The sequence below is a fragment of the Lactuca virosa genome, chromosome 1 (genome assembly GCF_052849685.1).
Source record: "Lactuca virosa cultivar CGN04683 chromosome 1, Lactuca_virosa_CGN04683_v6, whole genome shotgun sequence".
In the NCBI taxonomy this organism is placed as follows: Eukaryota; Viridiplantae; Streptophyta; class Magnoliopsida; order Asterales; family Asteraceae; genus Lactuca; species Lactuca virosa.
This window is the reverse complement of record NC_136426.1, coordinates 249,262,229-249,334,317: the sequence shown is the minus strand read 5'-3', so window position 1 is coordinate 249,334,317 and position 72,089 is coordinate 249,262,229. Positions and strand designations below refer to the sequence as shown.

The 72,089-nt window shown below is 36.4% G+C and overlaps 3 protein-coding genes across 5 annotated transcripts; 2 read left to right on the top strand and 1 right to left on the bottom strand.

The window, feature by feature from the left end:
- The first annotated feature begins 33,172 nt into the window (after nt 1-33,172).
- On the top strand, nt 33,173-36,591 carry LOC145165913 (Tetratricopeptide repeat (TPR)-like superfamily protein). 3 transcript variants are annotated; one of them, XM_079084851.1, is made up of 4 exons: nt 33,173-33,376; nt 33,775-33,807; nt 34,245-34,363; nt 35,088-36,591. In XM_079084851.1, the coding sequence occupies exon 4, from the start codon at nt 35,115-35,117 to the stop codon at nt 36,501-36,503; it is 1,389 nt and encodes a 462-aa protein (XP_078940977.1). In that variant the 5' UTR covers nt 33,173-33,376; nt 33,775-33,807; nt 34,245-34,363; nt 35,088-35,114; the 3' UTR covers nt 36,504-36,591. The 3 variants fall into 3 exon arrangements, with proteins under 3 accessions (XP_078940977.1, XP_078940968.1, XP_078940958.1); XM_079084842.1 differs by having other exon boundaries at nt 33,749-33,807; XM_079084832.1 differs by lacking the exon at nt 33,775-33,807.
- Nucleotides 36,592-37,949: 1,358 nt separating this feature from the next.
- Nucleotides 37,950-40,339, top strand: LOC145165893 (protein SRG1-like). Its single transcript, XM_079084815.1, has 4 exons — nt 37,950-38,337; nt 38,509-38,756; nt 39,042-39,366; nt 39,909-40,339. Exons 1-4 carry the CDS (start codon nt 38,059-38,061, stop codon nt 40,173-40,175), a joined length of 1,119 nt encoding a protein of 372 aa, XP_078940941.1. The 5' UTR covers nt 37,950-38,058; the 3' UTR covers nt 40,176-40,339.
- On the bottom strand, nt 40,326-43,627 carry LOC145165904 (protein SRG1-like). Its single transcript, XM_079084824.1, has 4 exons — nt 43,291-43,627; nt 42,883-43,130; nt 41,220-41,544; nt 40,326-40,724 (listed from the first exon to the last, which is right to left on the bottom strand). Exons 1-4 carry the CDS (start codon nt 43,564-43,566, stop codon nt 40,482-40,484), a joined length of 1,092 nt encoding a protein of 363 aa, XP_078940950.1. The 5' UTR covers nt 43,567-43,627; the 3' UTR covers nt 40,326-40,481.
- Nucleotides 43,628-72,089: the final 28,462 nt, after the last annotated feature.

Here is a 72,089-nt window from a genome sequence, read left to right as displayed (position 1 = left end):
TAATAATCTTCTGTGCACTCCATGTCAGGTATTGTGGTTGACCGAACTTCAATTAAAAATCGATAAGTTCGCGATCAACTTTAGGATGAGGGAAGGGAACTTGAACAGTCAAATCAAAGCAATGAAATGTAAATGCCTTTCGTGTTATAGGCATGTCGAACTGCGAGTCCCTTGAATTTTCACAATCAAAAGAAGCGACGGGTTCCAGCCAGTATACGCTTGGAAACTCTATTGCCTCTTTGATGAGCGTTTCTCTTGTCCAAAGAGGAAACAATGCCTTTTTGCAGTTTAAGGCATATTGTTCTTCCTTTTTCTTTCTTTCCCTTTCTTCAGCTTCCTTCGCAACCCGAAGGGTTTATCCAATTCTTTATCCCTTTTCTTTCTTTTCAGGGCTTCAACAATTGTCTCTTCTTCTTCATCACTATCATCATCCAATCCCTTCTTCTTATCTTGGTTACCAGAACCCGAAGCTTCATTACCCTTCGGTTCGGTTTTGACTGTGACCTTCGGTTGAGTAAATTGAGCACCTTCTCCCCTTGTTTTGGAGGCACGAATCTCTCCGAAACTTCCTTCATTTCATGTAAGAGAGCAAGGGCCGGAAGAAGCTTGGAAGTCAAATGATTCCTGATGGTCAGAGTAAGTATAGGATCATGAGCACTAAGACGATTGGTAAGCATATTCTTGACATCCCCAGCACAACTCTGGAATACAGCTCGCTCAGTCTTCAACAGAGAAATTTCCTTTTCAGCTTGAGCCAATTGAATTTTCTGAACTTCTATAGTAGAGGCTTGGCGTGCAAGATCTTCCTTTAACGCACTCTCCTTTGCTAAATCAGCTTGGAGTGTTTGAAGATGAGAAGTCAATTAGCTTAGTAGAGAAGTGTTCTCATCTTGAATGGAAGAACGAATAAGCTCAAATTTAGCTTGCTCCTCTTTTAGTGACTTTGATAACGAATCAACTGAAGCGTTCACTTTGGCTGCATTTGAATCAGCATGTCCTTTGAGTGATTCGAGAAAAATCTGAGAGCCGTGAACAAGTTCTGCAACTTCAGTAGTGGCCTTCTTGCAAGAAGAAGTGGAATCCTCAACAGCCTTCGTCGATTTGTCAATGGCCCCAGTATATTGCTCAAAAGCGGTGTCCATAAAAGCTTTGAGCACAACATCGTTATAGGACTTGTTAGCGGCAAGTAGTTGATCAAGCTTCTCATCAATATTCTGTAATTGTTGTCGTGAGACAGGAGCCTCTTCATCGTCATCTGTTGGAAGCCAATAGGGACTGTAATAAGTCGAGTCAAACTCAACATTATCACCACCGAGAGTGGCACCAGAATCGGTTGAAGGTGAGGGTGAAAGAGGTTTGGATGTAATAGGAGGTTCGGTTTCAGTATTCGCCCCCGTATCAGATACGTTCACGTTAACTGTCGGTTCGGTTGTAGTGGTGGTAGTTGCTTGGGAAATGATAGGAGGTGTTAAAGGAGTTGTAGAAACGGGTATGTTACTAACTGGTGGTGGTGGTGGTACAAAAGTTGTTGTTTGAGATGTGGGAGGTGGTGGAATAGAAGCAACCGAAATTGGAACAGTGGTTATTGGTGGAGATGGAGGAGGTGTTGGAATGTGGTCATTAAGAGGTTCGGTTGGAGTTGGAGAACGAGGAGGTGTGTTACCTCTCGGTGATTCATGATGCTGAATTTCCTCTTCCTCATCCTCCTCATCATTGTCTGAGCTGGGAGGAGAATGACTCTTTGATTTCTTCACCATCTTCTTAATCTTCTTTGGAGCCGAAGAATCACCTTTATCAGCCTTTCGCTTCCTAGACTTGGCAGGTTTAGACGAAGCACCTTCGGTCGTCCCTTTGTTGGTATTTTCCCTTTTGCCTCGGTTGGCTGGCTTCTCCACAGCATCCAAAGCAGCTTTCTGTTCAGGAGGCAATACTCTCGGTTCCTTGGGAGGAAGCTTTCGGTACTCAGCCATCACCTTACTTTCGGCTGATACATACCTGTACATCGTGTCAGGTATGGAACCGTTGTGAGAGAACTTTGTGGCATCGGAGAAAATGATTTTCTTCGTGTGAAAAGCAACCACAGATGAGACCAGGGCATCCTTCATAACTGGAATTTGCAACGAATCAATAGCCCTTCGCGTGATGATGGTCCAGAAGCGACCACAAGAAATTTCAGAGTGACTCGTTGAAGTGTTAAGACTTTGCACCACTTATGACCAAATAATCGACCCATAGTCGAGATTTATCCCATTGTAAAGACCATATAGAATGGTCAGAAAACCCTTACTGGTACCATCGAACCCAGCAACCTTCTCCGCCAAACTCTTGTTGAGAAGAGTAAGCAATCCATTCCATTGGGGCGGCAAACATGATTTCTTAACCTTCGTGACGGTGGTAAGAACATCAGTGTATCCCATCTCGTAGAAATATAATAAACAGTTGGGTTGTGGTTACGAAATTCAGAGAGATAACAGATGCATCGACAGCAAGCTTCAACAGGGAACATAATCGCCCCTTCGAAATAGATGCCTTGTGAGAGAAGATTTGGAAGTAGATCCTCTCTTTGTTCTTGTCATAGGTTGCGGTTGAGTAGACTTGCGATAATAGAGACATCGGTACAGATTCCACCTGTGTGAGTGCGATGACCAGAGGAGAGTATTTGAGGCATTCAACAACTTGGAGCATGTACGAATCATACAGAAACAGGTTCAGTTGAATGATCATGTTCTGGTTGGGTTTGATCACGAGCAATGAGGACGATGCAGTTTGATCTTGAACAGATGAGGAATCCGCCATTGTTGAGATAAGGAAGAAGATGAACAGTTGTAGATCGCCTTGTGTATTGAGTGAATTTGAAGAAGGTAAGAAGGTACAATGTGTGCGAGAAACCCTTTATATACCGTTGCTAGGAGAGAGAAAGAATCTTCGTGATGATGATACGATCACTGAAACGTCGCCTGAAAAAGCGCGATGTGACAACTTGGTTTCCCCAGATAGACGTCAGCAAGCGTGGATTTAGGAACCGTTCAAATTCATGCGCCCAAAATCTTATCCACATATCGTCTTTTCAAATTCACCTTCGCTTCAGATATGATAATCACCATTTTCGCGCCTAAAGAAAAACTTCAAACGGGCCATAAGAAACAACAACCAGGATTTTGGAAAATCACAAAGTATTTTCGTGCAAGAGTGTGCCAAAAATTAAGAAATAAAGCAAAATGTGTATAGGATGTGAGTGATGTCTTTTAGAAGACATAAAGCAGATGACTCCGGGCAAAAATCTCTTCCTTCAAAGTCAAGAGAGGCTTGAAGTGCTTGCGTGGTTTCCCGAAACAATACGATCGAGTGTTTGTAAAGAAACATTGAAAGGCTTCTTTTAGATAATAGGCTATGGGTGGCTTATCTTCAACCGAACGTCGATTCTTAACATAAGACCGAACGTTCGATGAAGTACTTGTGAGACCGATGTGGTCTGTTGAACAAGTAGGTGGGATATAATTTGCTGTGACGAAAGATGTTAAATAAATCTCAAAAACAAAAACAAGTTGGATCTTTTTGGGAAGATAAAGATTCACCGTCAAATCATTGTTGGTGTTGGATTGTGGGTTTCACTCAGCACGTGGTGTACGTATCTAAGATCATAAACACAGATTTTATGCAACCATAAACCTCAGTGGTAAAAGCTGAGAGTATCAAGGGTTACAGTGGTGAACCGAAAGTTCATGGAGAATTTAAGGAAGGTGGTTAAGGAACCGAAAGTACTTCTGCTATAGAAACGTGACAAAGCAGAAAACTCTTAACTCATTTGAGAAGAGTAAGGTAGCTCTTGACTTGAGTGGATTTGAACAGCCTGATTTGGAAGAAACGATAGGTATAGATCGAATCATTAAGACCTTGCTCTTAGTCTTAGAGGCTTCGGTCGACATGCAGCAGCATGCTTCTAGGGACACTTAACTAGTTCATATGAAAAGAATCATACCTGCCTTAGCTCCAAATTATGTTGCACTGAAATACTTGGGACCTAATTAAAAAGAACAAGCAAACAAACAAACCACACAAACGAAACAAATCAAACAAAACAAAAAAAAACTTTTAGAAAAATATTTTTGGAGTTTTTGAAAATTTCTGAAAAATAATAAAAACAGAAAAATAAAAGAAAAAGAAATTAGCACAAAACACTCTTAAAAAAATAGAGTAAGAAAACAGACTTAAAAGAATGAACAAAATTTACAACCGAAACCAAACCTTAAAAGAACGAAGCGAAATAAGCCGAGCGTTCGGTTCATTTCGGTTCCTTAAAATTCCGGAGCCGAAATAGACCGAGCGTTCGGTTCATTTTGGTTCCCGAAAATTGTGGAGCCGAAATAGACCGAGCGTTCGGTTCATTTTGGTTCCCGAAAATTCCGGAACCGAAATAGACCGAGCGTTCGCTCTATTTCGCTTGTCTAATTTTTAGAGAGAGGTTTGAGGATTCGGTACCGACTCTGCTTCCATCATTCCCAAACCTTGTAAAATTTTATTGAAGCTTGCTTCAGGTAAGGCTTTAGTGAATATGTCAGCCAGTTGATCAGAGGACCGAACGAAATGTACTTCCACGTTCCCATCTTCTACATGGTCCTTGATGAAATGGTATCTAAGTGCAATATGCTTAGTCTTTGAGTGTTGCACTGGATTGTGACATATTCTTATCGCATTTTCTGAGTCACAATAGAGAGGAATTTTCTTCATACTTAGTCCGTAGTCCCTTAGTTGGCTTTGTATCCATACCACTTGAGAGGTACAGGATGCAGCAGCTATATACTCAGCTTTGGTTGTTGAAAGAGACACACATGTTTGCTTTTTGGACTGCCAGCTAACAAGTTTACCGTCAAGAAATTGACATCTACCAGTTGTGCTCTTTCGGTCCAGACCACATCCTCCAAGATCGGCGTCAGAAAAGGCTTGAACAAAAAATCCAGATCTAGCCGGGTACCAAAGACCGAGAGAGGAGGTTCGCATCAGATAACGGAAAATGTTTTTCACTGCCACCATGTGAGGTTCTCTTGGATTTGCTTGAAACCTAGCACAATAACAAACAGAAAACATAATGTCTGGTCTACTAGCCGTTAGATACATAAGAGACCCTATCATTTGACGATAGAGTGTTACGTCAACAGCCGGTTTTTCCAAGGACGATGTTAACTTTGTACCAAACGCCATAGGAACCTTCACTTTTGAATCTCCCGTCATACCAAATTTGCCAGCAAGTTCTTCGTGTAGGCCTCCTGGTTGATAAAAATACCTTCTGGTCCCTGTCTTATATTCAAACCAAGGAAAAAATTAATCGGACCCATTGCGCTCATTTCAAATTTAGTCTCCATCAACTTCCTGAATTCTGTCGTTAAGCTAGGATTCGTGGAGCCGAAGATGATGTCATCGACATAAATCTGAACTATCATTAGATGTTCGCCTTCTTTCTTTCGGAAGAAGGTTCGGTCAACCGAACCTTGCTTGAATTTTGACATTTTAAGAAAGCGAGTTAAAGTTTCATACCAGGCCCTCGGTGCTTGCTTCAGACCATATACAGCTTTATCTAACACATAGCAATGATCAGGGTATTTCTCATTCACAAACCCAGGTGGTTGCTCAACATACACCGTTTCTTCTAGTTCTCCATTCAAGAAAGCACATTTCACATCCATTTGGAAAACTTCGAAGTTTTTATGAGCAGCATATGCCAGAAAGATTCTAACTGATTCCAACCTTGCTACTGGAGCGAAGGTTTCCTCATAATCTATCCCTTCTTCTTGACAATATCCTTTCACCACCAACCGAGCATTATTGCATATAACGTTCCCCTCTTTGTCCAACTTATTCCTGAAGACCCATTTTAAGCCGACCACCGAAGCATCCTTTGGAGTGGGAATCAACCTCCAAACTTGATTACGTTCAAACTCATGGAGTTCATCTTACATGGCTTGTACCCAATCAGCGTGATCAAGTGCAGCATTAACCGTCTTCGGTTCGACTTTGGAGACAAACAAATTAAACATACAGAATTCAACATTAGAGAATAATGCAGTTTGTTTCGCTTTCAATTGAGAACGTGTCAGAACTCACTCAGATGATTCACCAATTATTTGTGCTTTAGGATGATCCTTAGTCCATTTCGTTAGAGGAGGGTAATTAGGGTCATAGGCTGGATCCAACTCTGCATTTACCTCTTCTTCAAGTTCTGATTGATCACCTTCGTCATTTGTTTTCTCATTCTCCCCCTCAAATGGCGAAACGTATCCCTTGGCAGGTTCGGAGTTTTCCTCCTCTATTGGAGTTGGATTCTCCCCCCTCGATTGGACTATCATTGGGTGGGATTGGAGTCGGATGCTCCCCCTCGCCTGGACTTTTATGGATTGGTGATGGAGTTGGATGCTCCCCCTCGACTGGACTGTTAATGGTTGGGGATGGAATTGGATTCTCCCCCTCGAAAGACATATCGGTTGTCTTTGGTGCAGATGAACCCTCCCCCTTGAACGTTGAGCTGTTGTTTGGAGGGTTAGTAGAGGGTTGACCACCAGTCGGTTTAGGAGGTTCATTTTTCCATTTCTTCTGCTGCTTTCGCCTCTGAGTGTGCAGCCTTTTCTGGTTCATCAAATAGACTTATGTACTCTTCAAACAGGTTGGAAATTGGAACCGAGACTTGTCCGGACTCAGGAAATATTTCCCCCAAGGCACTTTCGCTTCTTTGAACTTTCTTCATGTAGTTGTCATCAAAGGTTACATAGTATGTCTCTTCAATTCGTTTAGAGCGTTTGTTCAAAACTCTGTATACCTTTGAAGTGAGTGAATAACCAAGAAAAATTCCCTCATCAGCTTTGACGTCAAACTTGTTTCGGTTCTCTTTGGAATTGAAAATGAAGCATCTTGAACCGAACACGTGGAAAAATTTAACGTTAGGCTTTCGATTGTTCAGAATCTCATATGGAGTGATTGAGAATCGTTTGTTGAGTAAGGATCGGTTCTGAGTATAGCACGTGGTTGCAACTGCATCAGCCCAGAAGTATAGCGGAAGAGAAGCAAAGCTTAGCATGGTTCGGGCTGCTTCACATAAAGAACGGTTTCGTCTTTCAACAATCCCATTCTGTTGTGGTGTATAGGGGGCCGAGAAGTTGTGAGATATCCCCTTTTCATCCAGAAAGTCCTCAAAATCTTTATTCTTGAATTCAAGCCCATTGTCGCTTCTGATATTCCTCACCAGCTTTCGCAGCTGCACTTCCACTTGCTTGATGAACGTCTTCAACTTGGGAGTTGCGTCTAATTTCTGTTTAAGAAAGAAAACCCAGGTGAAGCGTGAAAAATCATCTACTATGACAAGAATGAACTTACTACCACCAAAGCTTTCGATAGCCGAAGGTCCACATAAGTCAATGTGCAGAAGTTCAAGAGCTTCAACAATCCGTGTATTGATACATGTAGGATGGCTCTTTCTGCTTTGTTTTCCCATTTCACACGCTGCACATAGGTGTTCCTTATCAAACTTGAGAAGAGGAAGGCCTCGAACATGATCACCAAGCACTAACTTATTAATGTCTTTGAAGTTTAGGTGCGATAGGCGTCGATGCCACAACCAGCTTTCATCAGTTTTCGCCTTTGACAGCAGGCATATTGCCGGTTTTCCTCGAATTGGGTTGAGATTTAAAGGATACATCTCTCCCTTGCGTTCAGACTTTAACAGAACTCTTTTAGATTGCTTCTCAATTATTTCCGATCCCTCATCATCGAATGAAACCTTCAAACCAGTTCCCACTACTAATTGTGATACACTGATGAGGTTATGCTGCAATCCTTCCACATAAGCTACTTTTCGAATCGAGAAGTCTCCGTTGGTTATCATTCCATATCCTTTGATTGTGCCATACGAGTTATTTCCATACTTCACATATCCACCATCCTTTAGGGACCGAAACTCCCTTAGCTCTTCCCTCCTTCCTGTCATGTGATGCGAGCATCCACTGTCTATGTACCATTCGTCATCGAACTGCTCGTCACTTATAACCTGTAAATTGAAGCAGATTTAGGAACCCAAAGTTTCTTGGGCCCTGGTGAGTCTTTTACAGAAAATGGAATAGCAGTAGAAATATCAACCAAATAAGTTCTTTTAATTAGAGTTGTTTGGTATTTTCTTTTGATGGTATACACCTTGATTTTGTTTTTATCTTGTTTAAATTTTGGTGTATTAGATGGTGTGTTGTTAGATGGTTTTGGAATATTCTTTTTAATCCTAGGGTCAGCTGACTTTTTCTTATTATTGATATTAGAATCTGAATCAAGCTTTCCCTTTCCTTTGATGTCCTTCACTGAATTCGATTTTCTTTGGGAGTAGGAAGGACCGAAACTCGACTTTCGGTTGTTAGCCTTGACGTTGGGACCGAAACTAGACGTTCGGTTCTGAGCGCTGGTGTTGGAACCGAAACTAGACTTTCGGTTCTGAGCTTTGGAATAGTAGGAGCTTGGACTAAAATTTTCTTTTCCTTTTAGCTTTTCCTTTTCTTTGGCAATTGACTCTTTCTTGGAAGGAACGTAGTTGGGGTTTTGATATTGCTAATGGCGTTTTCGCTCATTCAGATTTTTCATGTATCTTCGATTCCTTTGGCGTTTCTGTTCAGCTAACTCCTTCTGAGATTTGTGAATATTGAAGCTTGATTTTGGCTTCTCCTTTTGAGTTTCGGCAGTCTTGGAAGAAATAATCGGTGTTTTCTTTGGTTCTTCAGGTATCTCTTTTGTTCCACTTGTGCTTGGTTTGTCCAAACTTGAGGGTTTATTGATGGGTTCTACAACGTATCTACCTTTTACCCTCCATGAGGTTTGCTCCGATAAGCCGATGGTTTCGTCTGCGTTGTCAATAGGGGCTGACCAGAAATAATCGTCGCACCCTTCAGCATTGTCTTTGTCGACCAAGATCTTCAATTCTGCTGTTTGTTTTGAAGTGACCCCTGTAACGGCATATACCTGATTTGGCACAGTTTGAACCTTTTGAAAAACCATTGCTTTCTCTTTGAGTTTCTGCGGCTTGTCTTTTGACAGGCGAGCGTATTCAACCGAGTTTTCATATATGAGGGGTTTCTCATTCTCGGTTTCGCTTTTCATAAACTCAGAACAATCAACTACATCTTCTACCGAGATTTCGCTCATCTCACTTTCCTCATCAAATTCAGACGTATTTTCTATATTCATTTTATGTTTTGAAATTAATTTGGCGTTAGACGAGCCAAATGATTGAATGGTCTCGGACTTAATTTTTAACCTATCATTTTCATCTAAAAGATTTTTGAGCATACACTTATGTTCCTTAGAGTCAATGAAGGTCTCTATCTTGTCCAGTCCGATTTTATAAGCGATGGATGTCTCTTCTAAGGACATTATGGATTCACATTCAGCGATGACCTCATCCTCCTTAAATTCAAGGAAGGGTAAGATCATCTTATGAATCTTTTTCCCTATTTCACAACTTAAGTGCAATTGAGCAATATTTGTATATAAGCGTTTAGCAATTAAACAAAAAACATTCCTTTGTTTCAAAAACTTTAAATTGTCTCGTTGCAAATAAATAATTTCATCTTTAGCCCTATTTAACTCCGTCTCCTTCAGCTCAATCCACATCCTTCTCTCCTCACTCTTTGAAGACACCTTGCTGAGTTGGTCAGTTAGGTTAGAGTTCGCTAAGCGAGTTTGCATAAGACTACCACTTAAGTTAGAAAATTTAAATTTTAATTCATTTAATTCTTCTTCATAATTTGTTACTGGAACTTTAAGTGATTCAAGGATGGATTGTACCTTTTTGATCAATCGATCACAGTCGTTGATCTTCTCACTCACGAGCTTGGCTGCAAAGCACTTGTCCTCAGTTAGGTTCGGCTCCTTACTCGCACTTTCGGTTGGCCTACCTGCTGTAACCATCAAACATTTTCCAGCCGAACTTGTATCCTTCGCCACATAAGCTCTTCCATGTGTGGGCTTTCTCACTTCTTCATCCTCAGAATCGGTTGACCAGACTTCAACGCCACCGAACTCATATTAGTCCGCATTTTCCTGCACAATCAAGGCATTCATTGAACTGTTAGTTGCCTTTTTTTTCTTGATCTCTTCCAACTTTCGCATGTAATACGCCTCATCATCTTCACCATCTCTTTTCTCAGCCATCTTCCTCAGCATGCAATCTTTGGCAAAGTGGTTCTTGCCATGACAGTAATTGCAGTCGAATCCAGAGTCTTCTGCAAGCTTGCTCTCCTTCCTGTCGTCATCCTTTTGAGAAGTATTCTTCGCTTCATCTTTCACCTTCTCATAACTATAACTTCCCTGCCAGTTTCGGTTCTTATTGACAGGGAACTTCTTTCGTGCAAACCGTTTTGGCTTGGTGACCATCATAGCATATTCTTCGCTTGTAAGGTCACACTCAGACATATCTGACTCCTCCTCTTCTTCTGCAACACTTTTTCCTTTTGAAACAAGGGCCAACGATCCCACACCCGAAACTACCTTCGCCTCCTTGGTTACCACACTCTCATGGGATTTAAGTATGCCCACAAGTTTCGCTAGTGAGTAAGATTTAAATTGCTCGTGAGCTTTCACTGTTGAAACCACTGCCATCCATTCTGGTCTCAAACCATTCATGAAGGTTACCTTTTGCTCGATCAACTTTCTTTCTATACCATGCTTGATCATCTTGCTTAGGAGATGATTGAAGCGATCGAAGGTTTGTATCAGTTTCTCTTTAGTTTTCTGTTCGAAAACTCCAAATTCTGAGAGCAGCAAGGTTTGAATAGAGTGTTCTAGATCTTCATCGGTTGAGTAGAGTTCCTTCAACCTATCCCAGATTTCTTTAGCCGTCGTGCATGAACCAACTAACCGAAAAGTGTCAGATTGCAGTGTGAATCTGATCATTCTCATGACTTTCACATTACATAGCAACTTGTCCTTTTCATCCTGTGGCATCTTATCTACGTCCGTCACAAGCTTATTATACTCTTTTTGAGTCTTCACAGTCATGTTCGTTCCAGAGTGAACAAACGGCCCAAGTGTTATTGCTTCCCAGATGAGATAACCATTATCTTCAGATCCAACCACGTAATCTTCAAAGTGATGCGCCCATACTTCATAGTCTTGAGTGTAAAGAATGGGTACCCTTGTAGTGGATCCAATGCTGTTAGAGATGTTGATGGGATTAGTTTGAGAATCTTCGTGAGACATGGTGAGCCTTTCCTTAGAACCGCTAGAATCTGACCTGTAAACTTGAGATTAGGGTTTTATCAAACACAAGAGTTACCGTCGACAGGAAGAAGACGGCTTCTTTATATTCGATAAAAGCGGAAACCCTAAAGAATTCTTAATACAGAAGGAATGTGTATTTATCACACAGTCTCCTGCTCTGATACCAATTGTTAGAACAATGTTCTAGTAGGATCGATAGATTCTAAGCAGAAAAACAATTAAAGACGTAATGATGAACACATGAATGGTTTAACTGATGTCAAATGATTAAACTTTAACACCTCAGAAGAGCTCGATTAATAAATTCGACTATAGAGGTGTTTAGGGTTACAAAGAAATAATAACTATAATCACGTTAGTCTCTAAGGCATACATGCATGCACTATTTATAGCTAAACCCTATAATAATCACGGATGGACAGGCCCAATCCGGATATACAATACTAAGCCCATGACGCAACATAACATACCCAACACTTTCGCAAGAATTTCTGGGCTTGAATGCTCGAGATGATACAAAGGTTCGTGCCGGGTTTGTCGCCGTAGATTACTAGAGTTTTGCTAGACGGCAGATTAAGGCGAACAACCTTTTCGTAACACATAATATCGACACGATGAGAATGTTGGGTTTTTGCGCATTCTAACACTCCTAAGTGAACATGCAACCCTAAATACCTTGGATCTATGTTTTCTCTATTATACATGCAAATATGAATATTCCAAGGTATTACCCTATCTAGCATACAATCCTTGATACTTGGGTAATATAACAAGTTAGAATACATACCTTTTAATGAAGCTTGAAGTCTTGAACTTTAAGAGCTTAGCCCCAATAGTGTGGAAGCCTCAAGTGGAATCACAAATCACCAAAACACCTTGGAAAACCTATAGAGAATATGGATACTTGGCTCACACTTATGAAATCGGTTATTGCCCTCTTTAGTGTATCCACACTAGCCACCAGCCTAATTTCATGAACCATAAGACCCTTTATATAGTGTGGAGGATTAGGGTTAAACCCTAATACCCATGACCTTTCATTTCCTAGGATCCATGGGTTAAAGCTCCATGGACTATCCATGAAGACTTAGCCCAACCTAAATGAACTTGGCCCACTACACATATATATCTAAGAGTCCATATTTAATTAGTTCCTTTTGATCACTTAATTAATTATAAATTAATTCTTGATCAATACTAATTAAATAATATGATTATATATTAATATATTAGAACTTATAATATATTAATATAAATCATAAATATACTATTCTCAAAAGACTATCCATATAAATTGTGCCGGTGAAGTGCAACCCAAATGGACCATGCCGGATCGGGTCAAGTACATACCAAATATAGTTATGGACTTAGACATTCCTCCATTCTAGATATCATATGGACTGAGACATGGATTATAATCATTCTCTCTGTCCATTTGTTGTTTCCCGATTTTCGATTTATGATGACTGACTGATTGAACAAATCAAATCAGTCCTGGCTTGGCCAAGCACTCACATGTGTCATCGCTAAATCATCGAGGGGCCCACAGATATCGCTTTTATCCCGAAGGTAAAAGGAATGGATAAACTTCGACTCATCTGGCTTGTTCTACTACTTGTTGAATCATACACAAAGACACGTTTTATAACATCGAGTTACCAAATGCGTTTTTCGTGCAATCAATGTATAACCAACTCATAGTAACAACTCATATCTCTAGGTTTGAAGAATATAAGATATTATCGTCTCATGATCACTCGTGATAAAATCCATGAAGTGATTCAAATGAGCGTGGGTTGAATCCAATACTCAGAACTTATGAGCACTCATGAGTGTTGTAGCACCACTTTGTCCACCAACTTGGACCTCTACAAACCAACCCATGACAGTCTTGATTCATATCTACTTCCAACATATGACCGACTGTGGATGGTTTGAATAACTTAATCATTCAGGAAGAGCGACTTAGTTATTCTGGAAGTCAAAACATGCAAAGTGAAACACAAGAATAAATGAATCAAATATGGTATCAAACCCTATGAATATAAATAAACACTTTTATTTATCACCATACTGATTACTCATTATTCATTGTTTCGGTTTTATCAACTTTATACTTGAATTAAAAACACAAGTTGTCCCATGCTCCAAGCATGTACACTATGTTTTTCTTAAACAATAGCTTTGCCATACACCAAGTATGCACTCTATGTTTGTCTATGATCCTTACTTTTTGAAATAAACCAATTGAACATAATTTCAATGATTCTAATTTCACACTCCCAAATCCTTATCGAAAAATGTGAGAATTTCAAATTCCTATCATTTATCGAAATCTGTTTAGATTTTAAACTTATATGCACTGACCCTCCTGTAATGAATATGTACAAAGTCACAAAGACTTGTCAACAGTCATTATAAGGAATTCCAATGGAGATCAACTCCATGGAAACTAAGTCTCATATTCAAAGGAACTCACTATGTGACTTAGAAAGTGATTGAACATCCAACTTTCTCAAGACTTTGACACCCAACTCTCCCGGCTTGTCAATATGTGACTTCATCTCTAAGATGTGATCACACATAGACCTTGCTTGCCATTAGGGCTTGAGTGACCTTGAACTTGTGGGTTAGGGAGAATAATTGGAGGAGGTGGTGGAAGAGAAGTATGACTTCCATGAGCCAAACTCGGGAAGTCATATTCATTAGGAAAGCTTGGTTTGGGAAGATCATTGTTGTCTAAACCAGACATCAACAATGCGAGAAATTCACGTAAAGTTGATTTAAGTACTTAATATAACACCCAATATGATATATTAAGGCTAGGACGCAACAAAGTATTTTATAACTTGGAAGAGGGATGCCATAATCCAAGCTATAAAATATTTGAAGGTAGGTGAATGACGATTCACCAATTTCCACCAAGATAAACGAAATGTATTATTAGGTTTTAATTGGTTTTGAAACTCCTAGATTCTTTTGAGATTCATTGAACTTTTTAATGGCATGTTTCAATCTCGAGTGTGCCCTTCAGGTTTTGTGACTGGGATGCCGAGGATCACAAAACAAGGTGTGAAGTAACCATGAAAATATACTTGGTACCCTTAATATTTACCCCTCAATCGATGTGCCGGTTAACCACACACGCTCCAACGATACTATGATACACATTAAGTTACCCTTTGCCTACCTTTTTAAGTCCAGTTTAGTGTGTCGGTTAACCACACACGCTCCACTAACAGCTTAAACAAAGTGCAAAGTGTAATTTCATGGATTAGCACCTTATTCACATTTTCCTAAGTAACTAAGATTGAGAATTTATAAAAAGTTTAGTTACTTAGTATTTATCATTAATACTTTGAATGAAGGGAGAATTATAGTCCTTGTCCTACCTGTTCGGCTAACGACCCTCCACCAGTCAAGGAAGCGGTGGGTGAGAGTGGACACCCATTAAACTGCCATTTTATAGGCAGTAACCTTATACCCCCCTTATAGACCGGCTTCGTGAATGAGGCCTACTAATGGTAAGACGACTTGCTCTTATACATATAATATATTAAACTTTTAATATTATAATAGTATAAGAGTGTATTTTAGACATTTAAAATACTTGGTGGTTTAATCTATTAATTAAACTATACTCTTAATTTAATTAAATTTAAACCATGTCATTATGGAATTATTAATTCTCTTTTAATTAAACACTTTAATTATCTATTAATAAAGTCCATAAGAGTTAATTGAATTATTCAATAAAAACATCATAATTCCAATTATTAAATTCAAAATTAAAACCATTTAATTAATTGTTTAAGTTATGAACCCAAGAGTTTTAGAATTCAATTCTTTTTTTTATCATAAAAAAACTTTTTCCAAATTCCAAAACTTGAGGGCAAGTTTTGTAACTCTTGAAAACTTTTGGATTCCATAACTTATGGAGTTAAATACTTGTTTTATGATGAAACTTTTCATGTTCCATAACTTAAGAACAAGTTATGGAATTCTTTAAAACATTAAGACCAAGTTTTGTAACTCCATAAAAAACTTTGAATCAATTTTTTTAAAAACCTTTTCATATCCATAACTTATGGAGGTTTCAAAAAACTCTTTAGATCAAACTTTTAAAACTAATAAAATAATCATATCATTTTATCTTTTACTAAATTTAACCTAATTCAACTCATATAGCAAATGATTCAAATTTTACAAATAATTAGTTTTTCACAAAAACAAGTAATTATCTTAAAATTTGACAAACGTCATGTTTTTTTTCTTTTTTTTCAACTTTGAAAATAAAACATTTGCATCAATATAACAGAAAACAACCTGTCTCTGATACCACTGTTGGGTTTTTGAGCATTCTAATACTCCTAAGTGAACATGCAACCCTAAATACCTTGGATCTATGTTTTCTCTATTATACATGCAAATATGAATATTCCAAGGTATTACCCTATCTAGCATACAATCTTTGATACTTGGGTAATATTACAAGTTAGAATACATACCTTTTAATGAAGCTTGAAGTCTTGAACTTTAAGAGCTTAGCCCCAATAGTGTGGAAGCCTCAAGTGGAATCACAAATCACCAAAACACCTTGGAAAACCTTTAGAGAATATGGATACTTGGCTCACACTTATGAAATCGGTTATTGCCCTCTTTAGTGTATCCACACTAGCCACCAGCCTAATTTCATGAACCATAAGACCCTTTATATAGTGTGGAGGATTAGGGTTAAACCCTAATACCCATGACCTTTCATTTCCTAGGATCCATGGGTTAAAGCTCCATGGACTATCCATGAAGACTTAGCCCAACCTAAATGAACTTGGCCCACTACACATATATATCTAAGAGTCCATATTTAATTAGTTCCTTTTGATCACTTAATTAATTATAAATTAATTCTTGATCAATACTAATTAAATAATATGATTATATATTAATATATTAGAACTTATAATATATTAATATAAATCATAAATATACTATTCTCAAAAGACTATCCATATAAATTGTGCCGGTGAAGTGCAACCCAAATGGACCATGCCGGGTCGGGTCAAGTACATACCAAATATAGTTATGAACTTAGACATTAATCTAATAGAGAACTCAACCAATCCACGCCGATTATGACGTCAAAACTTTTATTGAGACCGGCATGAGGTCGATTGGAAATGAATGGCTATCTAGTGTCAATGTACATCCTATGTAAATGCAGCTAGTGCTCTCTGTCTTTCCATTAGCCATTTCTATGATGAACGGTTCTTTAAGTGCATGCGATATATGTTTAAGCAAGTGAGAAAATTTATGGTTCACGAAACTCCTCTCCGCTCCACTATCGAACATAATGCATGCATAAGAGTTATCGAGGAGAAACGTACCAGTGACCACTGTGGGGTCGGCAACTACTTCCTCGTGGCCTATAGCCAAAACTCTTCCCACTCCACCGACATTCCCTGCCTTAGGGCAGTTCCTCTTGTAGTGGCCCACCTCGCCACATCCGTAGCAAGTCTGGCCCACACCAGCACCGGGGACTTGGGTGATTGGCTTTGCCGGAGCTTTGCAGAAACGGGCAGTGTGCCCCTTCCTGTTGCAGTTAGAGCACTGCATTTCCCAGCAGGGTCCGTTGTGGTGGAAGCTTCATTTGTTGCACTTAGGTAAGCTTCCCGTGTACTGCTTTACCGGTGCAACAGCGGCAGGTGCTATCGCAGCATGAACCGCTACGACCTGCTGCTTTTTCCTTTTTCTTGCCATCCAAGAACTTCCGCTTGTTTTCGGCGGCTTTGGAGGGTTATGAGATGGCTAGGGTTGTTGTTGATGGGGTACGGATCCCATGGTCGATGAGCCTTTGTGCCAATCGCTTGGCACTGTCGAAGGTAGTGGGGTGAGAAGCTAGTACGTTCCCTTGAAATGGAGGCACCAGCCCCCATATATACCTCTCTATCTTCTTCCCCTCAGTAGGGACCATGGATGGACATAGTGCCACCAGATCACTGAATCTGGCAGTGTAGGAGACTATGTCGGAGCCCTTCATGGTTAAGGCTCCAGAGCTCCTGCTCCAACTTCTGGACTTCGCCTCTCAGGCAGTATTCCTCGATCATGAGCTCTTTAAGAGTTTCCCAGCCAATAACATTGCCACTATTAGAGATAGTGACTTGACATGGCTGTTCCACCACGTTAGAGCTCGGTCCGCGAAGGTGCAGGCGGAAAATTTTACCTTGCTCCCTTCCAGATAGGAGCAGATCTCAAAGATCGACTCCGTCTTCTCGAACCATTGCGAGAGGACAATGATTCTGCCAGTTCCATTGAAGGCCCTGGGTTAGCAGCTGGTGAAGTCCTTGTACGAGCACTCCCTAGAGCGCACTGGAGCTTCGACAATAGTGGGAGGCACATTAGTTCCACTCCCACTGGTACCAGTTGAGTTGAATTGTGCTAGGGCTGCCGTAACAGCCGCATTCACAGCAGCTTGAATAGCTGTTGGATTGTATTGAGGAGGAGGAGGAGGTGGAGTTTGATTCGGAGGATTGCGCCTCATTATTCGGCGTGGAGGCATCTTGTAGCTATAAGTTTAAAAAATGAAGATATTGGTAAGTATTCAAATAGAGAGAATGATGAGAGTGAAACATGGACTAAATCTCCCTAGCCCAACAAAACAGATGACATTATGATTGAATAGAAATCTAGTACTAGAAAGATGAAAGTATTTGGATAAAAGTTTCCATGAGATTAGATATCTGTCAATAATATTGGTATTACAGATGTAATAAGTTCAGGAAAAATGACCTAGAAGTAGGTCTTACATCAAACCAAAATAGGAAAATTTTGATAGCATAAAGACCTATTAGACTGAAAGTTCAAGGTCTTAAGGTAAACAAGAATTTACAGGGAAAAGTGTTACTTAGAGCATAGATAAGAAGGCTAATCCCTAGATTAAAAGGAAATTCGAGCAGAGCATTCCCTACTGGCGACGGGAACCCCTCGGGCGAACCCTTAAGTCAGCCAGCTGACGCTCCATGTCAAGAAGGCGTCGCTCGTACACTCGCTGGCGCACGCGATGTTCTATGACTTTGGCTCGAGTCACATCTAGCTCTTGAAAAAGAGACTCATGGTCTCTCGCAGTCCCATCGCGAGCATCCTCCAGACGACGAGTGCGGACAGTGTTGATCCCTGTATTGGCATCAAGTTCTGCAATTCGGTTGAGGGCTGTCCTACCCTGAATTTCGTTACGAGCAACCCTGCGGACCAGAATAGGCAGGACTCTGTCCGCTGAGCCTCCTTCGATCACGTTGTAAATGCTTTGGTCTCCGTTGTATGGAATGGGTTGACCCTGTTCCTGGCTCCATGTCTCCAAACTTTCCACCCACAGAGGCGTCGGGCCTTGAAAAGCCGGACGAGGGTTAGGATTTGGGTTTGGAGCTACCAGGGGTTGATCATTGACTTCAGGCTCGGAGTCAGAATCCTCCGGGAAGTTCTCTGCGAAGTCATCGTCCAACAGAATCGCATGATTCTCTTCTGGCTCATTATCGAGCCATCCTATGTTGTCTTGGTTTGGAAAGTACGAATCTTCGGGGATATGGAATCCAGTCATGTTATCTATGCTAGAATAGAGGTAAAAGAAATAATTAATAGACGTACTAATTAAGATAATTAAAAGATGATCCTTACCAGTTACTTCAACATTTGCGGAGTGCATACCAGTCATATGTAACCAAAACAGGATAGGCCTTCGAATAAGTGATCTTAACTCTAAGTCCACAACCAAACTAGGAACAGGAAGTAAAGATCACAGATTCTAATTCTATAACACCCTAGTCACATATAACCTTAGCGTATCCACTCAACAACTATTTACATACTGGTAAAGACCTTTTTAGTTTGCACATAAGTAATTATAGTAACACAAAATACTCCTATAGTATTTTAAGTTTATGTTATGTTCTAATGTTTTCATGGTAGTAGTGTTGGTAAGTTTTTAGACTTGCTGAACATCACAACCATTCCTAGGCACATGCTAATCACTTCTCGGAAAGATATAGTTGATCAGGCTATATCACTCCCATATCTGATTATAGTATGAATGCAGGTATGTATACTTTGGTTAAATATTTTACCTTGCTCCCTTCCAGATAGGAGCAGATCTCATTTGTTCTGTCCTAGTGACACTGATTTTAGTATGAATGCAGGTATGTATACTTTGGTTAAATATTTTATTATTTAAAAGTATAAACTCTTGGTCAGAGTATTTTAATCCCGTTGTGTTTATAGTTGTATATTTTTTATGGGTTGATATACTCAATTCACTATAAACAATGCTCTGATACCAATCCGTCACACCCCAAAACCGGAACGGCGGAAACGTTTGGGGACGGAGGACGTCATGTACAGTATCACAACAATGCATAATAGTAAACAAGCAACAACATCATCCATTGCATTAATAGTATAATTTTGATACAAGTGTGTTCTGAAGTTCATAAGACACCAAAAATGAATAATCAAAATAATAGATGAGTCTTGAATGTGATCCATCTTCTCAAAACTTGGTCATCGGTACCTGTATATTGACGACCTGAGAATACAAGTCATTTTGAAAGCGTAGATCAGCATTAAATCTGGTGAGTTCATAAGTATTTTAGTGTCGTTGTTTGTATAAGTTTGAAGAAAGTACTTGTAAATGTTTGATGTAAAAGTTTGTAAGTATTTGATGTAAATGTCTGTAATCTTCCTAGAAAATCCTATATTTTCTACTAAAGTAGTCTTCTACCAAGACACAACTGTTCTCTATGTTTGTTCTTTTGTAAAAGTGTGTGTTTTCCCAAAGTATGACTATCATTATCAAAATATAGTTTCTCATTACCGTTTATGTGAGAAGATCACAATGTGAATGAATTGGGAAAATAAAGATGTACTGTAGTTTTATCTAGGTAACTACTAATGTACTAACTACCTTTAAACTTGTTAGTTAATTAAGGTAAAATGTGATATGATTGTAACCATACTTGATCGACCAGTAAAACACGACGTTCGAGACATCGAAATGATATGACATTCGTCACCCGTAGACCTGCAGGTCCCACTGTAGCTAGCAGCAAGGTGTAGGAGGGTTAGTCCCGTATAGATCTATACACAAATTTACGCTCTCCCTCCAGGTGACTCTGGGTACAAAATGTGACGCATCAATATCTTGCCGAGCCATGAAGTAGTACCTCACATTAATGTTACAGTATTCTTGTATTTGTATAGTATGTACTAGCGTAGTGTATGTTCTCTCTGTCTAGTATGTAGTATGTTCTCTAGTGTATAGTGTGTAGTATGTATTGTTTCTCGTAATAGTATGTTCCATCTGTTTCTCTTTATAGTGAGTATTGTCTCTCGTTATAGTATTCTCTATTTGTTTCTCTTTATAGTGAGTATTGTCTCTCGTTATAGTATTCTCTATCTGTTTCTCTTTATAGTGAGTATTGTCTCTCGTTATAGTATGTACTGACTCATGTATGAACTGACTCTTTGTGTGTTTCATTGTTCTAGTAATAGTATTAGTGACTTCCTAAACTATACCTATTATAGTTTACTAGTAATGTTGTTTGTATGAATGAACATGTTTGTACACCTTTGCTACCCAAAGGTATTGAACTGAATGAAGAACTTTTACATCTATATACATACACATAATATATAACTATGATTCAAATGACCTTCAGACAAACAACCGTTACCCTAAGTCCACAAACAAACAAGGAACAGGAAGTAAGGCGAGTTATCAGTCCTAAGTCCTTTCAATCCTACTTATATAACTATATCTATATAGATATGCCTTTGACAAAATATAAGTTTAAAAGAGTTTGATAAAGAGTTTTGCATATAAAAGAGTTTGTAAAACGATTTGAAGCAATTTGCTTGAAAACACAGTTTGAAGTCTAAGAAATCCAATTGTTTGATAGTTATTAATCACATGTGATTGATATAATAACTATTATGTTTGTACTTGTATTCCCCCCCCCCCATAAAAGCATTTAAAATCATTTAAAAGGTAAATTAAGGGGTATGAACTCACCTGCAGTGAGTGATGCGAATGAAAGATCGGTTTGTAGGATGCTAAGTGTCAAGTGAAGACTTGAGCACAACGGATCCTAATAAGCATATAATGACACATATATGTATATAATTAGTGTTTAAAAAACTAATAATGTAAAGAAACACCTTAGGGACTAGGAAACACTTGATTGGAAGTGTTACAATCACATATGATTGTATATATAAGGGGTGTACGGCCACACCTTTGAGTGTACGGCCAAAATGCATGAGTTACTTGAGTGTGCGGCCAGGGTGTACGACCCAAGTGGGTGTACGGCCGTACACTCACTATGAAACATGCCAAAGTGAGTTTCAAGGCTATATCTTGCATCCTCTAGGTGTTCTAGATCATGTGCTAGCATATAACATGAGTTTAAGGCCAATATGCACTAAACAAGGGGGTGTACGGCCACATGAGGTGTGTGCGACCGCACACTCCTTGATGATCATGGTTTGGACGATTTCTAAGGAGTATATTCAGTAAGTAACAAGCATATGAGAAGGTACTTACGATATAGAAGCTTTTAGGTGTGTTTGAGGTGCAAAAGCTTAGTAGGTGTTCTTGGTGTTCTTGGTGAAACTGAAACACTTGAAGATCTACCAAATGAAGTGATTTCATGGATGAAATCAATGACCCTTACTAGATAGTGAAAGGAATCAACAAATCAAGGGAAGAACACTTATAATCTTGAAGATCTAGGATGAAAAATCGGATGATAGTTGAGAGAGAATGAGTTCTTGGCTTAGGAGTGTGAAAAGAGCTAAATGAAGGCTAAGTCTCTCATTTATACATGAGAGTGTGCTGCCATGAGGGGGGTGTGCGGCCGTACACCTAAGTGTACGTCCGTACACTCCTTATGTTGGAGTGTTTGGCCATTTTCAAAAGTGGTTAACTTATGGAACCCATTTCTAAACCCTAACTTTGAAGGTATTAGGCTTAGAACACTCAAATTGACTCTAAACAATGCTAAATTTTAGCAGAAACGAGTCTGACTTTGATTGAATTGAATAACTGTACAAGATAGAAATTTCGGGTTGTCATATGATTTGATCAATTTATTATGTGATAAAGGTCGCCTAAGCATAAGAGTTTTGAGACATAGATGGGATAAACATGGCAAGCTAAACAATAGTTGTTTAGGATCCCATAATCTAGGAGTTACATATCGTATGCAATTGGTAATCGCTACCTACCGAGTTTGATTAAGTTTATGGGAGTTACATATCAAGAGACAGTGACATTAGATGGTTATAATTTCTATAACTGGTATAATATCTTGAGGTTCTACCTTCTTCACCTTTGCTTCTTCCCAAACCTTCTTCTTATTCAAAACCAACAAAGATCACCAAAATACCCAATGTAAGCTCAAATATGCACTCAAGAAAGCTAGGGTTCGAGATTTTCACTAAAAGAGCAATGGAGGCTGAAAGGTTAAAGATCTTGAGGGAATTAAGGACTTTAAATAGGGTGAAAACCCTAAAAATTAGGGTTTTCCCCTGGCTTGATTACGCCCAGCATACACATGGGTACGCCGAGCGTACGCCGAGGATCCCCCGATGGCACACATGCATCTAGTACGCCGTGCGTACCTAAGGTACACCCAATGTACTAACAAACCCTTTATCACCTTAACTTGAATTAAAATAGATTATGTCAATAAATTTATACCTGGTGACTGGGCTGCTACATCGGTCCTTTGCCTCAGATCCAAATACTCCTCGGCTAGTCTCTCCCTCTCAACTAGTGGAACATATCTCGTGCAGAACATCTCAGAGAACTGCTCCCAAGAAACAACAACCCTCTGCTCCGGAGTGTAAGAGTTAGTGACCAATCTCCACCAATCCTTCGCTCCAGACCGAAGAAGGTTTAGAGCGCACTTGACCTTCTAGTCAGCTGGACAGGAGCAAGTAAAGAAACATCCCTTAACATCTGACAACCACCTCATAGCAATAATCGGATCAAGAACCCCATCAAACACCGGGGGCTTCGTATTATCGAAGTCCTGGTACTGGAAGGCTCTCCCACTGCCAATCCCCACAGCACGACGACTGCGGTAGCTGCAGCAACGACAATTTCAACGAGAGCAGCGTAACTGTTATCAAAGTACTCAATCATGGCGGTCTTGATAGACCTAAACAGCTCCGGTATCTATCCCCAGACAACAGTCACAGCCTCAGCAAAAATCAACGCCCTAATCTCTTCCTCAGTCAACCATGGCCTATCCTGGCCACTCAATCCAGCTCCTGACTTGAATTTCCTCGTAACCACCATACTGAAAATAAACCAGAAAATGTTAGATGAGGCGCATTTCATACCATATGAGCTATTCCAAACAAGAAAACCCTAGGGGTTGTGACTTTCCTGCTACGTGTATGGGTCCTATGCTCCCAGTAGTACGAGCCCATACTACCTTCCACACCTAACCATATTTGTCTTAGAAGATTATCAAAACAACCCAAACAACACACAATAGAATACGCATACATCCTATTCTCACGTCCTAGAGAAAGGCTAGACATTCCTCAACTGGACGACTGATCCCATATAACTCATCCATGAAACTTCCACCAACCCTGCAGAACTCATTTATGCTAAACATACATAACATTGGATCCTATAGACCGTCGAATACCTGATTCTACCCTAAGTCCTTCATCAAACAAGAATAGGAAATAAGGCTAAACCAAACATTCTCAGGCTATAGAATCTTAGTTATGTACAACTATGATGCATACACTAAGCAACTACAATAATGATGTCAATTCCATACAAGAAAGAAACCCTAGGCTATCAGGCATCAATTATCAGGAAATTCTATCATACAATTCCTGAAGATCCCTAAACTATCACTAGCATGTTGTTATATCATAAATATAATAGCAAATAACAGTGTGTGTAATTTGGGGTATACGTTCTTGCTCTGGCTGATCGTACACATCACATCCTTCCTTGTTTAATTTTGAAAACAATTTTTTGAAAATCAGTTTAAAAACATTTTTTGAAAATCAGTTTAAAAACATTTTGCAGTTCCCTAGTTTGAGTCTGGATTTACACGGATGCTCGTCATATTCTCTAAAACCAAGGCTCTGATATCAACTTATAACACTCAAAAATCACAATAATTTAAAATTTTCAAAATCAACCATTCATCATCATTGTTTACAAAAATAGTCATTGTTTCAAAAGTTTATTTCAATTCAGAGTTTTCCCCAAAGATCCAGTGACATAAATAGGAGGCTATGTATGATCACGCCTTTGCCTTCCCACGATCCTCTGAAGCACCTGAAACCATAAACTAAAAGCTGTAATCCAAAGCTTAGTGAGTTCCCCCCAAAGTACCAACACACGAATACATATAACATCATATATTGGGTCCACGACCTATGTCTAGAATACCCCTACAAGGTCCTCATCATAAGTTTGGATTAATCTCGAGCCCATAGTATGAGTCTGGTATGCCATTCGGGACATCAGCTCATATCTGAATTGCTCCCATGCCCTCAGTATGAGTCTGGCATGCCGATCGGGCCCTCATATCATATATGGAATGCTCCTGGTTTTGTTGGCTATCGCACAAAGCAGCACAACCTCAACCCAACACAATATGTCGACATATGTAACAGATAAACATAAACACAGAACCAACAAATATAGATAATCATGCAGATCTACTAATCAACCACTAACTAGCATAATATTATACTAAACATGATAAACAACCTAGTGGGCCGACATTGGTGACTTCGACCCACGTGTACAGTGAGGAAATACTCACTTCACAGTCTAAATGTAGTCTGAATAAATCCGTGCTTCGATAAGTGACTCAACCCGAACCCTAAATATCAAAACATTTCCAATTAGATTAGTAACATTTTTTCCAAAATACCCTTGGTCAAAACTGGTCAAAATCAACAAGTAAACTGAGTCAACCCAGCCGAGTCAACTCAGCCAAGTCAACTCAGGGCTCGTATGCGGGGTGTACTTCGGATGTACGCAGGACATACTCGTGGTCCGATACGCCGGGGCCAAATCTGCGTACACGTAGCGTACCATTTGGTACGCCCAATGTATGCAACAATTTCCTTCTTAACCTATTAAGAGCTTATTACTTCGAATTATTACGTCTAAATGCAGATCTAAGGCTAAAATATCATTGAGAGTCATAAAGTTTCCAACTTTATGACTTTGCATGCCCACTAAGTGCTTAATACCAACCAACTTAACTTCTTAACACCTAAAGACCATTCTAGAGCATGCATGGGGAAGAACTAAGCATCAAGACCTCATTTTTATGACTTAAGACCCCTCATTAGGTCGGAAAGGACGACTTATTTGGTTAAGAGCATGTCATGCTAAAGAATCACCATATTTGGGACCAAAAATGCCCTAAATGAACAAATGGCTAGATCTACAAGATAAGATGGTCAAGTTAGAAGCTTTTTACCTCCTGGAGGTTGCTAGCAAGTGGAGAATCCCAGATCCAAGCTTCTCCTAAGCTCCAAAGTCCTTCTACCAACTTCTTCTTCTTCTTCTTCTTCTTCAATAACACCACCAAAACACACAAATTAGTTCGAAATGCACTATTCTCACTTAGGGTTTGCTAGAGGGAAGATTTTCAGGTGGGGGCTGTTTAGGGAGAAGGTATTGGGGTTATAAGTTTGCTTAAATAGAGTCCAAACCCTAAAATTTAGGGTTTGAAATCCTCGCACATACGACTAGCGTACTAAGCTCCTCGTGTGTACGCCTTGTGTACGAAGCATACGCCCAACGTACTGAGTCTCAGACCAAAATTACCAAAATGCCACTATGGGCCATTTTGCACTCTTTCTCATGCATAAGGACCAAAATGCAATATTTCTTCATACACAGGGTTAAAATTGAAATTACCTCAACATCGTGATGTTACAAAACTTTTCTTTCAATCAATTGGATATATATAACAAAAGGTTGAATAAATAACAAAAGATTGGTTTCATATTAAAAGGTTAAATATATAACAAAAGGTTGGTTGTATATTAAAATGTTGAATATGTAACGAAATATTGGTTATTAATAAAATGTTAAATAAATAAAGGTTGCGTATATATGAAACATGATTATTTATATGTTATGTGGTTGTTTATATGGTATTCGGTTGATTATATATATGTATGTGATAGAATTGCAGATGAAAATATATGCATGTATGCGGTGGAATATGTGATTGATTAATTATGATATGCGGATTTTGCTAAGTGTTATTTTTCTATCATTTTTATGCTTTATCGTGAAGTGAATGATTGACCCATTTTGGGGTTTGTATGTTTTATGTGAAACATTTATGAACTCACTCAACAGGGGCTAACACTTGTGTATTTTCTCTCTTGTGCCTTATGATTGGTGCAGGCAGCTTAGGAGTTTGGACTTGGTGAGAGGGGTTACTTATGGGTAGTAGATTTTTAATATCAATACCACTCTTGGTCACGTTTTTTATTATTTACTTTAAAGTATTTTTTTTGCTCGCACTACATTTTATTTGGTGTGGAATTATGTTTGAATTTTGAGGTAATATTGTGGTTTGAAAATGTTTTAAATTAAAACAAAGTCTTCCGCTAACATATTCTGTTAAAGATTGTTTTAAAAAGAAAAAACCTTCATGGTAAAAATCATGACGTTACACTACTCTCTCTCAATCAATCTATATCATTTCCCTTCTTCCGAATGGCTCGAGCCTCCCGATGCAAAGTTTTGGAGCATCCGAATCAAGCTACAAGGATGAGTTCACGGCCCCCCTTTTATGATTTTCAAATGTTTTACCCGCGGGGGGGGGGGGGGGGGGGGATACATTTTATATTACTACGTTATCGATTTTTACAAAATATCATTATTTGTAATATATCAGTAGTTTACGAATGCATGAAACGTTAGGATGATATTATGACTGGTAGTTACGCTGCCAAAATTTTAGGAAGTAATGTTATGCCTAGTCTCAAAACCAAAGGATAATATCATACTTGGTAGAAACTCTACCCAAAACTATATGATAATATAATACGTAGTCGTTATACTGACAGATACTCTAGAGTAATACCTGGTTGTTATGTTGGTCAAGCCTTAAGAATAAGCATAGTACTTAGTTGTTACTCTGCCCTAATATCCTATCAAGAATATCAAAGACTACGATAATTAATATATATATATATATATATATATATATATATATATATATAAGTATAATTATGGAAGAATATAACATCAAAGGAAAAATAAAGATAACAAGATAAATAAACATACTATAAGGTTAAACAAAGTAGTTGTTAAATGAGGAACGACAAGTCATCATTTTATCATTGAGCTGATTAGTTTTCAACTAAGCTCGGCCTATAATCATTAAATCTTAAGTGAGCGGGAAATATATATATATAGAGCTATACAAGATTGACACCCCTACATGTGGTTGCAAGCTACAACCCCTGACAGTAAATTCACAACAGACATAACTTTCTAAAGTACATTAAAACGTCCGATGAAGCATTGTGCGGGGCAAATATCTAGTTAAAAGCTCGATTATAGGAACTCATTGTAACAAATGCTCGACCAACCTTAATAAAATAAACTACATAGAGAGGAACACCTTGAAATAGTAATAGTATGTATCAACAAAGTAAAACGGGTGAAAAGCCTTAAGATAAACGGAATGGAATGATTTATCTTAAAAGAAATAATTAAAAAAGGTATAAGAATAGATATTAATATATCTTCAAGTACACAAATACAAGAATAAAGATAAATACTTTCTAAGTATCTTATCAAATACCTAACTCGAAACTAATCGAGCGTACAAATCCAAATATTCCTGAAATATGGAAAAAGCAAATTAAATGTTAAAGAAAACAAATTATGAATTAAAGATAGTAAAAGAAAACACTTCCTAGAAACTTAGAGCACAAGAGAAGTTCCGAAAGCCTAAATATTCATAAACAAAGATCCTATATTGGAAACCTTTGCAAAAGAATATTATCAATAAACTATAAAACCTATAAATTCACCAACATTATGTTGACCGTTTTCAAATCACATGTATTCATAGGGAGCCGAAGAAGAGCCGAAGAAGAGAAGATCATTCCAAAGGAACTAGAAGACGCAATAAAGTAGATAGTTTATGATGTGTAAAAGCATTTAATGTAATCCATGTTTAAATAAATACCACGCACTATTGGCTTTATGTCTTATGGTTATGATATTCAACTAATGTCGCATAGCTCGGCGTTTCCGCTGCTGGCCGAGGGTGTGACAGAGTATGTATAGAGTATGAGATGAGCCTGAGAAGAAGTTAAGTAAGAATAGCACAATATGCTATAAGAAGAAGAATATATGGTAGAGCAATAGATAGACGAGATGAGAAAGATGGAGGATAAAGCAGAGTATGAGAAAAGAGGAAAAAATTTAGAGTATGTGAAAATAGAGAAAGATAAAGAGGAAGAGATTAGATTGTAGAGTATAAGAAAGAAAATATAAGAGAAGGTTAGAGTATGGAAAGATAGAAAGAGCTAGAATAAGAGTATATGGACATGAAAATAGAAAGAATATAATTCATCAAACATTGTTTTCTAATGTTGTAGAGATGTTTCATGTTTTGTTGGTTCTTCTAGCAACTGTGGTACGTGAGAAGATAGGAGCGCAAAGACTTAGATTAGGAGTTGTTTTAGTACTTTTATATTCCTTGTTGCTTTAATTTAATTGTATGATTTTATTGTAAGCCCGTAATTAACCCTGAGATGTAAAATGTTTTTATTTTTATGAGTTAATAGAATTCCGCAAATTTTTAGAAATAACTATGATAATCTGTAGAATAAATATTAGATAATTAGATGATAGAAAATCTGGGTCGTTACAATCCACAGTTAAACACTGGAAATACTTTGAATTAAACTTTGAGACCGTTTTCTACAAACAAAAACTCTGATTTTTTTTATTAAAGGTTATTTCAAATAGGCCATGGGAGGGGTGTTACAATTTGTATGTATAGTTCGAACGATTTACTTCATCAACCTTTAAAAATACAAGTCCGCACCGCGACAGAGAAACACACAAAAACCTCTAACAAGATTTGACGGACCACATATACCAAATGCAACATAACCATAATGATAAGGATGACGAAAACGAAACTGACAACAACAACGAATGGTAATTTTTATTTTGTAATGTTAAGCTTTTATTATTTATTGTATTTTTTTTAATTTTTAATGTTGTAATTTATGAATTTCAATAGTATAATGTTGTATTTTACAATGATATTAATTTAATTTTAATTAGGTAATTAATTTATTTTTATTTGTATAATCTGATATAATATTGTATTTAAAGAAATAAATACTAAAAAGATATTGATGATGTGGACATGTAAGTATTTCTTATGCGTTGTTTGTTTTTTCGAAGCTAAAACGTCCGTAGTCTGCAGACCACATCTACAACCCTGTACATCAGAAGAGGTAGATCAAACGTCTGTAAACTACAATAAGAAGTCTGTTTGCTTTTTAACGTCTAAAGATTGCTGAAATAAAATGCAATTAAGCATATAATAGTTTAAAATAATTCTAAATCAATAATTTATTTAGTTTTAATCATATGCAAATTGGATATAAAGATTATTATGATTATATAATTTTTAAAGACGCATATATAAATTAACTAAATATAATAATTGCTAAATAACAATAAATAAAATAGTTAATTTAGCGAAAAACATGTTCATTTTGTTAAATTTTACAAGACAATAGTTATTTATTCGGTTAACTTCAATAGATTTCGTAATTTTAATGATTAACTTTATTATTTATTAATATTTGGTTGTAGAAAATGTAATGCAAAAAAACATTTATGTGAAATTTACCAAATGGTTGTGAAATTATGTAAAGTATAATTGAATTGTTTATAATATTCTTCACAATATTATTAAAATAATAAATATGTTGTTGAAAAAAATTGTTGATTAATATAACTTAAAGTAAGGTGATAATTGGTTTGAATGAGGGTCAGTGCTGTTCCGCGCAACACATGTGAAACAGTTTTTAAATCAAAAGTCTTTTAAAAAACAAACAACTATGAAAGACTAAGGTAGTGTTTGTTTTTTGTCTGCAGAACTGCGTGACCTCTTCTGTCTGCGCCGCGCAGACCACGCGTAGACATTAGCCTTCGCAGACTGTTTGTTTTTTTAAAGACTGCAGACCTAAAAATGTTTGCGCGCCCTCTTCTTGGCGCAGATGTGGACTAGAGTCTTCTAACATCTTCAAACATCTTCTAGCTTAAAAAAACATATATATCTTTATTTTTTTTAGTTTTTTTTTTAAATTTATATTTTTTCCAACTTTATTAATGATAAACAATTTGAAAAAAAAATTACAAAACTTAAAAAAGAAACGTTCGACGATACAAACATGATATTTTTGACAAATTTATAAATAAAGATTTATTACAATAATAGTCATTGAAGTTGTTTATATAAATATGAAAAAAATCATAATATATTCTTATATTTTTTTCCCAAATTTTGTAAAACATTATTTAATACAGTATCGTCAATAGGTGCGGAGCGGCAATCAAGATAGCAAGGAACGTAACCAATTAGGTTTCGTTTCTCGAGAAAATATTTATGGTACGTATTTAATGGATTTAATTGAAAAAATCGAAGTTTATTTCCATCCATTTATGTATCAAATTCTTTGATCACTAATTATAATGTTTAGTTATAACTTTGCAACCAAAGTTGTTGATTTTTATCAAATATATACGTTAATTCATACCATTTTTATTTTTATTTTTTATACAATAATACATAAAAGTTGATCTAGATTCATTAATTATTTATAACAAAGTCATAAAAATATTAAAAAATCACTTTGAAGTTTAAAAAAATCAGTTTATTTAGATTTCAGTTTATTTTAGTAGCCCGCAGATGTTAAAAAAACAAACAATCTTCTTTTTTCAGACTGACGTTTGGTCCACCTCTTCTACTGCAGAGGTCTACAGATGTGGTCCGCAGACTGCAGACATTTTGCCTCAGAAAAAACAAACAACACCTAAGTGTTGTATGTGTTTTGCACGGCCTAGCTAGAAGTGCTTTTAGAAAAAAAAAAACAAACACACAACCCCTTAGTTTACTAAGGATGTAGTGGGGTTGTAGTGAAGTTGAGATGATGGTGAGATAACACAAGTTTTGAGTAAGGGTATTGTGAACCATACCCAATAGCCTTAAGTGTCAATATTTATCTATCTTGCTTTTAACATAAACCTCTCTAATCTTATACTTATTTTTTTATCAAATCCAAATCTCTCTGGTATCTAACTCTTCATCTATTTCACAAGACTTGACAAACGTGTCGTGTCGAAACAGTAAATGGGTTGAGAATTTTTGATCCAAACTCAAACCATTTAATTATTGTGTCATGTTGTGTCAAATAATTTATTTCGGTGTCTAGTTCGTGTCAGGTTTCGGGTTAGGGTTAAACCTTGAAATTTATGGTCTCACGTGAGGTTGAAACACTAGGCATGTTGAAATAATAGGAGTTGGATAGACGGAAAAAATGAAAAAAGTAGTGGTTGCATGACAAAATGACTAAATTCATAGTAAAATTTAGAAGGCAAAATGGAAATGCTAGGAGTTAGGAAGGCAGGGGGACGAGTATCGAGATCATAAGGAAAAGGAAGTGGTTGATGGGAGTGTGTAGTTTGGGAGATGAAAAACTAAAAATGAAGTGTTGACTTAGGTGACTAACTCCTTTTCACATTACAAAATGAATTAACCAAAAGTTTTTCTTTTTCTTTTACATATGATTTTGGTTTTGGGTCTTTTAATATTATCTAAAGAATTAAAAAAAACTTGCTATGAAAGAAGTGAGTTTCCTATTCCATATTATGGCTGACCAATTCGTGTAGTATCAAGTCCAGAAGGACTATATGCTTGTTTTTTCCATCTCTCGATAGTACATTTATGCTAGTAAATCACTGAACTCAAACTCTATATCATATGAAAGGGAGCAAGCGATTAAGCGCCCATAATCTTATGTCTTAGAGCCAATAATGTAAGTAATACAGAGTAAGGATAAGCTTTTTAACCGAAAAACCGAACCAGAATCGGAACCGATTGGAACTGAATAATGGTATTCGGTCTGATTTTTGTTCTTAGTTTATGACTTATTCGGTTTTGATTTTTCGGTTCCGGTTCAGTTTCAGTTCCAAACACCTTCTCAGATAGCACATTTCTTAGTAGAACCAAACCGAAATCGGAACCGAGTAGTGATAATCGGTTTGGTCAACCACTATATATGTCTAGTGTAGACTATACATGGTGAACAGGTGAAATGATTATTGTTAACACCGGTGATGGAAAAATGTCAAGTTGTTCAACTACAAAACCGCATTTATGAACGGACCTATATATATATATATATATATATATATATATATATATATATATATATATATATATATATATATATATATATATACCCGAGGCACCTTTCAATTTTTCTTAATAATGTTATATATATATATATATATGCCCGAGGCACCTTTCAATTTTTCTTAATAATGTTATATATATATATATATATATATATATATATATATATATATATATATATGCCCGAGGCACCTTTCAAATTTTCTTAATAATGTTAATTTTTTTGGTATAATTACAAGCATTGAAAAATAATTGGGCTACACTTAGGTTTCTATGTCCAAAGAAAGAGTATAAATTTAAAAGATTGACAACCCAAACAAAAAGAGCTAAATGTAAAAAGATTAAAAAAAAAAAATCAAAAACAAAAAAAGAAGCCCAAGAGGTTAAACATCCCCTTAATGAATTTGGGTCTTGGGATGATACCGGCAAGCTTAGTCCATCAGGGAAGAAAAAAGAAACAGGCACAGTATCCCGCGACACATAGCGCCTCACCCTCACGAGTCACGACCCTGCTCCACCCACTGCCATCGACTTTTCCGGCAGCTTTCACCGCCACGCCGGCAGCTCCACAGCTTCGGCTACTTCCCTCCGAACCTGCAAGAATGCAACAAGTAAGCATTAAGCATTTAAGGTTTTTAGAGTTATTCCAATTCTTTGTCATTTTCTTGAAAACTTGAAATTAGCAATTAGGTTTATTTGATTAAGGTTAGCATTTAGTTATTACTTGTTGAAACTTGAAATTAGTTATCTTCATGTCTTGATGTTGAATTATTGATGAAATATTGAAATTGGTTGTAGGTTTGGGTTTCCAAAGTTCATCAGTAGGTTTCTGAAATTAGTACGTAATTGAGTTTTGTTGTCTATCTGTTATCCAAAGTTCCAATCTCATTGATGACAATTTCACTTGTTGTCTAATTGTCTAGCTTACATGTTGAGTTTTGTTGAAATCTTTTTGCTAAGTTGTTTAAATATTTAAATTTAAGGTCCCATTGGGTCTTTTTTTGGACAGGAAGCTCCAACTCCAACTCGAAGAATGAAACAAGTAAGTTACTTACTAAAAATCTAAAAGTAGGTGTTCTTTTGCTTTGAGAAGCAGAGATTTATCAGATGTTGTCTTCATGTCTTGATGAAATATTGAAAGTAGTTGTAGATTTTGGCTTTCCATTGATGAAATATTGGAATTAGTTGTTCTTTTGCTTGTAGTTATAGACAAATTATTTATTAGATCCGTTACGATAATATCTTGTTCTAGTTTGTTTTATGCGTTTAAAAACCAAGCTTTTTAAAGCTTTGATGCATATTACGTTTAAGATCGACTCACATATTTTCTTTCTATGGTTAGTATTAGCTGAGGGATGAACTGCAAAATGAAACTATGCAGCTTTGAGTACAAAATTTTAAATTAATAGCATGTAAAGTTAACATGATGCTTATTGAATTAATAGAGTGTAAAGTTAACATGGTGATTATTTTATGCAGGACATAATTTGGAAAAAGAACCACAGATCAGAGAGCTGTGAAACCACGTTAGATCTTCATATAACCATGTTCTAATCTCCTCCCAAAACTTGAACACTTGAAATAGTGATGATCCTTAGGTAATGTTTGGTATGAAGATGTCTTCTTTAGGGTTGTGGTTCTCATTGGTGTTCCAAAGCTACCGTTTGGCATGTGGTTTTTCACATGTGAATAAGTTTCAAATACATTTCCACCTAATTACCTAAATGACTTAGGAGCTAGACGAGATGTTGCATAACCATTTTTCCTAAAGAAAAAAAAAAAAAACAAATCTAACCAGATTCCTTAATTACTTTCCAAAAAATAGTCAACAAATTGAAAAATGGCCAATATAGCTATCAAAATCGTCATTTAGGCATTTAGGCTGCGATTTCATTATATATATATATATATATATATATATATATATATATATATATATATATATTCCGAGTTTTTCCATTTTGGCATGATGAAATCGTAGTTGGCATCCGGCCATCTGCGATTTCCTTTGAAGTCATCTGGGTTTTCTTCTCCTTAAGTGAGATTTTACAAGTGTCTAAAAATTAGGATAAATGAGATTGTACAAGTGTTTAATGCATAAACTTATGCATTGGATGCTTGTACAATCTCACTTGGGGAGAGGAGTTTCTAGATGAGATTGAGAAGAGGAAACCGCAGATGAGGTGAGATTGTAAAAAAATATAACAATAGGTGAAAATTTGTCGTTTCTATTTTCCTTATTAAAATTCAGAATCTATGCTTGCATTTTAAAAATTTTAATTAATAATTAAATACGTATCTTATACTGTCTCGTTATTTCAGCTGACCATCCAATGAATTGGCCCCGGGATGTTTCTCTCGCCGGAATCTCTACTGCAACTCCTTCAACGTTTCATCAAAAACTCCAGCCAAGTCAAGCAAATTCATTCCCTCCTCATCATCGGCGGTAATCTCCTCCCTAACCCCAACTCATCTACCTTCAAATGGAAACCCACCTTACTCTACAACACTCTCATCAGAGCTTACCTCAATATCCATCTCCCTCACACTACCTTACTCCTTTTCACCCACATGCTTTCCCATAACATCCCACCAAACCCCCATACTTTCCCTTCACTAACCAAAGCTGCTGCTGCTTATACAACTCCTTCCCTCATCGCTAAACCCCTTTACACTCAAGCCCTCAAGCGCGGAGTATTACCAGATCCCTTTGTACAAACATCATTCATTCATTTGTATGCTAAAAGCAACTGTCTTTCCTATGCACAGAAGGTGTTCGACGAAATGCCTGAACCATGCCTTGTTTCCTGTAACGCTATGCTTGATGGGTTTTGCAAGAATGGGGATATGAGTTCTGCTGTTTCCTTCTTCGAATCAATGCCAATGAGGGATGTCTATTCCTGGACTACCATCATCAACGGGTACAGCAAGAAAGGATGTTACGAGACTGCAATTCGGTTTTTTCAAAGGTGTTTAAGAGATTGTTCTGTGAAAGCTAATGAAGCTACATTCGTTAGTGTTCTTTCTGCTTGTGTTCATTCTGTTACATCTGGGAAGCAGATACATGGGTATATCATCAAGAACGAGGATCATGTAAGTCCCTTTACTGGGACTTCACTGATATATTTATATGGGAAAACAGGTCATTTAGATTACGCCACAAAAGTGTTTGAAAGTATGTTGAAAAAGGAAACTTGTACATGGAATGCAATGATTTGTGCTCTATCTTCACATGGAAAAGATAAACAGGGTTTAGAAATGTTTGATAAGATGAAGATCGAAGGGTATCATCCAAATGAAGTTACTTTTGTTGGGATTCTTGCTGCTTGTTCACATGGCAACCTTATAAATTTAGGTTTAGAATTATTCAACTCAATGTTGCCTCAATTTGGTGTTGTTCCAAAAATGGAACATTATGGATGTGTGGTTGATCTATTGGGTAGATCAGGGTTTTTGGCAGAAGCAAAAGATTTCATAAGTAGGATGCCATTTGAGCCTGATGCCTCTGTTTTAGGTGCTCTTTTGGGTGCTTGTAAACTTCATGGGGATATTGATTTAGGAAATGAGGTGGCTAAAAGGCTTCTTGAGGTAGACCCTCAACAATGTGGTCAATATATAGTTTTATCGAGTATTTATGCTGATGTTGAGAATTGGGGTCATGCTGCCTTTTTGAGGAATGTTATGGTTGGAGTAGGTGTTCATAAACCTCCGGGTTATAGTGTGGTTAACTCAATGTAAAGAATTAGTTTGTGCACATTAACGAATGTTAGGGTTGTCATAACATGTATTAGATTTTTAGTATTAATAAAAGAGTTGACTCCAAATATATTATGAACTTCATGGGAAAATGTAGTGTAAATTTGAAGCTTAGTACATGAATTTTCATTTACCATAGACTTACGAAAAGTCTATTTGAAGGCATGAAGTATGATAAGGGAATTAATTCGGTTACAACTAACTCACTTTGTAGGTTACACAACCCAATTTCTTTGTAAATAAGAGTTTCGTATTGTAATAGATATTAAAGAAACTCAATGATACTTACTTCTCCTTGTTAACTTATTCATCAATTTTGGTGATAATCTAGCAAAGGGGTTGATAAACACAAAACAACACAACATGTATTTCTCTTTCACTCGATTGAGTGAAGAATCGGGCAAAACTTATGAGTGGGTCCCTACCCAATTTATCAATTCACAAACCTATAAATTCCTTTTGGGTGATTGTCAAGATCCAAGAAACTAGTAGATTGTAACGGATGGAAAGAAAAATAGTTTAAATTTGAACAAGGACTCTAGTTCCAATTTTAAAGTCTGTAGAATTATCCGAAACACCAATCTTTCTTTACAAACTAATTAAGCACGCCCCAAAAAAATTACCATTAACTTTCGTTTCACAAACAGACAACAAACTATCTATTTTTCACAAAATACCATTATTTTATAAGATGTCATTGGAAGAAGGTAAACAACTAGAACTTTGTGTTCACAAAATACAATCATTTTATTGGTATTTTGTGAATAAAAATAAATAATTTATTACCTACTCATGATATTTTCTTTAGACAATACCGTTTTGTAGGAATCTAACTTCCAAAAAAGACTCTTTGTAGGATGATTGAATCGTGGGAATGGGGTGTCTCACTGTTTGTGTTGTCCATCACTTCATAAACTACAAAATAATACAAAAAAGACTCTTTGTTCCTTAAATTTCCTGCACAGAAAATACAAACCAGACTTTTTTTTTGGGTTGGAGAGAGTGGGACTCACCACCAACTCGCTATCGCTATGAACGCCAAACCCACTCCCATCAAACATGTTAGGCAGCTCGTTAAGGTTGGTGAGCTATTGGAGTAGTGAGATGAAAGAGAAGAGAAATGAACTTTAATTGACTGTTTCTTTTTTCTTTTATTTTATTCCAAAATAAAATAAAATAATATTTAGTTGCTACCACTCCTTACAAATTTACAACATAGATGCTACCATTATTTTATCCTATATGGCTTTAAAAAAAATCCTATGTACATCCTTAACAAAATGCCATGTCATTTAGTTTAGTTAAATACTTACGGAAACTAGAGTGTTTTCTTACATAAATTGAGCATGAATTTAATATTAGTTTTTGAAATAGGAATGACCAAACTAAAAATAGTTGATACGCATTGAACAAGGCTACAAGAAGTAGTATTTTGTGACCAATGGAAATAGGAATAAAATCCCGTCTTATAATCGTCTAATTTCCCCCCATTAATTATTAAGAAGTAGTATGCATGTGCACTCTTCTCTGTTGACCAATGGAAAACCACAACGATGAATCGATCAATTTCGGGAGATCACTGATAGTACCAAGTGTTCAAGAACTTGCTAAGAAATCCATCACCAAGATCCCACCTCGGTATGTGCGCCAAGATCATAATCAGAAACCCTTACTCACTTCATCCGATGACACCTCCAATCTCTCTGTACCTGTCATTGATCTTCACACCTTATTTGCAACCGATTCTGGATCTTCGACGTATTCTTCTGAGCTCAGTAAGCTTCATACAGCTGCTAAAGAATGGGGTTTCTTCCAGGTCAGTGTTCTTAAAGTCTATTTGACTCGATTTAATCCTTGTAAATTAGAAATTGTATACGTTGTTGGATTGCAAATCATGATGAAATCCAAATCAAGTACTAACATATGCTAAGAATCAAAGTTTTGTTTCCATTATATCGTATTCAGCTCATATAGTCGATAAAAACAGGTTATAAACCATGGAGTAAGTGAGCCCTTATTAGAGGATTTTAAAAGGGAAGTCTTGAACTTCTTCAAGCTTCCAATGGAAGAAAAACAGAAGCTCTGGCAGGAAGAAGACAATCATGAAGGTTTTGGTCAGCTTTTTGTTGTATCAGAGGAGCAGAAGCTTGATTGGTGTGACATGTTTTACATAACTACCCTTCCACGCAATCTTAGACAATTTCAACTATTTCAAAAGTTACCTCCGGTTCTCAGGTTCTTTCTTCCTTCTACAAACGAAAGGCTTCTCGTCTATAACTTTGCATGTCTGTTATTGATTGTTGTAACTTAAATAAATGAAAGGCACGTAAAGAAGGTTTTCTCCATTAAGTCCTCACTTTTTACAAAATTGCCCTGATTCTTTTTCCTTCCATTTCCCTAAGTATGTTGTCATTTTCTCATATATCTTTTAATCATAATCATCAATCCAGACAATATATAATGTGAAGAAAAAAAGAAACACGATCCTAATTGTTTTAACAACTTTGAAGAAATTTGTAGAGATAAGTTGGAAGCTTACTCTACGGAAATAAAAAAGCTAGCAATGGCTATCTTAGGTCAAATGGCTAAGGCTCTAGGGATTGATGGAGAAGAAATGAGTGAATTGTTTGATGATGGGGTTCAGTCGATGAGAATGAATTACTATCCCCTATGTCCGGAACCGGAATTGGCTTTGGGATTCACTCCTCATTCCGATGCCGATGCTTTAACGATTCTCTATCAATTAACCGAAACAGAGGGACTTCAAGTTCGAAAAGATGGAAAATGGGTATCTGTTAAACCTTTGCCAAATGCTTTGGTAGTCAACATTGGAGACATAATGGAGGTAATAAAATATATAAGTTCCTTGATTGATTAATTACGGGCTAAATGCAAAGAATAGTAATGTACTTTCTTATTGAGAAATAATGGGTATCTCTTTTCTTATTGAGAAATTGTACTTTAAAATACTTAGCCAATTATAGCATCGTGTTTTCATTTTTTTGTACATTATATTTCAAAAAATTTACCAAATCATAGTAGTAGAAATTTCTTTTAATTTGAATCACATTGCTATACTTCGGTGGATGTTGTAATAGGACGAAATGAAAGTAAATGCTATAATAAACAAATCAACGGACTTACATTGCTTTCTTTTGCATTTAACCCATTGAATATTAAGGTATTTCCATTTTTCATTCCTTTGCCATTAGTTGTATTGTTAGACATACATTCTGGATCTTCATATATTACAAAATTCAACAAAGATCTTCATTTCCATTGTTGTTTTTATTGCTTGTGTATCAGAAACTTGGAAAAAGAAAAAAAAAAAAAAAACAAACGTGTAACCAAAACCCAAAAAACCTCAAATTTGATATTTGTTTGCAGATCATAACTAATGGCGTGTATAAGAGCATCGAGCATCGAGCAATAGTGCATTCAAACATTGAGAGATTATCAGTTGCCACATTCTATAGCTCGAGTATGGGTACTGAATTGGGGCCCGCAAGAAGTCTTGTTGTACAACATAATATACCAAACTTCCGCCGAGTCCCTCTTGAGGAATATTTCAAGGGATTTTTTGCTCGAAAGCTAGATGGAAAGTCATTCTTGGATTATATGAAAGTTGAAGAATTGAAGAAAAATGTTACATAGTTGAATTATAGGTTTGTTGTGTTTTCTGTTTTTATTTCTTTTTGAAGTATGAAGCTCCATTAAATGAGGCAAAAGGATATGGTTATCATGAATGAACCTTTTACTTTGTTGATTGTGAACACATACAAAAGATGTTTATTTATACAAAAAACTCGGTTAACATACCCGACATACAAAAGTTGAGAATGAGGCTAAACTACAACTACCAACTTTTCTAACAATACTTTAGAACGGTTTTGAATTTCACGAAACAAAAGAAACCATTGATATAGTTCAAACTACATAACCTTCTTCATTCAAGTTCTCTTAAAGTTTCATAAACTCCAAGTTTGACTTACCATCAAGCTTTCGAGCAAAAAAATCCTTGTAATATTCCTCAAAAGTGACACGTAGAAAATTTTCTACATTATGTTGTGCAATAAGGCTTCTTGCGGGGCCTACTTCTACACCCATATTGGAGCTGTAGAATGTGGCCACTGATAACCTCTCCTCGTTTGACTGCACTGTTGCACAATGCTCTGTGCTCTTGTATACACCATTACTTACAACCTGTAAACACGGATAAAGTTAGGGTGAGCACAATTCGATTAGGTTCATTTTTTTCCTAGAACCGAAATCGAACAAAAAAAATCCAGCTTCTAGCCCTAAAAAGAGAAGTTGTTGGGGTCTTTTGGATTTGGTTTTTTCTTTTTCTTTTTCTTTATCTTTTTCAGCTAGTTTTATAAGCAAATAAAACGGAAATACATGGGGTTGTTGAATTCAAATCCGAAAGAGAATGAAGAAGATATTTGTTGAAGTTTGCAATATATAACTGCAAATATATTCTAGAATCTAAATCAAACAACACAACTCATTGCACCATTGTAGTTTTAATCATTTTTCATGAAGGCATTATACTTTTAAAGCAAAATACCGAATGAAAGTAAAATGGTATCATAAACAAATCAATGAAAGCACATTCTATTTTTTGTATCAAAACCGATTGAAAATATCAAATCGATTATCCTTTTGTCATCTTGGTGAAATCATGAATTATGTTATTACCTCCATTATGTCCCCAATGTTGACTACCAAAGCATTTGGCAAAGGTTTAACGGATACCCAATTTCCATTTTTTCGAACTTGGAGGCCAGTGGTTTTGGTTAGTTGATAGAGGATTGTTAATCCAGTTGCATCAGAATGAGGGGAGAATCCCATAGCCAATTCAGGTTCAGGACATTGGGGATAGTAATTCATCTGTAGGAACTGGGCACCATCATCAAATAACTCCGCCATTTCATCCTTGTCTATCCCTAGAGCCTTACCCATTTCACCCAAGATGCCTACTGCTAGTTTTTTTATTTCCCTAGAGTAGGTGTCCACCTTCTCACTGGATAAAAAATGTTTCAGAAATATTTGAGAAAATGGAAGGAAAAAATAAAAAATTAATGAATAATTTGTTAACATATGATGAAGAAAGCTCATTCTTTCTGGATTAACTCAAATAGGAAACACCCATATATAACTTACTGGATTAAGGCATGCACTTATTAAGTCAATCAAGTCAAAGAATACGAAATAATGAATTATATGAGTAACTTGAAGACAAATTAGGTAATTGTTTTTTTTTTACCTGACGCGCATCATACGTACAGCTTGCACGATGTGAACTCGATACGCTCTTCATTTTGGATGTGTATTTTGAAAGTGATTAAATAGATCATTGCTCCTTGAAGTCATAATATTCAATTTCTGGTATGACTATTTGCACAACCTACTCTTTATAATTACCTAACTACTTAGGGGTTGAGTAATCTGTTAAATCGTTTTAGGAAGATTTGTAGGAACAAAAAGTAGAAGGATATTTAATTTCTCTTTATTATTTGTTATCGATAGTAATTAAACGCACTATCTTATTATCTACATTTTTATGTATATAATATTCCTATATATTAAAAGGTGGTAGAGATAACAAAGCGATACGTAATCTAGTAGAGTTAACAAAGCAATACGATAAATATCCTGGATAACGGGTGAAATAAATATATTTTTTTGTAATAGATTCTAAACCTTAGATAACTTTAGAAAGTAAAAATAAAAAGAGAATAAAAAAAGTTATAACAAATGTTTAATCAAATTTCAATGTTAATTTATAGCAATGCAACCAAATTTAATTTGACTCCCTCATAGGAGGGGGATCAATATCTTTCAAGGTTGTCAAGATTGAGATTCTATATAGAATCATTTTTGGATTTACAAGATCGGGATCGAGATTCTAAGATCCCACAAAAAAAAACATAATTTTAATTTATAACTTCAAAACATGAAAAATATCTTCAATATTTAGTTTTCCATTCAAAACCTATAACTTCTGAATATTAGTCACAACAAAAAAGGTAAACGGTGAACCGGTAAAAAGTAAAAGCCTTAAGATGGTAAATTCAGTTTTTCATAATTTTTTTTATAATTTTTTCAAAAAACAAATCAAGGAAGGGTATCTACTATCAAAATCGGGATTTTGACATAATTGGAATTAGACAAAAACTCAACACCGTGATTTCATTAGAACTTCAAATAACAAACACGTCCAACATTATCTACTACACCCCATTTTATTATTGCTAACATAATCACTTTTAAAACGCATATATATCCAGTAATTAACAGACATGCATGCAAAATTAAAAATTTAATTAAACTAGTTTCATTTGGAGTAGGAAAAAAGAACCTGAGGATGAGAGGTAACTTCTGAAATAGTTTGGAATTTCTGATATTATGTGGAAGGGTATTTACGTAAAACTTGTCACACCAATCAAGCTTCTGATCCTCCGATGCAACAAACAGTTGACCGAAACCCTCTTGGCTGTCTTCTTTCTGCCAAAGCTTTTCTTTCTCCTCCATTGGAAGCTTGAACAACTTCAAAACTTCACTCTTAAAATCCTCTAATAAGGACTCACTTATTCCATGGTTTATAACCTGTTAATTTACATCAACTTTTATATATTTTATTACAAATCTCCATTTATTTAGCATATTAATATCATGATTTTGAAACCTAATTAACCATGGAATTGAAACAACTTGTAGTTAACAACGACTAAATCAAGAGAAGTAGACTTAATTAGTGAATGCTGACCTGGAAGAAACCCCATTCTTTAGAAGCTGAATGAAGCTTATTGAGCTCAGAGGAATAAGTGGAAGATTGAGAATCGGTTGAAAATAAGGTGTGAAGATCAATCACAGGTACAGATAGAGTGGAGGTGTCATCGGATGATTTGAATAAGGGTTTCTGATGATCTTGGCGTACATAACGAGGTGGGATCTTTGTGATGGATTTTTTAGCAAGTTCCTGGACACATGGTACTATCAGTGATTTCCCGAAATTGATCCCTACATCCTTGTGGTTTTCCATGGATATTCAGTCCTAAAGAATACTATATATGTCTCAGTAATGAATATTAAAGGAATTAATGTAAGGCAGTGTATGTGTGTATAATGGTACTTATAACATGACAGTGTTAATTGCTGTGTTGCTTGTCAATTCTTCATATTTTAAACAACTCTGAAAATTTGAACTTTTTTATGGTGTCGTTCTCAAAATATTTTCTTAATAGTTGTAAATTTGTAATACAGAAAAAGAAGATGAAGACCATCGGTATAGCAAACTTAGATATTTTCTACTCATCCTTTATGAAACTTAAAGTTGCAATGAAATAACCACAGAATAATGAACACTTAAAATCTCCCGGAAAAAAAAGTGAATTAAGGAACGGGAAACTATTTTTGTGCGTCTCTGAATTGGGTATTTCTAGATCGTGTGATTTCTTGGCTTGAACATGTTTCCAATACTACTTACTTATTGGAGTCGGATGTCCTAACACAAAATCAACCTAACAATAGTCAAATATAACGTAAATAAAGGAAGAAGCTTGATACACAAAAATAATGTTTTTAAAAAAAATGTCTATAGTTGTTAAATCAGAAAAATTGGTAAAGTTTAGTGGTTTTACTGAAAAAAGAATATAACAATTATATGGTAACCTGCAATAAGAGATCTCGGTGGTCGCATTAAAACTTCTTTACAAGGATTGGTGGTTTTTTCGTAAAAAACTAAAATATAGTGCTTAAACCGATTTTTGACCAAAATATAATGTTTTTTTCAGGCATTTTCTTCTCTTTTGGATATTGAAATATCTAGCAAATGAAGTTAATTTTAACCAAATTGTTGAACTTATTTGTTTTATGAATTTGCAAAGACCAACTACCTATTAAGTTACGTTCAGCCACTTGAGCCTTGTCCCTGATTTGTTTTTGATGATTTGGAACCAATACCCCTAGCATATTTTCTAACTGTAGTAGCCATAATGATCCAATCCAAACTAGAAAATAAAATTTAAATTAATATGATAACAATGCACTCTACCTATGGGTTGTACGTGCATGACTGAAATAATGTACAATTTAAAACAGGACGAATGAACAAGTAGATGAGACAAGTGAATCAACCATATTATATTTAAGTGACTTGATAAAGTAACTCCATAAAAGCCGGCCATGGCAATTGAGATCCAGCCAAGGGAGTTATATACTTATATATGATTGGCAAAACAAACAGATAACAATAATATCAAAATTAAAAAGAATTGTATGTTTTTGTAAGTTTGGGCATGCCTTCTTCTTTGGCGTCGCATCATGTAGGTAAAATTAAATTTGTGTCATCTTCTTTAGGGTCACATCATAAAAAAATGACCTAGTCCCTAGTACAGATGAAAATGAGATATGAAGTAAATGGACGGGTTTAATGTTAAGATGATGTTGATGCACTTTAACTAGATTCAACTGGAGTTATTATGTATTAGCAAGATACTTTGAAAACGGAAACAATACCATACATTTATTTACTATAATGATTTAATCTGGGGAAAATGGCATTCCAGTAACAACTAAACAGTGAAAACAATACTTGACAATTTCGACTCATTTTTCTAAACTATATGAATCTGGATTATATTTTATCTCAAACTAGCCAAATAGGCCAATTGTAGATTTCATCATCCATCTCATATCTCAACATTACTTGCACGAATCGCCTTGAATCATAGTCATATGAAAGGCCTTCTTCTTTATCAATAAGTTAATTTCTAAAACCTAGAGTTGCTTCCTTACTTTGGTACCCTAGTTCTGACATCGATTGCTCCTTATCTTTTTGATGCCTATGTATGCTTCTTCACAAGGTATCTGCATCATATAATTAATATATTCAAACATCTAACTATATGATCAACTGATCATCTAAGTGGAACATACTTGTAAATACTATTATTCACTACTTAAGATACACAGACCTGAAAATAGTATGCATGGTCCCAAACATCTATGCCAACAAGAGGAACAAAACTTGTACCATTTGTAACCAGGGTCCTACACCGCAACTAGATACATACATAATAATCTAATCTATCAGAAAATCTACATAATTTATTCTAATAAAAGGCTCAATAAGATTTGTTATAATCTCATTTATTTCCATGTGGAAGTATCTCCTGAGACTGAGACTTAGGAAGGGATGATTATTGTATTTCAACCATATTTTGACAATACTCTGCTATTGAGGCTGTCCAACTTGGAAGAAAATCTTAAAGATATTTTGTTTACTTTTTTGTTTTGGTCTAATATTTGTCCCTTTTTTAGTTAAGAGTGTTTGGTATACTGACATTTAGAGTATGAATAAAAATTGATTATTGATCAATCTAAAGATTATTAAGTGTAGTTTTTAATTGTAAAGGTTGTTTTCTATCGTCAACCTTCATAATGATTCAAAATGACTTGTTGTAATTGACCAAAAAATGATTCCTTGGATTTGAAAGAGTTAGGCAAGAAGTTTTTGAACACATTTTTCTATGTCCCATGAAAATTGCAAAATGACATAGATATTTTCATCAAAAACAAAAATTAACCCCATGTGACGGGTAAATCGGTAAAATTGAACTTTAAAAGTTGTCAAAAAGGGAACGTTTGTGATTTTTCAAGGGGTACATGGGGTATAACGTTTTTATTTTGGCCTATGGTTAGAGGGGTATGATGGTAACTTTAACTTGTGGTTCTCAATTTCAGGGTTCATTAATTATAATTTTCCAGGTCATGCTTTAGCCAAAGTTCAATATAGAAGTAACTATCAAGCCTCTGTTATCCTCTATTTTCTTCTTTCTGCATCAGGTTTTTCTTTTGTTTTCCCGACTTTTCATCTTCTACATCAGACCTGTTTTTGAACCATGAAAATATAATTCTCAGTATAAGTGTTTTTTGCATCAGACTTTATGCAAGGTTGCACACTAAAAAGTGTACGTAAGAGTACATTAAACCAATGACAGCTAAAGTTAAGGTATTTCTAACTCTAGAGTCGAAACGTTTGCTATGCATTGCTTTCAAGAAACAACAATGTACTTTCATTTATTTAAAAAGATAGATCTAGTTTTGGATACTTTATCGTCTTGGTTTTATTTTTATATTCATTTGTCTTTCTATTTTTTACGTAAACCATGAGAGCATGATTTTCAGGAGCTTTAACCACTGCTAATATATGTCAGAAAATACATGTTTATTCTTTAATTTAATCGGTTCGTTTATTGGAATTTTTAGACTATATGTAAAAACTGAATTATTAAAATTTTATATGCATGATAATTGTATAGAAGGTACATTAAGTATGGTGTAGTTGTTCTGGTTCTCTTTATTAGTGTTAGATCACCATCAATTGATTTTTTTGTATCCAAGTATCTTATATTTGAAAATACAATGCTCTGATTTGGGTGTCATTCCATAATTCTATTTTTTTTTTCTTTTTTCTAAAAAGTACATTGCTTTTCAAGAAAGGAAGAATATTTGTATTTGCATCTGTGTCTAATCCAATGATCTTTTTGAAAGGAACATCTAGTACAGTAACATCCCAAGAGGTTCGTTTAATTTTGTCCATTATGTAGGGGTCGAAACGTATATAGTGAGGAGTCGAAATAAGTTGAGTCTGTAAGGGTTCGAAATCCAAATGATTTTGACTCTCTATGTATTTCAAGACATTGTTTGTATTCGAAGCTAGAATGTTTAGTCCTTGTATTTTTTGCTGAGTATGTTGTACCCTATAAATAGGGTAGGTACTAAAGTTGAGAGTAACTTTTGTGCTCTTCAGTTTGTAGACACTCTCAAAAACTTTGTACTCTCTTCAGACTAATACGAGCCAATCATATCATATTTAAATGATGTGTTCTTACTACTTTCTTTGAATGATTTTGTGTTCGTTTATCGATTCTAACTCACATCAATTGGTATCAGAACAGGATTCATCCAATCAATTTCAGTTTTCTCGTGTTTTTTCATATTTTTTGAATCGCTCTTTCCGATTCAAAATATTTCGCAATTTGAATAAGAAAACTTGTTTCAATTGATTGTTTTGTTTCGATTCTGCACTCTGTTTGTTAGATCGATTGATTACTGATCAATCTCTATTTGATTATCCTTTCAGATATCTCTTTTTGAATATAAAATCTCATTCGTCCATACAACAATGGAGAACTTCAACATGAACACTATGTCGAGTTTGTCACACTTGCTCAGATCATCTACTAAGATTCCGATTTTAGTCCAGAATACTACGAGCAGTGGGCCGACAGAATGGAGGAATATTTGAATGGAATAGATGAAGATCTTTGGAGATGTATCAAAAGTGGTAATCATCGTGCTAACACGACTTAAAATGTTGGAACTGCTGGTTCTTCTGCTGCTGATATGGCTTTGCGAAAGGACAGAATTGAAGCGAATGACAAGAAATGTCTACATGAACTACGTGGTGCTCTTCCACCTGTAGTTTACAATTACGTCTGAAGTTGTAAAATAGCAAAAGAGATTTGGGACACATTGAAAGGAAAAATATCAAAGCAATGAGAAGACAAAGAAAAGCTCTGTGAAGCAGTGTTTGTTGGAATTGGAGGAGTTCAAGCAGAAGGATAACAAATCAATAGAGTCTTACTATGATCGTTTGAACGAATTGATATTCAAATGTACATGATACTGTGTTACTCGTTCGTATCTGGAGTTCAATCTTACTTTTCTGATGGGTTTGAGAAAAGAGTGGAGAAACATTAGCCTCATGATCAAAACTCAAGAGAGTTTCGATGGTTATTCGTTGGCTAATCTATATAATGAACTGAAAGCTCATGAAAGTGAGATAAATGAAATTGCTAAAGAAGAAAAGTTAAGTTTGGGAAGACCATTGGCACTGATGTCGAAAGTGACTGCCAAGGAATCTAAAGTCGAATCTGTTGAAGAAGATAAACTTGAGGAAGAAGGTTTTCTGCTTAATTCTGACGATGAAGCAGTGGCTTACTACTCAAACAACAAAGTAAAGAAATTCTACAAGAAGCCTTTCAATCCGAAGTTTAAGAATAACAATGAGTTTAAGGGGAACAATTTGACTGGAAAGAGTATGAAGGTTGAGTCGAAAGAGGAAAAGAAAGAAGTAAAGAACTTGGTTGAGAAGAAGGAGATGAAGTTTAAAGGTGATTCAGGTTATGATTAATATTACTGCAATGGGTCGAACCACGTAGCAAAAGACTGTATGCTGAGAAAGAAGGAAGAGAAGAAGGAAAGAGTGAAGGACGAAGCATATTATGTAGGGAAGATTGAGGAGATAAAAGCTTGAACCAGAGTAATCTCTTTGATGGCTAAAGGAGGAGATGAGGATGAAGGTACATATCAGATTTGGTCTTCAGGGTCTGATGATGAAGAGATACAAAATCCTACGCACGGAGCTATGTATGCAGAGTATGAATAAGGTGATTCTGATGAGGAGAAGATTTCATGAATATGTTTCGTCTCAACAAGTGCTGACAAATCCCCATGACAACAAAGGTACGTGATCTTCTTGAATCTCTTAATATTCCTTTGAATACTTATCATGTAGTTTTAACAGAATTTGATGATACTCTTTCTTATCTTAATGATATGTTGATTTCCATGAGTAAAGAAACTGAACAATCAAAATCATTGCTATATGATGCTCGAAACAAATTGGAAGTTAAGAAGAGTGTCATTGAGAGTTTAGAGCTTAAAATAAGAACTGTTACAGTAGATATATATTCTATTAGGACAAATAACATGTTAGTCAAACAGAGGAATATTTACTGTAATTCAACTAAACGCTTGTATGCAAAATTGAATGAGCTGCATGTAAAGAACAACATTGAAAGTTGCTTCCTTTCTTGGCTTATAAGAGAGAAAAGATAGATGAAACTTCTTATGATTATGAAAAGAAGATATCTGAGTATGATAAACTTCCTAATGATTAATATGCATATGGAATAGTTAAGATTGATGATTACTTGAAAGTTGATGATCTTGTGCATATTGTTAATGAAACTTTAACTAAAAATGAAAAGTTAAGATTTTGAACATAACTGAGAAGTCGACATTTGATTCTCAACAAAATTTTACTGATATCGAAGATGATTATGATAATATCAGTGAAATTAAGGCTGAGGAGAGTGTCAATTTCTCACAATTGTCTGTTATTAATGTCAATTCGATGGCTAAAGGCAAAGAAAAATGTCATGATTCAATGTCGAAAGTAAACAGTGATCGACCTTCTACATCCAAAGTTTGTGATCCTCTTGATCATGTTCTGGTGGAAGACTATGTGAGCGATGAGGATGATGTTTCGAATAAGACGGATATTCCTAGAGTTGTAGTCGAATAGGTCTATAAAGAATCAAAGGAGTACACAAAGGTGTTGAAAGATAAAGGAAAACATTATTTGGAATCAGATTCAGTAGTCTATCAAGGCTCAAGGGTACAATTGAAGTTGTATTTCTGAATCACGTATTTGTCACCTCAGGAAATGGTGATAAGGTGAATGTAACACCCAAAAATTCAAGCCGATTTAAAACTTTTTAAACAACCCAAAAACCATTAGTTATTACAAACTTGTTTTCAAAATGTATAATATCAGAGTATCCCATAAACATAGTCATAAAAAGTGAGGAGCTGTACGATCACGCCTTTGCCCTGCCACGATCCTCTGATGCACCTGAAACAATAAACTGAAACTGTAAGCCTGAAAGCTTAGTGAGTTACCCCCAAAATACCGATACACATACAGTTCACATAAACATATCATAACAAACTGAACAGAACAGCACATAACGGGTCCACAGCCCTACAGACTGTAATACCCACGAGCCCACAGTCCGAGTCTCCCTTAGCCCGTAACTGGAATGCTCCCGAGCCCACAGTACGAGTCTCCCTTAGCCCGTAACTGGAATGCTCCTAGGGTTTGTTGGCTACCGCACGAAGCAGTACAACCTCAACCCATCCCATATAACAAACACATAACATAACCACTGAACATGCAATAATCACATAACATCACAGGTAGTTCTACAGATCCACCTAACTGGCATAACCACTAGCATGCAACGCTAACTCGTACTCAACCTCTAACACCGCTAGGATAATATATCCAATGGGCCGGCCTTGGTGCCTTAGACCCCTTAGTATAGTGAGGATAACTCACCTTGCAACTGTCGTCTGAAACTAGAGAGCTCAACTCCCGGATCACCAACACGAACTCCACCACCTATAGTTACCATAAAACCCTTTTTCATAAATCTCCAAATTACCAGAATACCCTCAGAAGTCAACTGGTCAACCCTTGGTCCAAGTCAAAGTCCACAGTCAAAGTCAACAGTCCATGTTGACTAGACTCGTCGAGTGCAGTTCATTGACTCGTCGAGTCCTTCCTGAACTCGAGAAGTCGTGAAATCCTTGATTGGCTCGTCGAGTTCCCCTTTAACTCGCCGAGTTCATACATGTCAAAGAATTGGGAGAAACCCTAGCCGACTCGCCGAGTCTTCGAACGACTCGTCGAGTTCAAGGCAATCTTCAACGGACTTGCCGAGTTGTTCATCCAACTCGTCGAGTTCATGGCCATCTTCAACGGGCTCGCCGAGTTGTTCATCCAACTCGCCGAGTCCTTGCAGACCTTTATCCATGAAGATGCTTTTTAACCCATGACAAGGTTCCAGATTACAGATCCAAGCTCCTAGGGCATGTTTATCACGTAAAGTCGCAAACTTTACGTGCATGCAAAGCTTTAAGACCCTTAAATGGCAAAATCAAGCTTGCAATGAAGTCTCACACTTGAGGAAGGGCTCCTACTAGGCAAGGCTGATGACTTTATGGATCTAGAGGTCAAAGGGAGTCCAGATCTGAAGTTACATCTTCAGATCTTAGCTTAAACATGGAGAGCCTTTCATAAAACCCATCCAAAAGAGGTTAAGAGAGAGATGAGCTAAAGGAACAACTTAATACCTTCCAGAGAGTGTCAACTGATGAATCTCTTAGCTCCCCACGATTTCCTAGCCTTGATCTCCTTGCTTCCCCAAGTGTTTCCTTTTCCAAAGTTCCTTCTCCAAGCTTGAACACACCAAAAGAACACACACATACACGATTAGGGTTTGAGAGGGACAAAAGGCAGTAAAGGGGAGGCTGGGGGAGGCCAATGATCCTTTAAATAGGGTGCAAAACCCCGAGATTTAGGGTTTCATCTTCCAGCTCCTACTCGTCGAGCCCCTTCTTGGACTCTGCGAGTAGGTCATTAAAATACACGAACCAACCCGCTGCTACTCGATGAGTAGGGCAATCAACTCGTCGAGTAGCCTTTGAAATCAATAACTCAGACATTAAATCAATACCTGAGAATCGGGGCGTTATAGTGAATCCAGAATTGAACAAAATGGTTGAGGAAGACAATAAAAGAGTGACACAAGAAGGTTTTTATTCGAATCAAAACACTGTCGTAAATGGTTTGAACAAAAACTCAACAACTTTTCAGCAACAAAAACCAAAACGTGTTTGGGTTGTGAAAACTGAAAAATCAAGTGTTGACAATAAAAACAAAGATAAAGAAGCTAACTCTTTCTTCAATGCTTCAAAACCTCAAAATGTGAAAACACAATTTTTCAAAGAAAAAGTAGAGAAATTGGTTTGTGAGGAAGGTGTTTCAAATTCAAAAGCACGAAACAAAGCTTATTGGAAAAATGTAAAAGCTTTTAAAAAACAAAAGGTTTTTAAGCAAAAGTCTTCTGAAAATGTTCAAACATTTTCTCAAAATAAGACGTCATTTCTAAACAAACTGTCTCAAAAGTAAAGTGGTTTTCAAAAGAGTTGAACCAATGTTCAAAATCAACTTCGACCACATAATGTTCAAAATCATGGAAATGGAAACTATGTTCAAAATCATAATCAAATAAATTTTGGTCAAAATTATGGAAATGGACGTTTTGTTCAAAACAAGGAACAAAGGAATTTTGCTCAAAATAACGGACGGAGGAGTTTTAGTCCAACTCATGCTCAAAGATGTTTTGATCAAAATCAAAATGTTTTTCACCAAAATGGTGTTGGTTATCGTAATCAATACCAAAATCGTTTTCAAAATCCACCAAAAAGGTCATTTCCAAAATGAGAATTTGAAAATTGGAAGTTCAAGGAAAGCAAAATGAAACTTTCAAACTTAAAAATCCACACTTTCCAAACCTTGGTTTGAAGCAAAAGATGAAAGCATCATTTACAAATAGGAGAAGTGATGTCAGGAACATCAATCATTGGCTGCAGGGAAAAGGAAAACAATATCAGTCGGGAAAGTATATTCAAGAGCAAATTCAATATGCTTATGAGATGTACTTAAATGATTCGATGTGTGGAAGTACTTCATCACAAGAATCTAATCCTGCAGTTCGAAAGTGGAAAGAAATTCCAAAGAAGAAAGTTGATGGATTTCAGAAAAAGGATGAAAGAGGGAAAGTCAATGTTGAACCTTTCCCATTGAATGACTACATTTCGGTGCCCAAAGCCAATGAAATTGACTCAATTGACAGTTTTAAGTCGAAAGTTCGTAATTGGGTTATAGGTTCTTCATTACATAATGTGTTTCAAGCTAATGTCCAAGGACCCAAAAGGTCTTGGGGACCTAAATTCTTCTAATTGATCGCAGGTACTATATGACGAGCAATACAATGATAATTAGTGTATCAATAGTGGATGCTCGAATCACATGACTGTAAGGAAAGAGGATTTGAGAGATTTTCGAAAGCTCGACAATGGTGGAGTTGTAAATTTTGGCAATAATAACAAGTGTAAAGTAAAAGGATACGACAAAGTAACGAATAAGAAATTCACGGTGAATCGAGTGGCGTATGTCGAAGGACTAAAGCATAATCTGATTAGTGTTTCGCAACTTGTTGTGGGCGTTGGCAATCATGTTCTTTTTTATGAGGAAGCCATCATTATCTCTAACAAAGAAACAAAGGAGGTTCTTCTAAAGTCAAAATGAAAAAGAGATATGTTCACTCTTGACATCAAACCTATTGTTGGAGTTCCCTCCGTGTGTTTGTTGTCGAAAGCTTCCTCAGACCTCAACTGGTTATGGCGTCGATGTCTTTCCCACCTTAACTTCAAAAATCTTAACAAACTTCTTTTAAATGATCTTGTTCGGGGCTTACTTGTTTTATAATTTGATAATGATTCATTGTGTGCTGCATGTGAATAGGGAAAGCAATATCGACAAGGTCATCCAATCGTCATAGATTCAAAAATAATCGAACCATTGGAACTTCTTCACGTTGACTTATATGGACCTCCGACTATTGAGACTCTCAATAAGAAGAAGTACATATTAGTCATTGTTGATGATTTTTCAAAGTTTACTTGGGTTTTCTTTCTTCGATAGATGTTTGAAACTGCTCAAGTGATGATTGACTTTATAAAGAACATATAGTTGAGTTTAAAGAAGAAAGTTTGAAGGATAAAGAGTGATAATGGTTCATAATTCAAGAATCAGATTCTATATTCATTCTTGGCTGACTTAGGAATATCACATAACTTTTCGTCTCCTTACATATCGTAACAAAATGGTGTTGTCGAAAGGTATGTGAAGCTGCAAGAACAATGCTTACTTATGTGAACCTGCCTCAATATCTTTAGGCAGAAGCTGTTTCGACTGCTTGTTTTACACAAAATTGTTCATTCATTCATCGTCGTTTCAATATTACACCTTATGAAATAATAAACAAGAGGAAACCTAATGTTAAATTCTTTCATGTTTTTGGGTGCAGATGTTTCATAATGAATCTCAAGGATAATCTTTCTAAATTTCAGTCGAAAGCTGATGAAGGAATCTTCTTGGGATATTCACACAACTCTGTTGCCTATAGGGTGTTGAACAAACGAATGAGAAAGATCGAAGAAACTTTCAATATTACATTCGATGACTATTATGTCAAAAGAGTTGAACAATCTTTCGTTCAAAAGCCTATAATGGCTAAATCAAATAATGAATCTAAAATCATGAACTCTTATGATATTGATTTTGATTTAATTTTTGGAATTCCAGATAGGGCCATTGATGCTGAAAACCATGCTAATGATAATCATGTTCCTGAAGCATCGAAGGAGACTGTTGGATTTAAGTATGTAAGGTCCTAACTAAATTGGTTAATGTTGATGAATAAAAGTATATTCCTTTTAGGGTTGCACTGATAACTAGGAAATGGATTGGATTAATCAAAAGATAAAGATAAACAATTTGTTAATATATTATGTGATTAATAAATTAATTAGAAATAGTTAATAATTAATTATGAATTAATTAAAGATAGTCAGAATTGATTAATTATTAATCAAAATTAATCTGGAATTAATTAGAGGTGTAAGGGGTGAAATATAATTGTTCAGTAGTTGAACAAAAGAAGTAATCCTAGAACAATCCATGGAATGGACAATTTTGGAGGATTTCCTTGGGTTTTTGGAAGGCTCTTGGTTGCTGATAAGGAAAAGATTTGAATTGGGATTAAATTTATTATTTAATCATTCAAATTTAGCTTTGTTTGCAAGTTACCTAGACTATAAATAGGGCCCTTGGGGCACCTAATTTCGTGGCTTTCTCATACCTAAAGGCAGAAAATAAAATTCTCTCATCTCCCCTCTCTCCTTCAATCTTAGAGTTTGGGGATTCAAATCTTGCTATTTAGTGTTTGGGGATTCAAATATGGCTATATTTAGTGTTTGAGGATTTTAATATAGTATGTGATGCAACGAAAATATATGGACTTGGTTTTTGTGCTATCTTTTCGAGTAACTTTACTGACTTTATATTTGACACTAGCCTCATTGATGTTTGTTTGATTGGGCACTAGTTTACTCATGTTAGTAGTGGAAAAACTAAGATGGCCTAATAATTCTTTCACTGTTTTAGATAGAAATTATTTGGACCATAGTTAGATTTGTTACAACGTTCCCAAGTGGATTATTGTAGAAACAATAAACAAGATCGTTTGCTTCTATAAACAATAACGAGAATATAAAAGACAAGAACGAAGATCAAAAAGGTGCCGAATGCTTAAATTAGCAAAGTTCTAGAAGAATTCAACATGAACTTCTTTATAAGAGTTAGGAAGGGCGATACAATCGTTAAACCCTAATGTTACATGCATGCACATTAAATAGTCTAACCCTAGCAAAGCACAAATACAGATAGACAGGCTCAACCCATTAAAATAAGACTATTCTAGTACAATACATTTTGACACAACACTTTAATAACCCAACAACCTCCCCCTTTGTGTCAAATAAGGAAGGAGCATTCTATTGTTGTTGACGTTTTTGAACCTTGAATAACTTCGACATCATACCCAGAAGTGTGTTCCGAACAACAATAAACCAATTGATCATATTAGAAAAGCATTTATGATCTACAACATCATTCTCTTTACAAGCTCCAATTAACTCAATGATGTAGTTCAGAGAAGATGTGGAGTATTAATTTTTATCTAGCAAAAAGAATGTAACAACCATAAAATCCAAGCCAAATTAAAACTTTTTAAATCATTCAAAAACCAATAATTATTACAAATTTGTTTTCAAAATGGTTTCATGTCAGAGTATCCTAGAATCAAATCATAAAAACATAAGGAGGTGCACGATCACGCCTTCGCCTTCCCGCGATCATCAGAAATACCTAAAACATAATCAACAACTATAAGCTCGAAGCTTAGTGAGTTCCCCCAAAATACCAACGCTATACAAATATAACCATATCATAGCAAACAACATGCATAATGAGCCATCTGCCTAACTGGACCGTCTCGTAGGTCCATCAGTCTATCTGGACCGCTCTCCGAGCCATCGACATGTCTGGACCGCCTCTCAGGGCCTTCGGCCTGACTAGTACGCCCTAATCGGGTTTGCAGTCTATCTGGTCCGCCCTGGGTATGTTGGAACAAGCACAAAGCATGACCGCCTCAACCCAACCCCAATCAGACAATCATGTGCACATAAATATCATACATTAGGTAGCATCTATAGATAGTCATACAGATCTAACAAATCACTAACATAGCATCATCCTATAACCAGGATACCGATCTAACAGATCACTAACATAGCATTATCCAATATACCAGGATACCGACCTAACCGGTCACTAAGATATCATCATGAAATAAACCCGAATACAAATCCAAAAAGGGCCGGCATTGGTGCCTTCGACCCTGTTAGTATAGTGAGGACAACTCACCTCACAAGTAGCTCGGGATGATAATGTCAAACTCCCCAAATACAACTCCAAACTCAAACACCTACATCCACCACTAATCTACTTCCATAAATTTCCAATTTACTAAAATACCCCCAGAAGTCAAACTGGTTAACCCTTGGTTAAAGTCAAAGTCAACAGTCAAGGTCAACAGCCCATGTTGACCCAAGTCGTCGAGTGTAGCTAACTGACTCGTCAAGTTCCTTCAGAACTCAAGAAGTCGAGAAAACCCTAGTCGACTCGCCGAGTTTCCAAACAACTCGTCGAGTCCATGTGGTGTCCAAATGTTGGTGAAACCCTAACTAACTCGTCGAGTCATCTCAATGACTCGCCGAGTCCATGCAGAAACCAAAAACGGCCAATCTTCATCCGACTCGTCGAGTTGACCATGCAACTCGTTGAGTTCCTTCAGTCCATTTCTCATTCAGATGCTTTTTCGTGAAACCAAAACTCCAAACCGTAGATCTAGGCTCCTAGGGTGTTGTTATCATGTAAAGTTGTTAACTTTACGTGCATGCAAGGAACCATGAAGCTAAAACACTTATAACTAGCATTAGAAGGAGGTTTTGGACATGAAAGAGGGCCAAAGCTTCATAAAGCTTAAGGCTTTATGTCCATAAGGGCCTAGAGGAGTCCAGATCTGAAACTATGCCCTTGTGACTGTTGGATTAATGTCTAAGTACATAACTATATTTGGTATGTACTTGACCCGACCCGGCATGGTCCATTTGGGTTGCACTTCACCGGCACAATTTATATGGATAGTCTTTTGAGAATAGTATATTTATGATTTATATTAATATATTATAAGTTCTAATATATTAATATGGAATCATATTATTTAATTAGTATTGATCAAGAATTAATTTAGAATTAATTAAGTGATCAAAAAGAACTAATTAAATATGGACTCTTATATATATGGAATGGGCCAAGTTCATTTAGGTTGGGCTAAGCTTTCATGGATGGTCCATGGAGCTTTTAACCCATGGATCCTATGTAAATGAAAGGTCATGGGTATTAGGGTTTACATGGATGTAACCCTAATCCTCCATAATATATAAAGGGGTCCTTGGCTCATAAAATTGGCACAAGTGTGTGAAAATAAGAGTGGGCCGATTTTAGTGTGCATTTGAGGCTTCCACACTATTGTGATTCCATTTGAGGCTTCCACACTATTGGGGCTAAGCTCTTAAAGCTTGAAGACATCAAGCTACATCAAAAGGTATGTCATCTAACTAGAACTTTGTAGTATAGGTGCTTCATAATATGCTAGTTAGGATGAAACCTTGGAATAGTTAATATTTGCATGTATAATAGAGAAAACATAGATCCAAGGTTTATAGGGTTGCATGTACACCATAGGAGTGTTAGAATGCTCAAAAACCCAACAGTGGTATCAAAGCCATGGGTTGTTTTCTGTTATATTGATGCAAATGTTTTATTTTCAAAGTTGGAAAAAAAGGAAAAAAAACATGACGTTTGTCAAATTTTAAGATAATTACTTGTTTTTGTGAAAAACTAATTATTTGTAAAATTTGAATAATTTTCTATATGAGTTGAATTAGGTCAAATTTAGTAAAAGATAAAATGATATGATTATTTTATTAGTTTTAAAAGTTTGATCTAAAGAGTTTTTTGAAACCTCCATAAGTTATGGATATGAAAAGGTTTTTAAAAAAATTGATTCAAAGTTTTTTATGGAGTTACAAAACTTAGTCTTAATGTTTTAAAGAATTCCATAACTTGTTCTTAAGTTATGGAACATGAAAAGTTTCATCATAAAACAAGTATTTAACTCCATAAGTTATGGAATCCAAAAGTTTTCAAGAGTTACAAAACTTGCCCTCAAGTTTTGGAATTTGGAAAAAGTTTTTTTATGATAAAAAAAAGAATTGAATTCTAAAACTCTTGGGTTCATAACTTAAACAATTAATTAAATGGTTTTAATTTTGAATTTAATAATTGGAATTATGATGTTTTTATTGAATAATTCAATTAACTCTTATGGACTTTATTAATAGATAATTAAAGTGTTTAATTAAAAGAGAATTAATAATTCCATAATGACATGGTTTAAATTTAATTAAATTAAGAGTATAGTTTAATTAATAGATTAAACCACCAAGTATTTTAAATGTCTAAAATACACCCTTATACTATTATAATATTAAAAGTTTAATATATTATATGTATAAGAGCAAGTCGTCTTACCATTAGTAGGCCTCATTCACGAAGCCGGTCTATAAGGGGGGTATAAGGTTACTGCCTATAAAATGACAGTTTAATGGGTGTCCACTCTCACCCACCGCTTCCTTGACTGGTGGAGGGTCGTTAGCCGAACATGTAGGACAAGGAATATAATTCTCCCTTCATTAAAAGTATTAATGATAAATACTAAGTAACTAAACCTTTTATAAATTCCCAATCTTAGTTACTTAGGAAAATGTGAATAAGGTGCTAATCCATGAAATTACACTTTGCACTTTGTTTAAGCTGTTAGTGGAGCGTGTGTGGTCAACCGGCACACTAACCTGGACTTAACAAGGTAGGCAAAGGGTAACTTAATGTTTATCATAGTATCGTTGGAGCGTGTGTGGTTAACCGGCACATCGATTGAGGGGTAAATATTAAGGGTACCAAGTATATTTGCATGGTTACTTCACACCTTGTTTTGTGATCCTCGGCATCCCAGTCACAAAAACTGAAGGGCACACTCGAGATTGAAACATGCCATTGAAAAGTTCAATGAATCTCAAAACAATCTAGGAGTTTCAAAACCAATTAAAACCTAATAATACATTCGTTTATCTTGGTGGAAATTGGTGAATCGTCATTCACCTACCTTCAAATATTTTATAGCTTGGATTACGACATCCCTCTTCCAAGTTATAAAATAGTTTGTTGGGTCCTAGCCTTAATATATCATATTGGGTGTTATATTAAGGACTTAAATCAACTTTACGTGAATTTCTCCCATTGTTGATGTCTGGTTTAGACAACAATGATCTTCCCAAACCAAGCTTTCCTAATGAATATGACTTCCCGAGTTTGGCTCATGGAAGTCATACTTCTCTTCCTCCACCTCCTCCAATTATTCTCCCTAACCCACAAGTTCAAGGTCACTCAAGCCCTAATGGCAAGCAAGGTCTATGTGTGATCACATCTTAGAGATGAAGTCACATATTGACAAGCCGTGAGAGTTGGGTGTCAAAGTCTTGAGAAAGTTGGATGTTCAATCACTTTCTAAGTCACATAGTGAGTTCCTTTAGGACTACTATGAAACAGACTATGACATGAACCTTAATGATCATATGTATTTGCTTGGTGCTGCTGAATCAACAATGATTTGGAATGATAGTAAAGCAAATTTGATTAGAAGATCAACTTCCCAAAAACTTTATGGACAGTGACAATGGTGACACTGGAAATCCAGAAAAAGCATTCTCTTCCCAATGGAAAGGGATTGACCATAGTCAACCCGGTTGACCAAATGGTAAAGAGAAAGGCTAAGTCTGAGATAGTCCCATTACAAAAGGGTCCATATGTTTATTTTGCCAAAGGAAGGGGCGTTGATTGCAAAGCTGCCAAATTTACCTAAGGATGTTAAAGTCAATAAGTTTGACTCTACATCAGGTAGAGCCCATTATCTAACTCTGTTAAGTTCTATTATGAGATCCTCATTACATGATGTGACTGGGTCACATGTTGATGTTTTAAGAATCAAAGAATAGAGAGAAATCTTAAAGGAAGTATATGCTGATTCTGATCGCGAAGGTGGATTTCGATCGCATCAGAATTTTGAGCAGTTGCTTAAGAAATTATGATATATTGCTAAGGAATAGATAACAACAATTTTCCATGTGGATTGTAAGGATAAGTTTTTCCGCAAAGTTTTAAAATAAAAGAAAATTGTTTAATTTTATTTATTTGAAGTATCCTTACAATGGTATTTGTGGAAAATTGTTGCTTATATGATTCCACTGACAGCAATATTGGAAAATGGATTTGATTCTTTCATTTGTGGTAGTGTCTAAATTTACCAAATCAGGAAAGTTCCTCATCACCCAAGTTTTAATTGGACCGAAAGTTGGAATCATGCAAGTTGAATAGTATGATGAATGAGAACTTTCAAGCATTGGAAAATCAAGACTAATTACTTGTTCACATGGATGTGTGAGTCAAGTGAAGGACTAAAGGGATCGAGTACACATTCTTGTGCACTGGTCATGTCCACCATAAAGCTCGTTAAGACTATTTGATTTACTAAAGTTTAGTAAATATGGTTATACTTACAAGTTTAAGTATAATTCTGAGACATTGGAAAAGTCTCAATGTATGGCAGAACGAACGGGAAGAATCAAATTAGGCAGAAAGATAAAAGTTTCTCAAATCTGAAAAGATGGGAGAGTACTTTAGTATCATGTTTGTGATCATCTTAATGATTTAGAAATCATATCACAATTAGTCCTCTAAAGGTCATCTTAGTGCATTATTATGACTAAGAAGAGGAGTCATGAATTGTTGAAATGGTTAGATCTAGAAGATGAGTCATACTTCGTTCCAAAACAATTCTTAGAGTCATACTCCAAGATTGTAACTTGAGTGACATATCTTAAAGAAAGGTTTAAAACACTTGTCAAATGTAAGAGTAAAAGTGTCCTACTCTTGTACATTTGAAATTGGTAAGTTGTGATGTTTTGGATAAAACAAAGACCAACTAAGGCCAATTGTGTGAAGTGTTTGTCTTGATAAAGAATCCGCACTATCTCTTGAATATTTGGCAAGATAGTCTTATATGTCAAGAGGATAGTGGGAGTCTTAAAGATCCTAAAAAGAATTTCAAGAACTAATCAAGAATAAAACCTAAGGTTCTTCACTAGCACACGACTTGAGGTTTATAACCTATCGTGTTGACATATTCTGTGCCCATTCCAGTTAAAGTTGGCTTTGCATAGGAGTTCTGAAAGTTCTCAATTGGTTGCATAACAACTTGGAAGCAATGGCAGGCCCTGTACTGCCAGGTGGCAAGAAGTTAAGATTGCATAAGTTCAGTCCATATGAGTTTGGATTTGTCATTATCCTTGTCTTGTGACTATGGTTTTGACGATTCACATGGATAAGAACACATACACCATAAAATCTAAGGGTCATAAGGTTTCTCTCCGATTCATGAAAATGATGGTGAGGAAACACTTCCACCAAGTAGATTTGAAGCAGATGGCAAAATGTCTAAACAATTGAGACTATGATTACGGCATCCCTTTTCATAGTTCTGAAATTGTTTAGACACACATGCATGCTATCTAAGGAAAGGTGTATGATTTTGATAAAGTTTTATCAAAGCATCTCGTATCAGAAATCTGAACTTTGGTAAGAAAGTCAATAAAGTATTGATTTCTAGAAGTCTAGCTGATTTTTGAGTACATGTCAAAGCTAGTGGGAGCATAAGTGTTATGCTAATAATCATCATGTTAGTGGGAGCATGATAATTATTGTTAGTGTTGCAACTTAGCAATGTTAATTATAGAAAACAAAAGTTTCAATTCGTGAGGCTGCAGGGATTGAAAAAGTTGTTTTGCTATAATTAAGGGAGAGGATATACTTCATTTCAGTTCTAAAGGCTTAGATTGAGACCTTAATCATCCTTAGTCAAGAATATATATATGAATTTCATGTTGGATTGGTTCAACTTAAGGAAATTCTATATATTGCGTTCTCAAAATTCGATTATGATTACGGCATCCCTCTTCATAGTCAAATTTTGAAAACATGGCAAATAAAAATATTGTAGCAAAAGACTGGTCTAGAATCATGTCTTTATGTGAGACATCATGAATCGTGTACCATTTGCTTTGGGTACAGGATCGATTGCATGTGCTATAATATTTGTCATTTCTAAATTTTTCCAAATGCCCAGAGGCATTAAGAAGGGGAAAGGTCTAGAATTGGATATGACTAAAATGATTAAGCAATTGTCGAGGACAATCTGAGGTTTACCAAAGATTGGTTGCTCAGGGACACTTGGAAGTATAGTGCTAATTTTGGAAGGACCATATTGACATATTCTGAAAAGAGGCATCTCTTATTCAGAAGTGATAGTCAAAATGAGAATATGGAGTTGTCTCCATAGGTGGAAGTTATCTGTGTAAGATTAGAAAACTTAATGCAAGAATCATGTCCAAAGCAATGTACTTTGAATATGAGACTTAGTTTCCATGGAGTTGATCTCCATTGGAATACCTTATAATGACTGTTGACAAGTCTTTGTGACTTTGTACATATTCATTACAGGAGGGTCAGTGCATATAAGTTTAAAATCTAAACAGATTTCGATAAATGATAGGAATTTGAAATTCTCACATTTTTCGATAAGGATTTGGGAGTGTGAAATTAGAATCATTGAAATTATGTTCAATTGGTTTATTTCACAAAGTAAGGATCATAGACAAACATAGAGTGCATACTTGGTGTATGGCAAAACTATTGTTTAAGAAAAACATAGTGTACATGCTTGGAGCATGGGACAACTAGTGTTTTTAATTCAAGTATAAAGTTGATAAAACCGAAACAATGAATAATGAGTAATCAGTATGGTGATAAATAAAAGTGTTTATTTATATTCATAGGGTTTGATACCATATTTGATTCATTTATTCTTGTGTTTCACTTTGCATGTTTTGACTTCCAGAATAACTAAGTCGCTCTTCCTGAATGATTAAGTTATTAAAACCATCCACAGTCGGTCATTTGTTGGAAGTAGATATGAATCAAGACTGTCATGGGTTGGTTTGTAGAGGTCCAAGTTGGTGGACAAAGTGGTGCTACAACACTCATGAGTGCTCATAAGTTCTGAGTATTGGATTCAACCCACGCTCATTTGAATCACTTCATGGATTTTATCACGAGTGATCATGAGACGATAATATCTTATATTCTTAAAACCTAGAGATATGAGTTGTTACTATGAGTTGGTTATACATTGATTGCACGAAAACGCATTGGTAACTCGATGTTATAAAACGTGCCTTTGTGTATGATTCAACAAGTAGTAGAACAAGCCATATGAGTCGAAGTTTATCCATTCCTTTTACCTTCGGGATAAAAGCGATATCTGTGGGCCCCTCGATGATTTAGCGATGACACATGTGAGTGCTTGGCCAAGCCAGGACTGATTTGATTTGTTCAATCAGTTAGTCATCATAAATCGAAAATCGGGAAACAACAAATGGACAGAGAGAATGATTATAATCCATGTCTCAGTCCATATGATATCTAGAATGGAGGAATATATGATCCCTTATCTAATGGACAAGTCATTGACAAGGTCAGAGTTCGACAGCGGCTTTAAGAGCTACGATTGCCAGTTAGGTTTTGAAGTCATACTCAATAATAGTTTTAGACTTATCCAAGTGGGAGACTGTTGGATTAATGTCTAAGTCCATAACTATATTTGGTATGTACTTGACCCGACCCGGTATGGTCCATTTGGGTTGCACTTCACCGGCACAATTTATATGGATAGTCTTTTGAGAATAGTATATTTATGATTTATATTAATATATTATAAGTTCTAATATATTAATATGGAATCATATTATTTAATTAGTATTGATCAAGAATTAATTTAGAATTAATTAAGTGATCAAAAAGAACTAATTAAATATGGACTCTTATATATATATGGAATGGGCCAAGTTCATTTAGGTTGGGCTAAGCTTTCATGGATGGTCCATGGAGCTTTTAACCCATGGATCCTATGTAAATGAAAGGTCATGGGTATTAGGGTTTACATGGATGTAACCCTAATCCTCCATAATATATAAAGGGGTCCTTGGCTCACAAAATTGGAACAAGTGTGTGAAAATAAGAGTGAGCCGATTTTAGTGTGCATACATATTCTCTCAAGTTCTTCCAAGGTGTTTTGGTGATTTGTGATTCCATTTGAGGCTTCCACACTATTGGGGCTAAGCTCTTAAAGCTTGAAGACATCAAGCTACATCAAAAGGTATGTCATCTAACTAGAACTTTGTAGTATAGGTGCTTCATAATATGCTAGTTAGGATGAAACCTTGGAATAGTTAATATTTGCATGTATAATAGAGAAAACATAGATCCAAGGTTTATAGGGTTGCATGTACACCATAGGAGTGTTAGAATGCTCAAAAACCCAAAAATAACTAGTTCAAATCCGAAAGTGACTCCATTTTTGCACCAAAATGCCCATTTTCTCACATAAGAAGAGATCTAACAAATGGAAGGCCAAGGTAAAGGCTTTTTACCTTCAAATGCAAGCCAAGACAATGTAGAGACTGGATGTACATGCTTCTTCCCGTTCTAAGCTTCTAAAACTCCAAGCTTCTTCAACAAATGCACCAAAAACACACTTTAGCCTCTTACACACTCAAGAATATGGTTTAGACCGATTATGGTTTCTTCTGTCCGTCAAAAGGTGGTAAGGGGTTGGAGGAAAGGACTTAAGGTCTTTTAAATAGGGTGCAAACCCTAAAATTTAGGGTTTCCATGCACAACCTCTACTCGTCGAGTCGAGGTCCTCCGACTCGTCGAGTAGGAGTCATAAACCATGCGGGCTAACTAGGTTCAGCATGACGAGTTGGGGCATCCAATTCGTCGAGTTCCCTTAATAAAATGAATATAAAGCTTTCAAAAATTATACCTGGGAGTCGGGATGTTACAAAGAATACATATCTCTGAACTTTCTGATCAACTTTCCTTTGATAAACCATGCTCCAATTTTCCTTTTGAATTTTCCCTAGCTTCATCTTGTTTAGATCCTTCGATTCTTCTTTTGGTTGCAGAATCAGTTTCTTTTTCAGCACAACTGCGATTTCCACATCCATTTTCACAAACTCTTGAATGTAGCAAATCCACATTCTCTTAAGATGAGCAACAATTGGCTCATACTTCACTTCATCTTTTGAAAGAATGAGGAACATGGAAATCCAATCATAAGGATTCATGCAAGGAAGATTAGGAAGTATAAATTCAAATTCAACACGATTGCTCTCCTGAATCCCTTGAATCTAATGTTGATGAAGCTTTCGATTGGAACGGGAGCATACACCTTCACTGAGACGATCTTTTGTAAACTCCAGATTTGGAATTGGGGGTTCCCGTATTTGAGATAAAAAGCGAAGAGTGTTTGATTTACATCAGAATCCGAAAGAGGTGCTTTTGCAATCTTCTCAAAACACTTGAATAAGAATGCCCTAGGAGTAATTGGGAAGTCTAGTTGCGAGTCAACAATGTTGTCAAGTTCAAAGGAAACCGAAGGCTCCATCCAAGAAGTACTTGGTTCATCAACTGCCTCCTTCTGAATTCGTTCTAAGGTCCATGGAGGGAAAAGCGATTTCTGAGTCGCAAGAGTAACTTTCACAATCTCAGCTTCTTTCTCTTTAGCTTCCAACTCTTTTCGTAGTATCAAAATATCATCAAGCTCCTTGTGACGTTTCTTTCTGACCAAATTTTCACCTTCAGATAACACTTCCTATTCTTCTTCTTCATCATCATCTAGTTTCTCTTTGCCTTTAGATGCAAAAGCTTCATTACCCTTCTGATATTTAGTGTTTGGTTTCTGCTCGGTTTCGTCAGTTGGTTTGCATAATCTTTTTGTTGGACTTTGCTTTCTTATTTGTTTCTCCCCCTTGTTTCGGAAGAACATCAGATTCCGAAACACCCTCTATCTTGTTGATCATGGAAAACACTGGTTTTAGTTTGTCGGCAAGATGCTATCGAACCGAGACAGTGAGAAGAAAATCACATGTCTCAACCAGTCGTTGCAAATATTGATTGACTTCTGAAACACAGCTCTTGATGACTTTCTTTTCTGATTCCAAATCGTCAAGACGTTTGTTAGTGTAGTTCAATTTGAGTGAAAGAGATTTAACCTTCTCAGTCTTCTGAGTGAGCTTATCCATGAGAGAGCTCTCGGTAGCAAGATCTGCCTGAAGTTTCTCAATCTTGGACACAACAGAGGTATTTAGTTCAACATTATCAACCTTGATCTTGTAGCGGACATGAGACAAAGCTTCCTTTTCAACCTGAAGATTGGAGCTAATATCGACAATAACCTTATTGACGCTCTCGTTATTTTCATCAGAGGACTTTCGAAAGTTTGTCATGAACTGCGTAACTTCAGCATATAGTTTTTCGACTTTTGCGGTCGCTTCTGAAATGGTTGAATTTGATGCTTGGATGGTCTTTGTAGCTTCAGAAATAACTTTCGCATTTTCTGTAGTAAGTGTTTCAACCATTGCTCTGTGAGACTTGAGCATGAACTCATAGTTGGATGAAGTGACTGAGGACTCCAAAATCGAATCCAACTTGGCATTAAGTTGCTTAAATTGCCATTGAGTAATTGGGGCATCATCACCATTGCTGTTATGATGAACGATAAAGGGGCTGAAATTAAAATCATGAAAAGCCTCCTGATCATCCCCAAAAATAAGATCTGGATCATCTTCTCGGAGAGGAGAAGCTGTGGATGTGCTAGGACCCATAGTAACACCGAAATCAACATGTGCCCCCGTATCAGATACGTTGATAGTAGACATCGGTGTACTAAGAAAGGTTGTTGTGGTTGTAGTTGAGTCAGTATAGAATAGAGTGGATAATGGAACATAAATTTGTGGTAGAGAAACTCCAACAGAGAAATTTGGTAGTGGAGAAATGGTGATTGGAACAGTGGTGGTGATTGGAGATGAAGTGGTGGTCGGAGAAGGTGGAGGAGTGGGCATGTGAAAGAAATCAGAATAGGTGTAGATGAGGTAGGCGGAGTAGATACCTTCGGAATTGGAGTTGAAGTTGGTGGTTCCAAAGTAGCTGCGGTATCTTCAACCTCGTTCTGAATAGGTTCACCCTCATGAAAATCGGTATGAGTCCTACACTCTGAAGGCTCCTGTACCACTGGGGATGGGGATCTTGGTTTCCGAGCAGCCTTCTTGACTTTCTTTTTCGGAGTCTTGACGACTTCGGAAGGACCAACTTTTCCCTTTCGCTTTGCTCCCCTTTTTGGTTTGTTGGCTTCCTCAATAGCCATTCGTAAATCGTCTGACATAGGGCGAGGACCTGAAGAAGGTAATTTCCGATATTCATTGACAATGACATTGTCTTGAGGCACCTTTGCGAGCATCACCTCCGGAATTGATCCAACAAAAGTAAACTTGGTCGGATCCGACATCATGAATGATGATGTCTGTAGAATAGGAATCACAGCAACCACAACATCATCCGCAAAAGGAATCTTGAAGTGTACTAAGGCTCTATGGACGATTATCGACCAAAAACGAATGCAAGAAATTTCAGTGTTGCGAGTAGATGAAGATGTGATCTAAATGAGTTGCGTCTAGAGAATCGATCCATAATCCAACTTGATGCCATGATAAAGACCAACGATCATGGTATAAAAGAGCTTACTTGCACTGTCAGAGCGGACAACTCGTTCTGAAAGGTTCTTTTGAACAACAACGTAAATAAACCATTCCACATAGTAGGAAGATTTGGCTTCCTGAAATTGGATAGCAATGTCATATCCCCATGGTAACCCATTTGATGGAACATGTGAATAAGATATGTGGAAGAAATCAAGTCAGGATCAACAAGCCCGTCAGTCGAATCAAACCCTAGAATTCTGCAGAATCGAGACTTAGAGATAGAGGTATTTCGAGGATCAACTTCAAAGTTAATCAAATCATTTGCTAAAACATAAGACGCATAGGTATACGCCTTTGAAAGATGGATGGGAAGAATGGATTTTGCCATGGTCAAAGCTTGAGCCAGTGGCGAGAAATGCAGACATTCAATCATAGGCTTTAGGGCTTCATTGTAGCGTGAGGCAGTGAGATCGAGAATCAGATTTTGACCCGACTTCACGTTCAACAGGACAACAAAGGTTGATTGATCAGCAAAGGAAGTAGCGTTAGATGATCCGGACAGGGAGCAGATGAAGACGACGATGAACAGTAGAGAGAAAAAGGGTTATTTATTTTGAGAGTTCAAATACTTTGTGGGTGGTGAGAGAAACCAAACCGTCAAAACCCTTTTATACGTCTGTGATATGTGGAGAGAGAAAAATACGCCGTTTGACGTTCCCATATCCCAGTAAAGTGGCTTAGAAAAACGCAACAACTGTATGTGTCAAGCGACGTAGTAACTGACACGCATGATGTCAGGCATTGAAAAAGGACGCGCCTTAATTTGAATCCTTATCACCCAAGAAAACCACAGTTTCAGTTTCAATTCATTCGGAGTGAATGCCAATATACTATATCATGTCTTCGGAATAACAATAATCAACATGAATTAGTAAAAGACTTTGAAAAATCATAAAGATTTTTGTGCAAGAGTGTACCAAAGAAAAAAAATAAAGCAAAATAAATTTGTAGGATTTTGTGATGTCAAATAAAAATGACATGAAATTCAGATTGATCCCGGGCAACGATCTCTTCCTTCTGAGTCAAGAGAGACTCGAAAGTGGTTGTTTGGTTTCCCGTTGAATTACGATCATCTATTTATTAAGAAATAGTGAAACCCTTCTTTTAGAGTAGGCTTCAAGGGTGGCTAGAGCTTCAACCAAATTCCGAAACTTAATATAAGTCCGAAATTCTAGAAGAAGTGCTTGTCTGACCAGTGTATTCATAATAACAAGTAAGCTATGGATCTATTTTACGTGACAAGATATTTCTTAAAATCTCAAAAAAATAAAACTGAATCTTTTAGGAAGAAAAGACTTGGGTCGAGAGCTTTTCATAAAGATCACTCAAAAATAAAAAAGAATGAGATTTCAAGCTTTGAAGGTACCAACCAAAAAGGTTATATGCATCAATTCCTTGGTGAAAAATCTAGAACATGTTAATCGTTCACCGCCTTCAGAAATAGTTTTCGGATTTTGGGTTTCACTTAAATCGTGGTGATAACGATTTAAAGATCCTAAACACAGATATTGTGTAACCATAAACCTCAGTGGTAAATACTAAGAGTCTCAAGGGTTACGTGTATGAATGTGAAATTGATGGAGAAATGTTAGAGATGGTTCCGAAAAGAAAAGTTTACCTCTGCTATAAAAGAACGACTAAGTAGTCAACTCTTAACTCAATATGAGAAGAGTAAGGTAGCTCAATGACTTATGTGAATATCAGCTTGATTGGGAAGAAACGATCAGAGTGAAAGTTTCAGTAAGGCATCAAACAAGGAGTCTCAGAGGCTTGCGTGACAACCCGGAACTTTTATCCTGTACAATCGGTCAATTGTATTAATATCAAACTCGATTTTATCATCATTTAACACCGTTTAAGAGTTCGTTTAAGTGTTCTAAGCTTAAGTACAGCCGGGAACGAGATTAGGAATGAGCCAACAAGTCGTATAGAGGCTAAACCGGGCCATACACCCTCTTGGGAGGTGTGTACGGCCGCACACCCATCTTCCAGCCGCACACTCGTTCCTTCATATATAGGGTGACCCCCTTCACTCATTCTTTTCCTTTGGCTGCACTCTACTTTCTCTCACTACTTTCTCTCTCTAGAAACTTCATCCAAGAACACTCTAAGGGCCTCAAAAACGTGAAGTACTCCATCATTCAGCTTGTATACCGGTAAGACACCTTGATTTAAGCCTAAAACTCTTCATCTTCTTCATGTTCTTCATCCTTTGAAGGTGTACGACCGCACACCTTCATAAGGTGGCCGTACACACCTTAAAGACTCTCCAAAGTGAAGAGTTTGGCCTCCATTTGCTAGTTGGACTTGGTATTAGCCTAGAAACACCCGAAAAATCGACTTTTGGAGCATAAATGAAGAGTGTACGGCCGCACACCCCTGTGTACGGCCGCACACACACTCTGTACGGCCGCACACTCCTGTGTGCAACCGCACACACATGCTGGCCGCACACCCTGGCTGCACACACACTCTGTACGGCCATACACTCCTGTGTGCAACCGCACACACATGCTGGCCGCACACCCTGGCCGCACACACACTCAAATGGCCGTACACCTCCCCCGTTCGATCATATATGGCTCGACACTTAGTTCAAGCATTTCCAAGTCCTTCGGGTGGTTTTTCCGTCATATTTTGTCAAGGAATACCTTAATCTAATACATATATGTGTTACTATATGTTAATAGGATCCACTTGCATACGAAACATCAGTTGACACTCAGCACTCGTAACCGATCGTACACCCGAATCCTACGTTAAACTATGAGTTCATACCCCTACATTTTTACTGGTTTTCAAACGTTTTCAGGGGGGAATACAAAGCCAAACATAAAGGTTTTCACAACTTAAAAACTGATGCAATTACAATGGTTTTACGTTAAACATTTAGACACTTTATCCCTTTTGTAATATGCGGAGCATAAGGGACGTTTTCTAAACATAATTGCATAGTTTTCAGAACAATACATGAACACAACTTACCAATCAAACTATAATAGATATAGTTTGGGGAATTCATTTCCGGTTTTACAGAATCAAACTCCATGCAAAGTCAAACATATAAACTATGACAGATTTAGTTTATCCATACAGATAACAAGAGTATTTTTCTAAATAATTATTTTGTGTATAATTATTTATAGGCTACAGTTAGGCGGGCATGCCTGGGGTGACAAATTTTGTAATCGTACGATGCCGGAAGAAACGTCAAGGAGGTCACGGGTCTTATTAGCATGGTTATACGACTCACAATAAGTATAAACTAACCTTTGTTTACAAGATTTCTTCTTCAATATTTTTATTTTAACTAATGAAACTACCTATTTACTTATTGGAGGGTATTCCAGCGATTCAACTCTTGGTTTTATTTGAGTGATAAAACTACTTACTTACTGGTGGTAGCCAGTGCTTATCAAACAAAACATACTTTACTTACTGGTGGTAGCCAGGAAACGAAACGCATCTTACTTATTGGCGGTAGCCAGGGATTTCAAACGAAACATACTTTTCATACAGTACTCAACGAACATGTTAGAAAATATTGGATTTTCTTGGGAAGCATGCATACATATTTCAGAACTCGATAACGAAGGTTTTCGTTACAAACAATATTTACTTATAATGAAAAGGAATCAATTTTACAAATTCAGTGACTAGTTTCCAATACAAAAACATGCTTATGAACTCACCAGCTTTATGCTGATACGTTTTCAAAATCGCTTGTATTCTCAGGGCTACCATAGACAGGTACCTATGTCCGCTTTTGGAGAAGACAGAGCATCTTGGAGTCTCGTCTTTATCTTTTGTCGCTTTTGAATATACTGATATGTACAGACTATGTTT

Coding starts and splice junctions, on each gene's coding strand:
- LOC145165913 (XM_079084832.1), top strand. CDS start 35,115: ATGTTTCTCTCGCCGGAATCTCTACTGCAACTCCTTCAACGTTTCATC.
- LOC145165893 (XM_079084815.1), top strand. CDS start 38,059: ATGGAAAACCACAACGATGAATCGATCAATTTCGGGAGATCACTGATA. Junction 38,757..39,041: donor AAGTTACCTCCGGTTCTCAG/GTTCTTTCTTCC, acceptor AGAAATTTGTAG/AGATAAGTTGGAAGCTTACT. Junction 39,367..39,908: donor ACATTGGAGACATAATGGAG/GTAATAAAATAT, acceptor ATTTGTTTGCAG/ATCATAACTAATGGCGTGTA.
- LOC145165904 (XM_079084824.1), bottom strand. CDS start 43,566: ATGGAAAACCACAAGGATGTAGGGATCAATTTCGGGAAATCACTGATA. Junction 43,131..43,290: donor AAGAATGGGGTTTCTTCCAG/GTCAGCATTCAC, acceptor GTAAATTAACAG/GTTATAAACCATGGAATAAG. Junction 41,545..42,882: donor AAGTTACCTCTCATCCTCAG/GTTCTTTTTTCC, acceptor TTTTTTATCCAG/TGAGAAGGTGGACACCTACT.